The 72,089-nt window shown below is 39.9% G+C and overlaps 2 non-coding genes across 2 annotated transcripts; one reads left to right on the top strand and one right to left on the bottom strand.

Annotated features, from left to right (window-relative positions):
- The first annotated feature begins 12,607 nt into the window (after positions 1-12,607).
- trnas-gcu (transfer RNA serine (anticodon GCU)) lies at positions 12,608-12,689 on the top strand. The gene has a single exon. It is a non-coding gene; the product is annotated as a tRNA-Ser (tRNA).
- Positions 12,690-20,667: 7,978 nt separating this feature from the next.
- trnas-gcu (transfer RNA serine (anticodon GCU)) lies at positions 20,668-20,749 on the bottom strand. The gene has a single exon. It is a non-coding gene; the product is annotated as a tRNA-Ser (tRNA).
- Positions 20,750-72,089: the final 51,340 nt, after the last annotated feature.

Below are 72,089 nucleotides of genomic sequence, written 5' to 3'. Positions count from 1 at the left end.
AGGAAGTGGTCCCCTGAGGCACAGCAAGTTCTGAGAGACTGCTTTGGAACTACACACTAGGATATCCTACAGGGATCATATAGTGAGAATATTGAGGAGGTTGTTGACTGCACTACTGACTACATCAACTTCTGTATGGACATTGTAGTTCCAGTAAGAACAGTACGCTGCTATGCCAACAAGCCATGGATTACAAGTGACATCAAGGGCCTTTTGAACCAGAAGAAAATGGCTTTTAAAGGCGATGATCAGCATGAGCTCAAGTGCATGCAGAAGGAACTCTGCGTCCAGCTCAGAGTGGCGAAGGAGCAGTACAGGAGAAAGCTGGAGCAGAAGTTGCAGAATAACAGCATGAAGAAAGTGTGGGATGGGATGAAGATCATCACTGGCTGCAGCTTGAAGCGAGGTGCCACCATCGAGAGAGACGTGGAGAGAGCGAACCAGATGAACAACTTCTTTAGCAGGTTTGACCACCCTAACCCACTCTCACCTCAGAGTACTGTACCCTCTACCCATCCTTCTGCTGATACCAGCATAGGAGAGAGTTTCCCCCCACCCACAATTACAGCAGCCCGGGTAAGCAGAGAGCTGAGGAGACTTTGTGCCGGCAAAGCAGTGGGTCCAGATCGAGTATCGCCACGACTGCTGAAGGCCTGTGCATTGGAGCTGGGGAGTCCTCTACAGAACATCTTCAACCTGAGCCTGGAACAGGGGAGAGTCCCGAGGCTTTGGAAACATCTTGCATCACCCCAGTCCCAAAGGTATCATGTCCTAGTGAGCTGAATGACCTCCGGCCTGTCGCTCTGACGTCACATGTGATGAAGGCCATGGAGCGGCTGCTGCTTCACCACCTGAGGCCACAGGTCCGTCACTCCCTCGACCCTCTGCAGTTTGCATACCAGGAGAAGGTGGGAGCAGAGGATGCCATCATCTATATGCTACACCGATCCCTCTCCCACTTGTACAGAGGCAGTGGTGCTGTAAGAATTATGTTTCTGGACTTCTCTAGCACCTTCAATACCATCCAACCTCTGCTCCTTAGGGACAAGCTGACAGAGATGGGAGTAGATTCATACCTGGTGGCATGGATCGTGGACTATCTTACAGACAGACCTCAGTATGTGCGTCTCGGGAACTGCAGGTCTGACATTGTGGTCAGCAACACAAGAGCGCCGCAGGGGATTGTACTTTCTCCAGTCCTGTTCAGCCTATATACATCGGACTACCAATACAACTCAGAGTCCTGCCATGTGCAAACATTCTCTGACGACACTGCTATTGTGGGCTGCATCAGGATTGGGCAGGAGGAGGAGTATAGGAACGTAATCAAGGACTTTGTTAAATGGTGCGACTCAAACCACTTACAACTGAACACCAGCAAAACCAAGGAGCTGGTGGTGGATTTTAGGAGGACCAGGCCCCTCATGGACCCCATGATTATCAGAGGTGACTGTGGGCAGAGGGTGCAGACCTATAAATACCTGGGAATACAGCTGGATGATAAATTGGACTGGACTGCCAATACTGATGTTCTGTGCAAGAGAGGACAGAGCCAACTATACTTCTTTAGAAGACTGGCGTCTTTCAACATTTGCAATAAGATGCTGCAGATGTTCTATGAGACGGTTGTGGCGAGCGTCCTGTTCTACGCGGTGGTGTGCTGGGGAGGTAGCATAAAGAAGAGGGACGCCTCACGCCTGGACAAACTGGTGAGAAAGGCAGGCTCTATTGTAGGCACGGAGCTGGACAGTTGACATCCATGGCAGAGCGATGGGTGCTGAGCAGGCTCCTGTCAATCATGGAGAATCCACTGCATCCACTAAACAGTATCATCTCCAGACAGAGAAGTAGCTTCAGCGACAGACTGCTGTCACTGTCCTGCTCCACTGACAGACTGAGGAGATCGTTCCTCCCCCACACTATGCGACTCTTCAATTCCACTCGGGGGGGAGTGGGGGGACGTTAACATTATACAAAGTTATTGTCTGTTATACCTGCATTTTTATCACTCTTTAATTTAATATTGTTTTTTATCAATCATGCTGGAGTATGTAAATTTCATCTTGGGATTAATAAAGTATCTATCTATCTATCTATCTATCTATCTATCTATCTATCTATCTATCTATCTATCTATCTATCTATCTATCTACAACACAACAGAATGAACAATCCATATATTAGTTGTTATGTGTGTATTTACAGTATTCAGAGTGAAAAGCATTATATAAAATTCATTATTGCTTCACATTAACAGTATAACTTGAGACATTGTCTTTTGAGCTTCCATCCAACTATCCATTCACTTTTTCAGCTCACTTAATCCATGTTTAATGTGGCCCCAGAGCCTATTTCAACAACTCTAGACAAACAGTAGGATCCAGCTCTGGCCAAGATTCCACTCCATTACAGAGTTCACTCACATACAGTATATACCTGCACTGGGTCAGTTTCAGGTTTTATTTAAATTTTTTGTGATATGAGGGAAAGGCAGAATATTCAGAGAAACCTATGCAGTGAGACTGTGCTTAATCCACACATTGATTAAATAGGTCTAAATCTGAACTCTGGTCCCTTAAGTTTTGATAAAGCAGTGTTAACCTGTGCAGCAATGCTGGCCAATTACAGTAGTGATTAATTTTTAACAATTACATTACCCAATATTAGCTGTTTAAAACTGAGCCCATGGTCTAAATAAGCATATATTACTGACATTTACTCAATGCAAGATAATTAATATAAAAAATAGATGTTAATTACAATGATGGGTGTATTACTACTTCAATATGGATTTTGAAGCATTAAGTAATTTATTTTTAGTTACCACTTAATGAAACTTATTTTCCATTTCACTGAAATAACATAAAGAAAGTTCATTCTAACTTATTAATGTTTCATTTACCAACAAAAGTAGTTGTATAATATTTATTAAAAATATTTTTTAGAATTGCAGCAATAATAATCTTTTAAGGCAGACTTCAAATAATTTCTTTAATGTTACCAGATTTCCAAGTAAAAGTATCAAATACATATAGATGAAAGTCTTAGTTTTTTATGTAATTCTTCAGTTTCATTATGTGACTGATAAAGGAACAGCAAATATCGTATTCCTTTTTTGCTTACACTTGGGAACAATTACAATTAAAAAGTAACCTGTCAATTATAAAGCTGCTTCAAAAGGCAAAGGTTGACAGCACAGCTGAATTTTTTTCTGAATTTATAGTCTGTACTAATTTGACTTGCTAACAAAATAAAACTTGGCTGGACCTGGCTCAGTTGCATCTGTCAATGGCTCTTCAAATCCCATGTTGTTTGGTTATCTTCCTTACCATGGAGGGACAGCTGCTTTTCCTATTGTTGTGGAGCTAGTATATCACAGCTGAGAATCATAACATTGAACTTTGCATCTCTGTGCAACTGCCATCAAAAAATCCACAAGCTACACAGTGGCAGAAATGATTCAAATTTAAAATGCAGAAGAAATTCTTGTGTAGCATAAGTCACCACAAAAAACTGAAAACCACCTAAAATGTTTGGTATACTTCATTCAACATAAATTAACAATATACATCCATTTATCAGTGGTTGCCTGTGTACTTACAGAAAACATGTTGGATTAAAAATGCTTTAGAATAATAGGGTAGCTTGAGATTTGTAGTCCTCAAGTGCTTCAATTATCCATTAGGATGAGGAGAGACAGGCATAGCACAGAAAGGACTCAAGCCAGAGAGTATTGAATTTCTTTGTATCCTTAACAATAAAAAATACAGCATTAAAAAAATAAAGGGAATTTATAATTGAAATAGATCGATGTGATTTCTGAAGGCATCATCAAATGCAAAAGATGGATCATCCAGCTCCAATGTTTAGCCCAAAATAATAATTAATGCAGTTCCATTTCACATGTTTGACTTTCAAAAGCCTTTTATGTAATCCCTTTGTGTCCTGCCACTATATAAAACACAACAGCATGAATCATTTCCAGGCACCTGTTCAATTTCAGGAGTAAAGCCACAGTTTTGAGAAGGTAAGTAGGATCCTTGAGTATTGTGTGGAGCTCTCTGTGTTTTACATGTGATAAAACTTAATTTATATTTGCATACTAACATTTTTTTCAGAGAACTGAAATAAAATAAATAATGTAGTTCAAGATTGAGCACAGGCTTAAATATTCAATGCTTAGTTAAATAAATGTCACTCACATTTCATCATTTTAATGTACGTATATACCTGTCTCTGTTTTTTTGTCAGTGTGGCTTTGACATCATGGACCATAAGGTGTATACTAATACAGCGTGAGCAGGAACACTCAATAAAACTGAATAAAAAAAATCAAGTGACAATGAGATACCAAAAAGGCATGATACACCAGAGTTTGTGTGTCAGCTTTTATCCCTCCAGATGAGAGAATTTCCAGTTCCATTGTCTCAAAACACCACTCACATCCACAGTTATTCCCAGTTTTTAGATAAAAGTTTTTAGATAAAAACTAACAGCGTCAAATCTGGTCTGGGGTGGTGTTATATGGGGTATGGGGGTGTTGTATTGTGATTGTGACTGAGAGAGTAAAAACGCTAACTTTTACAAGTACTATAAATTTACACCGGCTGTTACAGACACAAATCTTATTATCCTTGAACCTTTTTTGAAAGTGTTTATTTGATATTTGGACTACATTTTGTCATTTATTACTAAAACATGAAAAAACATTTCTATTTTAACAATGTGTTTACATAGATTGTTGTAGACATGGAACACACATGAAATTATTTACCCTATACAACTCTAGGTAGCTCACTACCAGATAATGAAGGCTTGAACTGGGAGAACTTCTTGCCCTTTCTGCAGCAGTGGGGGGCGATGGTATAGCAGGCACATTTACAAGACAAAAGATGCTGACGGAGAGGTACCAAGGGATTTATGGTGGGCTGGGTTTACGAGTTTTTCCGTAGGCTTTGGTAATTCTAGTGTTAATCAGAGTCTGTTCAGTTCTGTTCAAAACAGATGAAATTTGACAGGTTTAATGTCCTGTAATTGTGAAGGCCATGGGCTGAAAACACCACTAATACTATTTTGATGTGCTTGGTATTATATCTACTGTATTTCTTAAGTCATATATCTGTAGTACTAGGGTGTTGTACCGTGTTAGCCATTATGAATGTAGAGAAAAGCCAAGCAAAGGTGTCATTTTGCTTGGCTTTTCTCTTAAGTCATATATATAATCTTAGTGAAGTTTTGTTTCAAGTGAAAAATCTGGCCCTCAGGCATAGGTCAAGCATTTGAGAATCTTAATTCTTATAAGTTAGATCTGTGCTGGTTTTGGAAGGCTTTTGGTCATTCTGACAAATGGTGAGGATGTGAAAAGTAAACCCAACAATTTCCAGTTCTTCTGCTGCTAACAGAATAAGCTTCATCTATTCAAAACATTGTCCTAGGAAAAATGTCATTTCAATTAGATGAATGACTGTAGTACTAGGGTGTTGTACCGTGTTAGCCATTATGAATGTAGAGAAAAGCCAAGCAAAATGACACCTTTTATTGGCTAACTAAAAAGATTACAATATGCAAACTTTCGAGGCAACTCAGGCCCCTTCTTCAGGCAAGACTGGAAATGCCTTTAAACCTAATGTGAAAAATTAGTGGCATGCAGAGGTTTTTGTCTGGATCCACCAAATGGTGGCACAGGTCAAGAGAGGTGATATTTCATTTTCTGTAATTTTGGTCTTCACATTACAAACATTATATAACAGATTGTATAAATTACAAGCAAGGTCAACTAGACTTAATGCAGAACTATAGAAACTGATTAAGTACCTTATTTATCATGAACACATCTGACTATTTACAGGAGGCACAAAGACAATTGTCCAATACTATGCATTATTTCAAACTACAGGAAGATCCCACAGATCTCTACAAGAGGAACTAAAAAAGATAGTACGTAGTTTCCTCTTGAGATCAGGGATCATGTAAGTTTAATTCCTGAGACCTCCAAAATGGGTTACTTCTACATGCTTCCTATGATCCACAAAGTAGGGAACCTGGGAAGGCCTATAATCTCAGGAATTGGTTCCCTTACAGAAAATGTTTCAGGTTGGGTGGAGCATGTCCTCAAACCCCTCGCCTGCAATACAACCAGCAGGACACCACTGATTTCTTAAAAAACTGCTAAAGGCCCTTTACCTGAGAGAACGTTACTGGACACAATGGATGTTGAGGCACATTACTCAAACATCCCCCATGATGATGGCATAATGGCATGTGAAACATACCTTAAACAACATGATTTACCCACAGAGTCAGTCATACAAATGATAAAATTCGCTTTGACACACAATCGCATTTGGGCAAAACTTCTACTTGCAACAAACAGTCACTGCAATGGGCTGTCGGTTTGCACCTCACTATGCAAAACTATTTATGGCAAAATTGGAAGAAGATTTTATGTCAACGTGCATCTTAAAACCAATGTTGTATGTCTGTTACATAGGCGACATCTTCATAATCTGGACTGCCAGTGACAAGGACCTCCTACATTTTCATAATGAATACAATTCTTTCCACTCCAACGTAAAACTGAAGCTTAATTTCTTGAAAACAGAAGTCAGCTTCCTTGACACCACTGTTCAACTGAAAGATAACACCCTTGTAACATCTGTTTTGCACAAACCAAAGGACAGACAGATTTACCTGAGAAGTGATAGCTTCCACCCCAAGCATATAAAGCGCTCCATTATTTTCAGATAACCAATACATTACAACCGTATTTGCTCAGACACCACAGACAAGGATAAACAACTGCAGAAGCTTAGACAAGATTTCATTAGACAAGGTTATGACCCCAAAACAACAGACACTCAAATAAGTAGATCTATTGCCATACGCAGAGACAACTTTCTGGAATATAAAAACAAAGACAACAAGAACTGCATTTCCCTTGTTGTCACCAATAACCCACATCTTTTTAATTATAAAAGAACTTCAGCCAATGCTAAATAACGATGAAACGCTGAAAAATGTTTTTCCAGAACCAAGTCTCCTGGCATACAGACAGCCAACAAACCTGCAGCAACTAATGCTCTGAAGCTGCCTAAGTGAACCAACAGACAGTAAAATGTATTATTATTATTATTAATGGCACATCTCCCTGCCTACAGAAAAGATCTAAAACATGTCCTTACTTTTATGATACAGATTGTGTAGTTATACCACACTGCTGACTAGGAACATTGCCTAAAGGGATCTTTTTCCTGCAGATTATCTAATGTGGTCTACCTAATTCTCTGTATGAAATGTCCAGACACTGCACTCTATGTGGGAGAAACTGAACAAACACTCTGACAAAGAATGACCTTACACAGGTTCAGGTTCCACATTAAGCATGGCATCAGAGATGTTCCTGTAGCAGCTCACTTCAACAGCCAAGGACACTGTGAGAGGGACTGTAAAGTCACGGTGCTTATGGGCAACTTCAGAACACAGCAACAGGGAAAACAATGGGAAGTTAAACTCATGCTAAAATTTAACACATTACAACATTGTTTAAATAGAGACAATAGTTTTATTGCCAGATATGAGGATTGTTTGCATCTCTCAGACTGCCCCAGACAACCTGACTACAGATCCACATTGTTTTGAAAAACTCTTCAGAAACTTCAAAAGACTTTCTTGGACAGTTATCTTATCAAAAGATCTTGACTATACATTGTTCTCCTCTCTTGCTAAATGTGAATCCTAGCCTGAAGAAGTCTATTAATTTTTTACATCTAAGATGTCCCACCTAAAGGTTTGCCAATACTGTATATGTCCTGGTGTCTCTATAAGGACAGAGAACTCCAGTTTCTGTATTACATCTGGCCTGAAGAAGGGGCCTGAGTTGCCTTGAAAGCTTGCATATTTTAATCTTTCTAGTTAGCCAATACTGTAAAAGGTGTCATTTTGCTTAACTTCTCACTACATCTATAAATATCACAAAATATTTCTTCAAAGAGACAGCAATAGATGAATCAAAGTCAACAAGTGGTATAGTGAATACTAGTATGCTGGGCACTTCTAAATTTTAACTCAGCAATATACTAAAAAAGTTTGGTGTAATGACATATCAATATTGGAATGAAAAGCCTGTTGTTGGCAGAATTTTCTCTAGCCAGATTATTTAAAATGACAGTAGATTTTCTACTTACATAAAAATGATTTGTTAGGTTTTTGTGGTTCAGTTTTGTAATGCTTTTCGTGACTTCTGTTTTGTTTCTTTTGAACTGACATTTTTGGATCAATCACAAATTTTGCCTGTTTCTTTTTATTTTGCCATGTTCTGGTCAAAAAGAAATCTTAAAAATAATTGTTTTGGGCAACCGTGTGAGTTTTTAAAAGTAAACCAAAAACAAAGCCTGGATCCAAACATTTGTGAACCCAAGATCAAAAGAGTGAATTCTGAAATTAAACACCTTCAAAAGATCAGGTAATATGCCAGTAGCAGATGAAAAAAAATTACAGCATCCTTTCATCTGGTAGTGATACAGTTTCAAGTTATAGAGCAGAGTTAAGATACAATTATAAACTCCTTCCCACTGTTTCTCATGGACCTCATATTCCTATTGAGAGTGTTTTCCTAATAATCCCTCTAAATTCTCATGTTGTCTTTGATCAGCAACTTTGAACATACAACACTGACAGGGCAAAGATAACATTGTCATCTGATATATACATAGATATACTGAATATATTATCACACTTGTGCACCAGGGCTTGAGCAAGGTAAGCAATATAACCCTGGACAGAGAGGATGTGCTGTTGCAGAGTGTCCTTCAGACATTGACTATATATAAATATGTGTATATACTGTATATATATATATATATATATATATATATATATATATATATATATATATATATGAATGGAAGAGAAGGTCTGTGATACAGTTTGCATATTTGCAGCTGGAGATCCACAAAGGGGGAAAATTAATCACGTATCATAAAGTAGTTTTTATTCCTGAACTTTCAGCAAAAATTAGGTGTGGGGGGGGGGGTTATTGGTCATAAAGTTTTATTTATTATGAATATGTTTTCTTAAGTTTGCATATGCTGGGATTATGTCCAAATGTCTGTTAATGGCGTTCTTGTTTGCGGCTCTATCCCAGTTCACACCCAAACAGGGGCTGAAAGCTCAGGAATAAAAACTACTTTGTGATACGTAATTCATTTTCTCCCTTTGTGGTTCTCCAACTGCATATTTGTATATATATATATACTGTATATATATATATATATATATATATATATATATATATATATATATATATATATATATATACATGGGTGGGTCGTTTTTTCTCCCTTCGTGGATCTCCAACTGCAAATATGCAAACCGTATCACAGACCTTCTCTTCCATATATATATATATATATATATATATATATATATATATATATATATATATATATATATATATATACACACACATACACAGTACTGTGCAAAAGTTTTAGGCAGGTGTGAAAAAATGCTGTAAACAAAGAATGCTTTCAAAAATGGAAGTGTTAATCATTTATTTTCATCCATCAACAAAATGCAGTGAATGAACAAAAGAGAAATCGAAATCAAATCAATATTTGGTGTGACCACCCTTTGCCTTCAAAACAGCATCAATTCTTCTAGGTACACTTGCACACAGTTTTTGAAGGAACTCGGCTGGTAGGTTGTTCCAAACATCTTGGAGAACTAACCACAGATCTTCTGTGGATATAGGCATCCTCACATCCTTCTGTCTCTTAATGTAATCCCAGACACTCTCGATGATGTTGAGATCAGGGCTCTGTGGGGGCCATACCATCACTTCCAGGACTTCTTGTTCTACTTTACACTGAAGATAGTTCTTAATGACTTTGGCTGTATGTTTGGGGTCGTTGTCCTGCTGCAGAATAAATTTGGGGCCAATCATACACCTCCCTGATGGTATTGCATGATGGATAAGTATCTGCCTGTATTTCTCAGCATTGATAACACCATTAATCCTGACCAAATCTCCAGATCCATTTGCAGAAATGCAGCCCCAAACGTTCAAGGAACCTCCACCATGCTTCACTGTTGCCTGCAGACACTCATTATTGTACCGCTCTCCTGCCCTTCGTCAAACAAACTGCCTTCTGCTACAGCCAAATATTTCAAATTTTGACTCATCAGTTTCAGAGCACCTGCTGCCATTTTTCTGCATCCCAGTTCCTATGTTTTCGTGCATACTTGAGTCGCTTGGCCTTGTTTCCACGTCGGAGGTATGGCTTTTTGGCTGCAACTCTTCCATGAAGACCAACTTCTGGCCAGACTTCTCCGGACAGTAAATGGGTGTACCTGGGTCCCACTGGTTTCTGCCAATTCTGAGCTGATGGCACTGTTGGACATCTTCCGATTTCAAAAGGTAATAAGCTTGATGTGTCTTTCATCTGCTGCACTAAGTTTCCTTGGCCGACCATTGATTCTACGATCCTCAACGTTGCCTGTTTCTTTGTGCTTCTTCAAAAGAGCTTGAACAGCACAGTAGTATTATGCATGCAAGTTCTGTCAAAATGATTGATGAGTTAAGCCCCGCCCCTTTTTGGATTGACGTCATAAACTCCCGCCCCCTTCTGGTTTTCCCGGCCGGAAGTCCGTCACTTCCGGGACCACCGCCCTTCCTGTTTTTTACCCCAGGAAATGGCCAAGATCCGTTTGGAGGATGTCCGGCCCTTCCTGGAACCCTCCCATCCTGTTTTTACCCCAGGAAACATCTGTCCCTTCCTTGAACCCTCCCATCCTGTTTTTACCCCAGGAAACATCTGTCCCTTCCTTGAACCCTCCCATCCTGTTTTTACCCCAGGAAATGGCCAAGATTTTATTTGATGGATGGGTGCCCCCTCCTTGAACCCGCCCCCCACCTCTCCCGCGGACAAGTTCAGGCAAGTCTGTAGCAGACCCTGCCGTCCGCACCTCTTGGTGGTCGCAGGCCTTCTGACTTAGAGTTTCCTGCCCACGGTCGGTTAACCCTGAGGACGCCCCCTTCCGATCCCCGCCCCTAGAGGAAAAGACCGCCCACCCACACGCACACACACCGGACGGCCGTCATAGTCATTTTGACTCTGACTCCAGCCCCAGGCCAGTCCTTGATCATTTCTCCCTGAGGAGAGACAACCACACACATGTTTCAGCCTGTCCATTCTGCCTTATAGCCATTCCTGACTCTAGTGCTTTGGGTAAGAAACTCTATTATTTAAAATATCTATCTAACCTTTTATCTAAGTCAAAAATGATTTCTTCACCTCACAGACAGTCTCTAAGTTGAAAAAGCCTTTACTTCACACAGCCAGGTACTGTCTCGGAGCAGGCGGCCTCTGCCTGTAGCCCGAGGAGAGAGATCGCCTCCACACACACACACACACACACACACACACACACACACACACACACACACACACACACACACACACACACACACACACACACCAACATGTTAAGGAAGGGCCCCTACCATCCAAGCCTCTTGGGGCCATTCCTGTCTCTATTGCTTTGGGTAAGAAACTCTATTATTTAAAATATCTAATACTTTATCTAAGTCAAAATGATTTATTCAGCTCACAGACAGTCTCTAAGCTGAAAAAGCCTTTACTTCACCCCGCTGGGTGCTGTCCGGCTCTCTGTCTCGGAGCAGGCTGCCTGTAGTTTCCAAGCATAAGCTGCCGGGTGAAGCTAGTTCGAAAAACAGAGCCTCTTGGAGCAGACCACTGCGTGTGCACGCAGAGCAGGCAAACTTTCTGACCGCGCAGCCCCAGGAAACTGATAGACCACAAGGCTGTGAGGCACTGGGACATTGTCCTGCGCGCATGCGTATCAGGAGCTAACCCCCCCCAAACACGAGATGAAAAATTTTTTAATGATAACGAAATCGATATAAGATCTGTAAAATCACGCACACCGTTAAATAATAGGCAACAGAAACCTTTTAAAGAACGTTTGAGACGTGTAAATTTTAACCCCGGAGTTATATATTTAAAAAATCCCTGCCAAGTGAAATTGTCTTAAGCACCTCAGCAAGGCCTTTGGGAGCTCACAAGCGTCTGAGCTTTAAGCCCGTATCAGATCATTCGGGGCAGTGTGAAAAAAAGGTCTCACCTTGTGATATTAAAAGATTTTGAATGCTTACAAAGTTGACTTTTAAACCCGAACAATACACAGATGTTCACGGTCAACAGCTCTGACATCCTGAAGCTAAGGGGAGTGGGGGTGTAGCTATTAGGATGGCTCAATCCTTATACCGACACAAAAGATGTTCACACATAAGGTTCAGTTTGAAACACACTTAAAGTGAGGCCAGACATTTGCTAAAATAAATCTACGCATAACAAAGGACCCTTTTTAAAAAATACAGGACTTTTCGGTGAACGGCCAAAGGTTTAAATGTAAGTATTTGTTACAGACTATTCTGCACAGAGCACCGACAGTCAATATAATGGTAAGACCCGTTCATGTTTTAAAACGGAGGGATGAATCCTTATATTTTATACTTAATATTTCCAAGTTGATTCTCCGGTAATTCGCTTTTAAAAATATTTGTTTACAGTGTGCAGGAATTATCAGCGAGGTGGTCGAGTGGTTAAGGCGATGGACTGCTAATCCATTGTGCTCTGCACGCGTGGGTTCGAATCCCATCCTCGTCGAAAATTAAGGGGCGGCACGGTGGCGCAGTGGGTAGCGCTACTGCCTCACAGTTGGGAGATCTGGGGACCTGGGTTCGCTTCCCAGGTCCTCCCTGTGTGGAGTTTGCATGTTCTCCCCGTGTCTGCATGGATTTCCTCCAGGCGCTCCGGTTTCCTCCCACAGTCCAAAGACATGCAGGTTAGGTGGATTGGTGATTCTAAATTGTCCCTAGTGTGTGCTTGGTGTGTGGGTGTGTTTGTGTGTGTCCTGCGGTGGGTTGGCAACCTGCGCAGGATTGGTTCCTGCCTTGTGCCCTGTGTTGGCTGGGATTGGCTCCAGCAGACCCCTGTGACCCTGTGTTCGGATTCAGCGGGTTGGACAATGGATGGATGGATGGAGGAATTATCAGCATGTTAATTACACAGTGCGTGTGTAGGAGCCTGAACGCGCTCGTGTGTATAAATTGTAGCATTTTATATTTCTATCTCTCTATCTACGTGTACGACGATTAATGTTCATAGGACTGAAGCAAACAATATTATTTTTTTTTTTCTCTCTCTCTCTTACCGAATCGGGCTTTACAATCAATTAAGTTTTGTCTCGGCGTCTGAAATTCAAACAGGTTCTCTCCTCTGAGAATATTCAGGCCTGGTTTAAAAGAGCTCGGACATAAGACGTCAGTATTCTGAACCCCGCGGTAACCGGTTATTTTTTGTACGGAGCCGCCTGTTTTAAAAGTCTGATAACGAAGCATTTATGCTTTATAAAAATTCTCATTTGGACAGCCGGCTGGAGACAGATTGACTGAACCCTGAACATGGACCCAAGAATTTATATCTTAATACACGGGGCTCTGAGATCAGGCTGTCTGTTTTTATTTAAGTCTTTAGATTTTAAAAAGTTTGCTTGCGAGTGTATTCATATTTATACCCGCGATCCTATTAAACTAGTAATGAAAGGAATGGACGCGTTTAATAGGGGTCCGAGAAAACCTTCCTTTCTGATTTAACGGTAATTTTCTATCGCAGAGTTTTTAAACGGTGCAACGAGCCTTCTTCAGCAGAGGGTTGAGTGCATGTGTTACTGGGGTATGTTTTAAGATACTTTACCAGGCACAGAGTATCCAATATATTAAGGCCCGGGGTTTGTGCGGTGATCATGGTCAAGGGCAGAGTTAAGCTAGACATTATTATTATTATTCCAAAATGAAACATTGACTCGCCCATATCCACATTAAGCAAGTATCACAAATATAAGACAGTAAAAAACTAAATTTACAAACACTAAGTCGCAGAGGAAATTAAAAAACATATTAAGAACGGATCAACAAGGGATCACCCCAAACTCACAGCACACTGCAGCTGAACCTATGTGTTTTGCAGTATATTATCAGCTAAACGGTCATCTATTTATCCCGTTCCTCGGAGTTGCAATGAGTTGGGCAAAACATTATTTAACATCTGAGAGTATGATGCTAATTAACATTAGACTGGTATTGTTAGGACCTTATCCGGCACTAAAAGTTGGGTTGGTGTTCCTCCAGAGTCAGGAAGAACATGAAAAAGTGGAGTTATAAGGTATAAAAAACATTGATACGGGGACAAAACCAGCATGACAAGAAACCTTTTTGAAATAAATAATAAGCTTTTTTGACATGTACAGTCTGGAATAGTCTGAAGATGTTTTAAAGAGTTAATTTTTAAATAAAGTTTGCAAAAGGCATATTAAAAATATTAAAACTAAATAAAAACACAGAAGTACCATTTAATGATATCAATTAGTGTTAAGTATATTATCAAGCACTGGGCTCTATTTATAAGGTTTATTTAATTTAGTTATAAGCAAAATGATTGGATGCATTTTGCTTTGAAATTAACCATAGTTTGATACCGCTTTAAGAATGAGAATGCAAGACAAACCTATACACTTAATAACAAATGTTGCCGTTTCAATTAGGGATATCTTGGATCTCTGTTTTATTTTAACCTTTTGACAAGAAACCCCTGGTCAGCGAAATATACCCCATATATATTGAAAATGAACCGTGCCGACATGCTAACTAAATAGATATAAGATATTTTAGAATATGGACCTGGACTCTAACCCAGAGGATTCTGACAAACTAAGGGGTCTCCACTTAATTGTCAGACTTTCTGCGGGTGCTATGGATCTTGTAATGGAGAATGCAAAAGATTCTATAATCTTTAAGGGGCATGTGTCCACAGTGTTAACCAACCATAGTACGTGATGTTCAAAATTCAACTAGTGTTTTTCAGAAGAGATAGGACAAGTGCGGCGTGTGTTCTGTATTCTCTTTTCTGTATTAACTATTCACAATGACCAGACTCCCGAGACCTTAGGTTTTTTTTTATGTAGAAGTACATTTCACAAACATGAATAAGAGACAATCCATCAAACCGCTCTTGACCCAAAACAGGACCAAGCAGGGGGGTGGGACCGACATCCCTCAAAATGCTTTTGACACAAAGAAGGGCCAATCAGGCGGGTGGGGTGGGACACTCTTTTCAAAGAGTCTTTGGCCGCCCCCAAGTGGGCAGGATTTGCCGGGCTATAAAACAACTTTTTCAACGACTCTTTTTTGAACGGTTAACAATCAGCACCACTAAGGCTATGCTCCTGATCAGGCATGATGGTCTACAGGCCAGACGGGCCCCTACGTTGGCCTGTTTTGACGTGAGGCTATCGTGCCCGACTCCGAGGACTCTTCGCCTAACAGCTAGCCTCCAGACCAGCCTTCTTGGCCGTTCCTTCTTATGTCTTCAACTGACCAGATCTAGGAGCCTGAGCCTCCGTTACCTGCCCCTGGTGATATGTCTGGGTCGGATATTTTCCTGGAGAACCGCGCAGTACCTAACATTTTTGTACCTGCTAATGATGTTTCGGGGAGCCTAGCAGGGGCTGAGGAGATAGCCATTCAGGCCAGGCCGTGTACGACCTGGTAGAGGCTCCGGCCTCTTGGAAAATATCAACCAAGGATGCGGATTATGCGGGCATGACCCTTGAAAAAACTGATGGCCCCATGGGTGAAACATTTCAAAAGGCTCTGATGCGGGGCCAGAGTTGGATGGCGGCTCTGCCGGATATAATAATGGATCAGTACCTAAAAGTACCTGTCAAGGATGTTGAATAGACCAATCCGGCCAGACACGGACTACGTGTCTGTTTGAGACTGACTGGTTCAGCAGCTGCTGTCTGTTTTCCGCAAACCGTGGCTCAGGAGCCTGGTCATCAAGACTCTGGACTGTTTCAACATCTTTCGGCCGTTTCACCAGATTCATGCCTTTGTACAAAATGCTGCTGACGAACTGAAAAATGAACATTCTATTAAGGAGTCGATTGTACAACGTACAAGACTTTCATAATATGGACAAAGCCTCTTACTCAAAAATACGGTAAATAGCCGATGCTTTCTCTAAACAACATTTTTTCTGTACCGGATAGGTCTGATGGACCTTTAGGGTTTTATGGGGTAAATGACATGGAAAATCAGATGAAGTGTCTGAACAGAATGTACCGGTGATAACACAGGCTTTTGTCGGCTTTTAAACAGGCTGTTCAGTTGTAATATTGTTTTGAAGTGGTTGGTAAAACCTCTCTGAATTTTAGTATTGTTTTTGAAAATGACCAATAAAGTAACATTTGATTTTAAACTTTAACCCTAATTTCTTTCAACGTCGAGGATGGAGTGTCGTTGAAAAAGTTGTTTTATAGCCCGGCAAATCCTGTCCACTTAGGGGCAGCCAAAGACTCTTTGAAAAGAGTGTCCCACCCCACCCGCCTGATTGGCCCTTCTTTGTGTCAAAAGCATTTTGAGGGATGTCGGTCCCACCCCCCTGCTTGGTCCTGTTTTGGGTCAAGAGCGGTTTGATGGATTGTCTCTTATTCATGTTTGTGAAATGTACTTCTACATAAAAAAAACCTAAGGTCTCGGGAGTCTGGTCATTGTGAATAGTTAATACAGAAAAGAGAATACAGAACACACGCCGCACTTGTCCTATCTCTTCTGAAAAACACTAGTTGAATTTTGAACATCACGTACTATGGTTGGTTAACACTGTGGACACATGCCCCTTAAAGATTATAGAATCTTTTGCATTCTCCATTACAAGATCCATAGCACCCGCAGAAAGTCTGACAATTAAGTGGAGACCCCTTAGTTTGTCAGAATCCTCTGGGTTAGAGTCCAGGTCCATATTCTAAAATATCTTATATCTATTTAGTTAGCATGTCGGCACGGTTCATTTTCAATATATATGGGGTATATTTCGCTGACCAGGGGTTTCTTGTCAAAAGGTTAAAATAAAACAGAGATCCAAGATATCCCTAATTGAAACGGCAACATTTGTTATTAAGTGTATAGGTTTGTCTTGCATTCTCATTCTTAAAGCGGTATCAAACTATGGTTAATTTCAAAGCAAAATGCATCCAATCATTTTGCTTATAACTAAATTAAATAAACCTTATAAATAGAGCCCAGTGCTTGATAATATACTTAACACTAATTGATATCATTAAATGGTACTTCTGTGTTTTTATTTAGTTTTAATATTTTTAATATGCCTTTTGCAAACTTTATTTAAAAATTAACTTTTTAAAACATCTTCAGACTATTCCAGACTGTACATGTCAAAAAAGCTTATTATTTATTTCAAAAAGGTTTCTTGTCATGCTGGTTTTGTCCCCATATCAATGTTTTTTATACCTTATAACTCCACTTTTTCATGTTCTTCCTGACTCTGGAGGAACACCAACCCAACTTTTAGTGCCGGATAAGGTCCTAACAATACCAGTCTAATGTTAATTAGCATCATACTCTCAGATGTTAAATAATGTTTTGCCCAACTCATTGCAACTCCGAGGAACGGGATAAATAGATGACCGTTTAGCTGATAATATACTGCAAAACACATAGGTTCAGCTGCAGTGTGCTGTGAGTTTGGGGTGATCCCTTGTTGATCCGTTCTTAATATGTTTTTTAATTTCCTCTGCGACTTAGTGTTTGTAAATTTAGTTTTTTACTGTCTTATATTTGTGATACTTGCTTAATGTGGATATGGGCGAGTCAATGTTTCATTTTGGAATAATAATAATAATGTCTAGCTTAACTCTGCCCTTGACCATGATTACCGCACAAACCCCGGGCCTTTGACTCGTAATCAAGAAGAATGCAACCACTTCTTGACTCTTGGAATCACAGTTCAAACTTACATCCCCTTCACCCTGAATGCGACTCAAACAAAGGATGGTTTTTTCACAAACAGAGGGGGAAAAGCCGTTTTCAAGGCTAGATGTCCTATGTAACTTGGACTACCTAAAAGAAAGAATAAACCTCACAGTTTTAGTAAACTTGTAATCCTTGTGCTAACACATATCTTCTTCTATAATAAGCTAACGTGGCTGTTCGTTTGTCTGTCCAGGATTTTAAATCACCTGTAGCTCGCTAACCTATTGACTTGAAATTTGTTACACATGTACTATGTGACGGCTACTATCCGCTTTCGGGTGATGATTTTATTACTCTTTTTATTTTATTGTTGAATCAACTCTCGGCACTGCGCAGCAGGGCGGCCGTGCTGCGCATGCGTGAGAAGCCGCGGGCCGCTAGGGTGGAGAAAAAAAAAAGAGCTGCTCAGGAAGCAGCAAACCCCTCATCCTCTGAGCAAACGAATGCTACACGTCCAGAGAAAGAGGAGGAATACTATGAATGCTCAAGTCAAGTGTATTCACTGCACGTTATCGTGCAGTACGCCGTTACTGGTAATAGATATTATGTAACTATTCACTAAAACATTTTCCTTCCTGATTTGCCTAACATGTCCAAAATAAGCCTAATCAGCCCTGTAGTGTATAGGCTTATATAACGTACTATAACCATTCTTATTTTTCAGGGGCTTATAACTGTGGTAAAATGGAAGGCTATTACCAAGCATTAACAGAATTTCTAAAACTTTGCTTTATACAAAGCCCCCCTGAGTATCAAAGTGTTCATAGCCTGATGATGAAAATGCTGTTTTAAGTTAAAACCTGAACAAGATAACTGTTTTCTATTCAACATATAAAACATTTAGTAAATAAAGAGAGACTAAATACAATTTATAACAAAAATGGACAGGTGAATAACCGAGCAAATCTACTTTAACTTGAAGTGAAGCAGAGTGTTTTACAAATCATCCCCTACACAGTGGTTCTCAAACTGTGGGGCTGTCCCCCTAGGGGGGCATGACGTGACAAAAAGAAAACAAGAATCGAAAATATGAAAAATACATCTATTGAAACCAAAACAAATTAACTCAAACTACATTCTGATACTAGAAAAATAAATATAGAGTTAGATAAATGTCGCTAAAAGTTAAGTAGGTATAATAATAAAACATGCCTCTATGTTATATCATTACTTAAAAAGAACAAATTGGTATTAGGGGCTCCTTTAAAAAAAAAAAAAAAAAAAAAAAAAAACGTTAGGGGGACACGATTACGTATTTGCGATCCAAGTTTTCATAACACAGTTTTAAAGGTTGAGAAATGCTGTCCCTTCAGACTAAAATCTACAAAGAGGAAGCCCCCAATTGCCTTGGTGAAATGGATCCAAAGCTGACATATTGATTGAATTGGTAAATTCAGAGCTTTTAAAAAGTGAGTAGTCTGGATTTTTACACCATATGATTAAGTTACTGTCACAGAAAGAAGGACTGCTGAAACTTATAAAATGTAGGTATAACATTTAAAGAGAATAATGATTGGGGTGTAAGCAAAATGTTCTGATCCACCAAAAAAAAAAATGTTCTGATCCACCAAAATAAGGTTTACTGGACAATGCACAAGATGGAAAAAAAAAACAAAGTGAAATCCTGACTAGTACCGTGTTAATATATTGGATACTCTGTGCCTGGTAAAGTATCTTAAAACATACCCCAGTAACACACGCACTCAACCCTCTGCTGAAGAAGGCTTGTTGCACCGCTTAAAAACTCTGCGATAGAAAATTACCGTTAAATCAGAAAGGAGGGTTTTCTCGGACCCCTATTAAACGCGTCCATTCCTTTCATTACTAGTTTAATAGGATCGCGGGTATAAATATGAATACACTCGCAAGCAAACTTTTTAAAATCTAAAGACTTAAATAAAAACAGACAGCCTGATCTCAGAGCCCCTGTGTATTAAGATATAAATTCTTGGGTCCGTGTTCAGGGTTCAGTCAATCTGTCTCCAGCCGGCTGTCCAAATGAGAATTTTTATAAAGCATAAATGTTTCGTTATCAGACTTTTAAACAGGCGGCTCCGTACAAAAAATAACCGGTTACCGCGGGGTTCAGAATACTGACGTCTTATGTCCGAGCTCTTTTAAACCAGGCCTGAATATTCTCAGAGGAGAAAACCTGTTTGAATTTCAGACGCCGAGACAAAACTTAATTGATTGTAAAGCCTGATTCGGTAAGAGAGAGAGAGAGAAAAAAAAAAATATTGTTTGCTTCAGTCCTATGAACATTAATTGTCGTACACGTAGATAGAAAGATAGAAATATAAAATGCTACAATTTATACACATGAGCGCGTTCAGGTTCCTACACACGCAGTGTGTAATTAACATGCTGATAATTCCTCCATCCATCCATCCATTGTCCAACCCGCTGAATCCGAACACAGGGTCACGGGGGTCTGCTGGAGCCAATCCCAGCCAACACAGGGCACAAGGCAGGAACCAATCCTGGGCAGGGTGCCAACCCACCGCAGGACACACACAAACACACCCACACACCAAGCACACACTAGGGACAATTTAGAATCACCAATCCACCTAACCTGCATGTCTTTGGACTGTGGGAGGAAACCGGAGTGCCCGGAGGAAACCCACGCAGACACGGGGAGAACATGCAAACTCCACACAGGGAGGACCCGGGAAGCGAACCCAGGTCCCCAGATCTCCCAACTGTGAGGCAGTAGTGCTACCCACTGCGCCACCGTGCCGCCCCTTAATTTTCGACGAGGATGGGATTCGAACCCACGCGTGCACAGCACAATGGATTAGCAGTCCATCGCCTTAACCACTCGACCACCTCGCTGATAATTCCTGCACACTGTAAACAAATATTTTTAAAAGCGAATTACTGGAGAATCAACTTGGAAATATTAAGTATAAAATATAAGGATTCATCCCTCCGTTTTAAAACATGAACGGGTCTTACCGTTATATTGACTGTCGGTGCTCTGTGCAGAATAGTCTGTAAAAAATACTTACATTTAAACCTCTGGCCGTACACCGAAAAGTCCTGTATTTTTTAAAAAGGGTCCTTTGTTATGCGTAGATTTATTTTAGCAAATGTCTGGCCTCACTTTAAGTGTGTTTCAAACTGAACCTTATGTGTGAACATCTTTTGTGTCGGTATAAGTATTGAGCCGTCCTAATAGCTACACCCCCGCCCCCCTTAGCTTCAGGATGTCAGAGCTGTTGGCCGTGAACATCTGTGTATTGTTCGGGTTTAAAAGTCAACTTTGTAAGCATTCGAAATCTTTTAATATCACAAGGTGAGACCTTTTTTTCACACTGCCCCGAACGATCTGATACGGGCTTAAAGCTCAGACGCTTGTGAGCTCCCAAAGGCCTTGCTGAGGTGCTTAAGACAATTTCACTTGGCAGGGATTTTTTAAATATATAACTCCGGGGTTAAAATTTATACGTCTCAAACGTTCTTTAAAAGGTTTCTGTTGCCTATTATTTAACGGTGTGCGTGATTTTACAGATCTTATATTGATCTCGTTATCATTAAAAACTTTTTCATCTCGTGGGGGGCGGGGGGGGGGGGGGTTAGCTCCTGATACGCATGCGCGCAGGACGATGTCCCAGTGCCTCACAGCCTTGTGGTCTGTCAGTTTCCTGGGGCTGCGCGGTCAGAAAGTTTGCCTGCTCTGCGTGCACGCGCAGCGGTCTGCTCCAAGAGGCTCTGTGTTTCGAACTAGCTTCACCCGGCAGCTTGTGCTTGGAAACTACAGGCAGCCTGCTCCGAGACAGAGAGCCGGACAGCACCCGGCGGGGTGAAGTAAAGGCTTTTTCAGCTTAGAGACTGTCTGTGAGCTGAATAAATCATTTTGACTTAGATAAAGTATTAGATATTTTAAATAATAGAGTTTCTTACCCAAAGCAATAGAGACAGGAATGGCCCCAAGAGGCTTGGATGGTAGGGGCCCTTCCTTAACATGTTGGTGTGTGTGTGTGTGTGTGTGTGTGTGTGTGTGGAGGCGATCTCTCTCCTCGGGCTACAGGCAGAGGCCGCCTGCTCCGAGACAGTACCCGGCTGTGTGAAGTAAAGGCTTTTTCAACTTAGAGACTGTCTGTGAGGTGAAGAAATCATTTTTGACTTAGATAAAAGGTTAGATAGATATTTTAAATAATAGAGTTTCTTACCCAAAGCACTAGAGTCAGGAATGGCTATAAGGCAGAATGGACAGGCTGAAACATGTGTGTGGTTGTCTCTCCTCAGGGAGAAATGATCAAGGACTGGCCTGGGGCTGGAGTCAGAGTCAAAATGACTATGACGGCCGTCCGGTGTGTGTGCGTGTGGGTGGGCGGTCTTTTCCTCTAGGGGCGGGGATCGGAAGGGGGCGTCCTCAGGGTTAACCGACCGTGGGCAGGAAACTCTAAGTCAGAAGGCCTGCGACCACCAAGAGGTGCGGACGGCAGGGTCTGCTACAGACTTGCCTGAACTTGTCCTCGGGAGAGGTGGGGGCGGGTTCAAGGAGGGGGCACCCATCCATCAAATAAAATCTTGGCCATTTCCTGGGGTAAAAACAGGATGGGAGGGTTCAAGGAAGGGACAGATGTTTCCTGGGGTAAAAACAGGATGGGAGGGTTCAAGGAAGGGACAGATGTTTCCTGGGGTAAAAACAGGATGGGAGGGTTCCAGGAAGGGCCGGACATCCTCCAAATGGATCTTGGCCATTTCCTGGGGTAAAAAACAGGAAGGGCGGTGGTCCCGGAAGTGACGGACTTCCGGCCGGGAAAACCAGAAGGGGGCGGGAGTTTATGACGTCAATCCAAAAAGGGGCGGGGCTTAACTCATCAATCATTTTGACAGAAGGTGCATGCATAATACTACTCAGCACATCTTGAAACCCCAGTCTGCTTTGAAATCTTTGTCTGGGAGAGACCTTGCTGATGCAGTATAACTACCTTGTGTCTTGTTGCTGTGCTCAATCTTGCCATGACATGAAACTGTCTTCCACAACCTCACCTTGGTAGCAGAGTTTGGCTGTTCCTCACCCAGTTTTAAGCCTCCTACACAGCCGTTTCTGTTTCAGTTAATGACTGTGTTTCAACCTACATGTGACATTGATGATCATTAGCACCTGTTTGGTATAACGTTGATCATACACCTGACTATAATCCTACAAAATCCCTGACTTTGTGCAAGTGTACCTATAAGAATTGATGCTGGTTTGAAGGCAAAAGGTAGTAACACCAAATATTGATTTGATTTAGATTTTTCTTTTGTTTGCTCACTTTGCATTTTGTAAATTGATAACAATAAACAATCATTATTTATATTTCTGCAAGCATTCTTTGTTTACAGCATTTTTTCACACCTGCCTAAAACTTTTGCACAGTACTGTATGTATATATATATATATATATATATATATATATATATATATATATATATATATATATATATATATATATATATATATCATATGAAAGAACAATATTTCATAAGCAGGCTATTTATATTAGTTCATATTAGTATTGTGCTTTTGAGATTTAAATAAAAAAAATACATTTTGCTGTTAAAAACTTATGGTTTAGGTTGCCGATAAGGAACCGTGTGGGAATTTTTAAAGCTTTTTTCCCTTTAGAAAGGTTTTTTTGCTTTTTTTTCGCCCACACAAGAGCAAAAGTAGCTGGGTATTTGGAGGTGCACTTGGAAAAGTTACTTGTACTTGTACCTGTTATCTGTATTTGAATTAGCATCGAGGAGGTAGGGTAGAAAAAAGCAGTAACTGATATCGGCATTTGTAAGCAAATAACCGCATCGTCGTAACAACGATTCCTTAGTTAAGTTAGATTCCTTAGAAAAAAAGGCCGCAGCTGACTTCAAAGCAGTAAAAAAGGAAGGCTCAGCTGTGCGCAGGTAATTGACCAGCGTTAAGACGCCGATCAGGCACAAGGGGCTGTAGGAGCAAATAAGGTAGTAAAGTTTTATTTATTTGTTTATTTTAGATTAAACAGTCCTTAGCGGTCCAGAGGTAGAGTAGTTAAGTGGGCGACAGCGTAATGGTTCATTAATACGGGGGAATAGAAAAAGGTGTGAGTGGAAAGCTTATAAGTAAGAGGAGCAGAAGAGCAGACTGAGAAGATCGTTCCTCCCCCAAACTATGCGACTCTTCAATTCCACCCGGGGGGGTAAACGTTAACATTATACAAAGTTATTGTCTGTTTTTACCTGCATTATTATCAATCTTTAATTTAATATTGTTTTTTGTATCAGTAAGGTGCTGCTGGAGTAAGTGAATTTCCCCTTGGGATTAATAAAGTATCTATCTATCTATCTAGAAATAAAAATGCACAGTAATGTAAATTCTAAGCAAACATTTAAATGTAGAAGGAGTAACACAGTAAAAATAGCTTGCCTTAATGCTAGAAGTATCAAAAATAAGGTAAGTGAGTTGGAGTTGTACGTAGCAGAACATAATTATGACATTATAGCAATAACAGAAACCTGGCTAAATAACACAGATGGGGATGAGTGTAACATAGAGGTATACAAATTTTTTTAGGAAGGATAGACAGAACAGAAAAGGAGGTGGGGTTGATGTTTATGCCAAACAGGATTTAAATGTAAGTCTTCTTCAGTTGAATGATGGAGCCCCATCTTAGTGAGGACATGTGGCTTCGCCTGGAAAATATTAGGGAAAGAGGTCTTATTTTAGGAGTGTGTTATAGGCCAGGGGTCTCCAACCACCGGTCCGCGACCCACTACCAGGCCGCAGCCATTTGACAGCCGGGCCGCGAGAGAACTGCCGGCAACGGAGACTCACTCAGACTTTTCAGAACGCTTGGCGGGTGGGGCTTTGCAGTGGCGCAGAGAGAGGAGAGAGTATTACAACAAAGTATTGTTACGGTCCCGATAGTTTCCCAATATGACACGAGTCTAAAGAAATCGCGTTACTACGAAGTACATTCAGCAAATGCTTTCATTACAACGAAGTGACCTTGAAATGCCCGAATGAATCATTCACAGAGCAGTTAGATCTGTGGTCGCAGCTCAGATGCGCACGTTTGCACAACGATTCCCAAACAGAAACATTGTAAAAAAAAATTCTTTCTTCGAACTTTCCTCGTACTGTTTTTTTTTTGCTGTTTTTGTTTTCTGTGGTTTTCAGTGATATCTTTTGCTTATTGCTTGTCAACATTTGTAAAACATCCATTGGAATTTAACTCATTGTCACCCTCCTATAGAAACGGTAGGCACGAAAAAAACGATAACAGTGTTAATGTTTGTGATGTGCAATCTGTTGGAATGACAAATGCAAAGCATATGTCTTTGTTATATGCAAAAAAAGAAGAAAAATCCCGGGTTGCAAACGTATGCGAACTGCTTAATAATAATAGAAATGTTATGTAAATGCCCCTCCCCCCGCTCCCGGCCGGTCCGTGGAAAAATTTGCATCTAATAAAGTGGTCCTTCCTGTCAAAAAGGTTGGGGACCACTGTTATAGACCACCCAATTCAGACAGTAATTTCAACACACATCTTTTTAGTAATATCAAAAAGGCAAGTTTACAGGGAGATATTATAGTCATGGGGGACTTTAATTATCCAAATGTTAACTGGGATAACCTTGCAGATGGAGGAGCACAAGAGCAGGAGTTTTTAGAAGTAATCAGTGACTGTTTTTTAACACAGCATGTTAAAGCACCAACAAGGGGTGAAGCTTGTCTGGATTTAGTATTTTGTAATAATCAGGATAGAATTGAGGGTGTAGAAGTGATTGGACCACTAGGGTCAAGTGACCATAATGTAATACAATTCTCAGTATGTTGTAAGAGTACAGATGCAAAGACTAAAATTGTTAAGTTGAACTGTGGTAGGGCTAATTTTGAGCAGATGCGACAAAGTCTTAAGTAGGATACACTGGGATAAGCTTTTAAGTGTGGAGACAGTCGAGAAGCAGTGGAACAGGTTTAAAAATGTTTTACATGTAATGCAGGACAGAAACATACCTAAATTTGGAATTAATAGGAAACTAAAAAAAACTCCACGGTGGATTAATAAAGATTTAAAAAAGAAGTTGCAATGGAAAAAACTGCTTTATAAGACATATAAGACTAATGACAGCAAAGTGAATCGTAGAGCATATGAGAACATGAGGGCAACCATTAAGAAGGATATCAGAGAGGCTAAAAGACAGTTGGAGAGGAATATAGCAGATAAGGCGAAAGACAACCCTAAGAGATTCTTTCAGTATATTAGTAGTAAAAGAACAGTCAAGGAGGAGGTCAAGTGCATCAGAAGTACTGAAGGGGAATTAAAAGATACAGACAGTGAAATAGCGGATGCCCTAAACTTACATTTTTTCTGAGGTGTTTACAAGTGAGCAAGTAGATAGAAGGAGGTACTGAGGGATTTGGAAATTGTAGAGGGAGAAGTGCTGCTCAGATTAAATAAACTGAAATCAAACAAATCACCAGGACCAGATAATATTTATCCTCGAGTTCTTAAGGAGGCTACCGAGTACATAAATAAACTCTTGACACATATTTTTAGGAAGTCGCTTCGCACTGGAGAAATTCCGAAGGACTGGAAAATGGCAAATATCATCCCGTTATATAAAAAGGGTGACAGGGCAAATCCAAGCAACTATAGGCCAGTAAGCTTAACATGCATCACAGGAAAATTAATAGAAGGAATTATTAAGGATAAGATTGAGCAACACCTGGCAAGGACAGGAGTTATTCTGAATAGTGAGCATAGGTTCAGAAGAGGAAGGTTGTGTTTTACTAACATGCTGGAATTCTATGAGGAGGCAACAAAAGGATACGATCAAAGTGGAGCATATGATATTATTTATCTGGACTTTCAGAAAGCATTTGATAAGGTGCCACATGAGAGGTTGGGCATCAAATTAAAAGAAGTGTGTTCAGGGTGATGTTTTTAGATGGGTGCAGAATTGGCTCAGACACAGGAAGCAGAGGGTGATGGTGCGAGGAACCTCATCAGAACTGGCCGATGTTAAGAGTGGTGTTCCACAGGGGTCAGTGCTAGGGCCGCTGCTAATTTTAATAAATATTATTGATTTAGATAGGAATATAAGTAACAAGCCGATTAAGTTTGCAGATGATACCAAGATAGGTGGATTAGCAGATAATTTGGTATCTGTTATATCATTACAGAAGGACTTGGATAGCATACAGGCTTGGGCAGATTTGTGGCAGATGAAATTTAATGTCAGTAAATGTAAAGTATTACACATAGGAAGTAATATTTGAATACACAATGGGCGGTAGGAAAATCAAGAGTACACCTTATGAGAAGGATTTAGAAGTTATAGTGGACTCTAAGCTATCGACTTCCCGACAGTGTTCAGAAGCCATTAAGAAGTCTAACAGAATGTTAGGTTATATAGCACAATGTGTGGAGTACAAGTCCAAGGAGGTTATGCTCAACCTTTATAATGCACTGGTGAGGCCTCATCTTGAGTACTGTGTGCAGTTTTGGTCTCCAGGCTAGAAAAGGACATAGCAGCACTAGAAAATGTCCAAAGAAGAGTGACTAGGCTGATTCCAGGGCTACAGGGGTTGAATTATGAGGAAAGATTAAAAGAGTTGAGCCTATACAGTTTTAAGCAAAAGAAGATTAAGAGGTTACATGATTGAAGTGTTTAAATTATGAAGGGAATTAGTACAGTGGATCGAGACTGTTATTTTAAAATGAGTTCATCATGTTAAGGGGAAATTTCGCACAAACATTAGGAAGTTTTTCTTTAAACTAAGAATGATAGACACTTGGAATACGCTACCAAGTAGTGTGGTAGACAGTAAGACGTTAGGGACTTTCAAAACTCCACTTGATGTTTTTTTGGAAGAAATAAATGAATAGGACTAGCAAGCTTTGTTGGGCTGAATGGCCTGTTCTCGTCTAGAGTGTTCTAATGTTCTAATTTCAATAAACATGATCACCCAGATTTTCAGTTGTGCTATTTTTTCTGTTTTGGACCTAGGCGCGGCCATATTGTTTGCAGTTGTCATGTTTAATAAACATTTATTAGATATCCCTTTTACTCATTTTTGTTTTTAATTTTTTAGTACATTTTGACTAACATTTCTGTCTCTTGTATTGGGTTTTTCTGATTATTACTTATGAGCTTTTCTTGGTAACAAAACCCTACCTGAATTTTCATTACTTGTTTATCTCAGACCATCAGTTTTTCTTATCTTATAACCTTTTCCTCATTTGTTGTTTTTAGACAAATCTTTTTTTGCCTTAAGATATAGCAGTTTGCTGTGGCATGAGTTCTAGCAACTAAGCTCTTCAAGCCATTTTTGTGTGTTACATACAGTATAAGTAAGTTCTGTGATTTTTCCCATTTTAACCTTTGAGTTTTTTCTTGCATTTGGTGTTTATGCTTTGAATTTGGATTGTAGACTTTGGATGTTTTCATGTAATTTTGGAAAATGTTTCTGTTTACATTAATTCATTACTGTTTGCTAATAAATAATTAAATAGTAATAATAATAGACAATTAAATGTATGGTTTTGGCCCTCAAATTTGGGCTTATTTACATTACTGTACCATCCAAGCATATGCAATGGACGTCTTTTTAGTCACTCTTAAAGCAAGGTGGCAGCTGCTCTGTGTCTTTCTAGTCTCCCATCTTGCTTAAAACCTCTAGCTTCTACTGTCTTTGCTGCACAGAGTGCTGTCTAATTAAAACGCGGTAGATGTGTTTGTGACTTCAGCTCTTTAGTCTGCCTTACTGGCTAAGCTGCAAGGTAGCACTTTATGTTTTAAACACTGTTTCTCAAACTTCTGTGTTTTTTGTTTCCAGTTCTGCATATTTTTCTTGCTTTAAGGTGCTTGTGTACATTTTGTGTGATGTTTTGTTTTTTAAATCCAATATGTTCTAAACTTTAGTTAATTTTTTTTTTTTATAAACACATAAATTAAAAACGTAAAACCAATTGTTGTTCATGATCATTCTCAAACCTGCTTAATTAATCATGAGTTAAAATCCTTGTTAAAGGCAATGTCATGGCTGGATTTGTATGTCCCCGTGTCTGTGTAGGCTACACTCATCCCAAAGACTAGCAAGCTATGTTTGATTTGTTTTCTAAATATCTCCAGTATGGTTGAGTGTGTATATGTCTGTGTGTCTGTCTCGCATTGGACTGCCTTCCTTTCTATGGTTGGTTCCCACCTTTCATTGAATGTTTGTAGCTTTGCAGACTTTCTTTATTTTATTAATAAAAGGTTTCCTACTTTCTCATGCATTTTGTTTGTCAACTTGCATCAGCACAGATCAAGGCAGCACCAAATGCTGGACAGAATGCCAGCATAACATTTGGCTTGCTGTGCGTGCCCCTGAAGGTTGTACCATTAAAAGACACTTTAAAAAGCACACAAGATCACAACTGAAAACAACAAACATAGTTCAAAAATGTCAGAAATAACAGGCAGACCTAAAAAGAGAATTCCACAAGTAGTAAAAACAAAATTAAATCTGCATTGATACATATTCTTTACACTAACTTAACCAAGTATTTTCTGTTAACCTGTTCTGGTCATTAGTTGCATCACACCATAATTACGATCCATCCATCCATTGTCTCCCGCTTATCCGAGGTCGGGTCGCGGGGGCAGCAGCTTGAGCAGAGATGCCCAGACTTCCCTCTCCCCGGCCACTTCTTCTAGCTCTTCCGGGAGAATCCCAAGGCATTCCCAGGCCAGTTAAGATTTTGTTGTGAAATGAGCATCATGTACTGTATTAAATAACACTTATCAACAAACAAAAGAGACAATTGCCAATCTAAATTGCACAAACATGTCTGATAATTTATTATTTATATAATGATCTGAATTTATTTTAGGTTGTCCACTATGATTAAATAGACTTTTTTCACTTTAAGTCACTCTTGCTAAATAACTGTTCAAATAATGATATACTCCTATATTATATCAAAAGCTACCAAATTAGAATTACTACCTGATTGTCTGATTACCACCACTAGGAAGATCACAAGCTTCATAATTGCAAAAAAATGGGCAGAAAACTAATTTGTAAAGGGTACATTCTTTTTGATTTGTAATAGACATGAACTAATACTGTTCAAAATTGCTGAATGAACAAACCTTCCAGTCTTAGACTCTCAAAAATCTATCTAGAATTAGATTCCACCATAGCCATGTGTTTTAGTTTTGTTCTATAGTTCTAGCATGTTGCTGGAAACATTTAGAATTTTAATAGATACAAATCTACTAATTGTCGTTTTTGCTATTATTCCCAGTGAAATATACATTCTCAAAGACTATTCAAATGTACTGGAATTTGTCACATTACTAGCTTATTGACTAAGCTTTCTTACAGTTAGGTCCATAAATATTTGGACAGAGACAACTTTTTTCTAATTTTGGTTCTGTACATTACCACAATGAATTTTAAATGAAATACCTCAGATGCAGTTGAAGCGCAGACTTTCAGCTTTAATTCAGTGGAGTGAACAAAAGGATTGCATAAAAATGTGAGGCAACTAAAGCATTTTTTAACACATTGCCTTCATTTCAGGGGCTCAAAAGTAATTGGACAAATTAAATAACTGGAAATAAAATGTTCATTTCTAATACTTGGTTGAAAACCCATGGACATCACCAAATGCTGGGTTTCCTCCTTTTTAATGCTCTGCCAGGCCTTTACTGCAGCGGCTTTCAGTTGCTGTTTGTTTGTGGGCCTTTCTGTCTGAAGTTTAGTCTTCAACAAGTGAAATGTATGCTCAATTGGGTTAAGATCAAGTGACTGACTTGGCCATTCAAGAATTTTCCACTTCTTTGCTTTAATAAACTCCTGGGTTGCTTTGGCTGTATGTTTTGGGTCATTGTCCATCTGTATCATGAAACGCCGCCCAATCAATTTGACTGCATTTAGCTGGATTTGAGCAGACAGTATGTCTCTAAACACCTCAGAATTCATTCAGCTGCTTCTGTCCTGTGTCACATCGTCAATAAACACTAGTGTCCCAGTGCCACTGGCAGCCATGCACGCCCAAGCCATCACACTGCCTCCACCGTGTTTTACAGATGATGTGGTATGCTTTGGATAATGAGCTGTTCCACGCCTTCTCCATACTTTTTTCTTGCCATCATTCTGGTAGAGGTTGATCTTGGTGTCATCTGTCCAAAGAATGTTTTTCCAGAACTGTGCTGGCTTTTTTAGATGTTCTTTAGCAAAGTCCAATCTAGCTTTTCTATTCTTGAGGCTTATGAGTGGCTTGCACCTTGCAGTGCACCCTCTGTATTTACTTTCATGCAGTCTTCTCTTTATGGTAGACTTAGATATCGATACACCTACCCCTGGAGAGTGTTGTTCACTTGGTTGGCTGTTGTGAAGGGGTTTCTCTTCACCATGGAAATGATTCTGCAATCATCCACCACTGTTGTCTTCCGTGGACGTCCATGTCTTTTTGCGTTGCTGAGTTCACCAGTGCTTGCTTTCTTTCTCAGGATGTACCAAACTGTAGATTTTGCCACTCATAATATTGTAGCAATTTCTTGGATAGGTTTTTTCTGTTTTCGCAGCTTAAGGATGGCTTCTTTCACCTGCATGGAGAGCTCCTTTGACCGCATGTTGTCTGTTCACAGCAAAATCTTCCACATGCAAGCACCACACCTCAAATCAACTCCAAGCCTTTTATCTGCTTAATTGATAATGACATAACGACGGACTTGCCCACACCTGCCCATGAAACAGCCTTTGAGTCAATTGTCCAATTACTTTTGAGCCCCTGAAATGAAGGGATTGTGCTTTAGTTGCCTCACATTTTTATGCAATCGTTTTGTTCACCCCACTGAATTAAAGCTGAAAGTCTGCACTTCAGCTGCATCTGAGTTGTTTCATTTAAAATTCATTGTGGTAATGTATGGAACCAAAATTAGAAAAAAGTTGTCTCTGTCCAAATATTTATGGACCTAACTGTAGCTGCAAAAACACTACAGTATGCTATATATGTCAACAGGGACCATAATAACATTATTTTGCCAAGTAAATGTCAATGTTGTATTTACTGACATCAGAGGCCTCATGTATAAATGGTGCGTGCGCACAAAAATGCTGTGTAAGCCCGTTTCCGTGCTCAAATCACGATGTATAAAACCTAAATTTGTGTACCTGTTGCAATGCGCACACTTCTCTCTATGCTGTGGTTCCTATTACATTGACAGGGCGCCTGACGCTGACTCCGTTTACTTTCCAGGGGAAAGCGGCTGTCTTGGAACAGAAGTTTGTCTATTGCTACAGGTACACATGTCGTAAATGTAGGAAGGATGGTACTTGCGTGTGTGTGAACTGTTAACATTTGAATTTGATGATTGCATATAGTGCTGAAGTTACCTCTCTGTACTATTATTTCCTCTGCATGTCCTGGAGTACAAAAAAAAACTGCACTAACTGCACTGTGCACCCAAAAGTGGACACTGGCAAGATCGGGAAAAAAAAAAACATGCGAAACACGCGGTCAGTGATTACAAGCGCAAGATGTTATGCGAATGAATATCAATAATATGAATAATGTTACATCAGTGCCACAATTTTTTCCAAAATGTACTATACAGGTCATAAAATGAATAATTCCAAATATCATATATACCTAGGTCTCTGTGTTTTTTTTTTTGTCAGTGCATCTTTGACATCATAGACCATAAGGTGCATATTAATTCAGCGTGAGCAGGAACACTCAATAAAACTGAATTAAAAAAAAATCAAGTGACGGTGAGATACGAAGAAGGCAGATTCACCAGTGTTTGTGTGTCACCTTTTATCCCTCCAGAATTAGAGAATGTCCAGTTCCATTGCCTCAAAACACCACTCACATCTACAGTTATTCCCATTTTCAAATAAAAACTATTAGTGTCAGATCCCTGGGTGGGGGTGGGGGGGCGGTAGTATGTATCGTGATCGTGACTGAGAGAATAAAAGTGAAAATAAAACGGTAACTTTCACAAGTACTATAAATGTACACCGTCTGTTACAGATGCAAAGCAAATGTATGTGTGTACTGTATAATATTAACAATAAGAGCAGCTCACTACTGAAAATGGCAAATATAGGAGGCAGTCAGGATCAAACCGGGGAATCTTGATCACAAGTCAGCAAATCTTACCGCTACGCCACAGAAGCTGTTGCCTTACCCTTGAACCTTTTGTGAAAGTGTTTATTTGATCTTTGGACTTCAGGCTTCACACATTATATAGTTTATGCCAACACTTTGTCATTTACTACTAAAATATGAAAAATGTTTCTGTTTTAACAATGTGTTTACACAGATAATTGTAGAATTGGAACACACATGAAAAACATGTGTTCCAAATAACGATCTATTATTTCGACTCTAAAACTCCAGCACTTCACCCCCAGATAATTATTCAAGGAATGAGCTGGGAGAACTTTGTGCACGTTCTGCAGCTGTGGGGGGATGGAATAGCAGGGTGCTTGTTGCTTGTCTTTATCGGCACATTTACAGGACAAAAGATGCTGACTGAGAGGTGCGAACGGATTTAAGGTGGGCTGGATATACGAGTTTTTTCATAGGCTCTGGTAATTCTAGTGTTAAGAAGAAGCACATAGTGATTCACAAATATAGAGCAAACAGAAGAACATATACAAAACAAAGCATTTAACGTGCTACTTTAGTTACGATGGTATTTGAGAAACTAGTAAATTAAATGATTTAAAGATGAAGTTTAAAGTTTATGATGTTCTACTTTAATGACAAAATAAACTACATGATTGAAGTGGAAATTTCGAGATTAAAGTTGGCTTTTTTCTCACTGTGTTCCTATTTTTTTTTCTTTTTTCTGTACCCTAATAAGCTTTCACATGACACTCACGACACATGGCGACTTTGATATCTGACAACTTCTTTTTTATTTCGGGCACTGTGTGAATTTCTGAACTTGATCTTTAGATTTTCTCCAACACTTTATGTCACTCGATTAACTTCCTTTTGTTGATTATATCACTGTTTAAACCAACAAATAGTAAGTTTTTCCTTACCTCCACTTGGTATTTGCTGAAATTCTTCTATTTTCCCACATGCTTTTGACATTGTCTTTTCACAGAAGGCTGGGCTTAAGGGCTATTTATATTGATTTGCAAATTCAAAGAGGCGTAATTCTGGGAGGAGTTGGGGCGGGACAGCAGGCGCGTGCACATGTGTTACTTTTCACGCTGGCTGGGATTTATGTAGCAGAAGAATGTGGAAGTTGGCATACGCACAGTTTTATGCATCTGGATTTTTTTTGTGTGTACGAACATTTCCACTTTTGTCTGTATGTCATGTTGTGGCGTGAATTCTATGCACGGCGTTATACACGAGGCCTTAGGACAGGTACATCCCAAAAAAATGGAGTTAAGAAATTAAAAAATAACTTTACAATGCGTAAGTAAGGAGATAATAAAAGGAAAAAAAACTTTACATAAGGCATATAAAAATGATAACTTCAATGTGAATTGCAGGGTTTTTGAGGTCATTAAGAAGGATATTAAGAAGGATATTAGGAAAGCTAAAAGGCTGATGTAGAGGAATGTTGCAAATAAGGCAAAATATGACACAAAGAAAGTATTTTAGTAGAAAAAGAACAATCAACATTTTTTTGAACATCACATATTAGTACTTTGTGTTTAGAAAAAGGACACCTTTTATTGGCTAACTAAAAAGATTACAATATGCAAGCTTTCAAGGCAACTCAGGCCACTTCTTCAGGCAAGACTGATTACATCTTGCCTGAAGAAGGGGCCTGAGTTGCCTTGAAAGCTTGCATATTGTAATCTTTTTAGTTAGCCAATAAAGGGTGTCATTTTGTTTGTCTTTTCTCTACATTCATAATGGCTAACACGGTACAACACCCTGGGGTTTAGAAAAATAAATTCATTCTGTGGTGGTTCCTAATTTGCAAATTGTCCTTTGATCTCGGCTTGTTTACCCTGACCGTAAGGCAATTGGATATATTTGGGTCACATTTTAATTATACCATCCCATACAAATGGCAAGGCATGGTTCAGTGATGATTGTGACATTCCTGACTCGTTAGCAATTTCAAGTTGAAAAGTGACTGTTGAGAAACACCCAACAGTTGTTAAAACCTAAAGGGATCTTCTGATTTTTCAAGGATGGTCTCTGTAATATAGGCTTCAATTCAGCAGACAACTCAAGGAGGACACCTCTAGGAAGTCTAAATTGGTTTAAAAGGCAGTCATTATTATACACAAAAAAATCATTACAATTCCAGAAAATTAGCCCATTGTGTAGTATTGGCAAAATCCTTCAAAAGATCTAATGCTGCCATTGCCAGTTAAGTTGAAAAAAAAAAACACACACATGACCCGCATTTTATAGACCAAAAAGTTAGGCTATGCACTAAGACAGTTACCAATAAGCGTATGCTTTAGGCATTATTACCAACACTGAAAACGGCTGTATTGAGAGAACATGTCAGTTATCTATTATATAACTGATACGTCACTGAAATGTTCAATGATTTTAAATGTCCTGTTCACCTTATTGTTTTTCTGTCTCGAGTGAATAAAATGCCAACACCGAAATAGTCTGTGTAGGACTTAAGAATGGTTGAAATTTGCTGTAACATTAAGACAATTTTCACAGCAATTGGAAGTTTTATAAAACTCAACTCATGCGTAAGAAATGGCTTATGCACCTTTCCGAGCGTATGCACATTTTATACATGAGGTCCCTGGTAAGACAATGGGTAGGCACACACAGCACTGTGGCCTTACAGACTGTGATATTCTTATGAATGAATCAAGCTGTCATATCATTAAATCAATAATAATATTCTGTAGTGTAATGACTCATTATGCTTTATTGCATAAAAACTAAATAAAAAAAATACTGCAAAAATAATTGATACAAAACAAATCAAAAGATGTAGCCTCTTATTGGGTTTAAGTCCTAAAATGTCTGAGACTTATAAAAAATGGTTATCTTCTCTTTAGTAATCTCATCCAAAGGATTAGTTTCTTCTTCAAAATATGTTTTGTTTTTCAAAAGAAAACTGTAAAAATGTACTATAGTAGCATGTAAAGTCACAAACCTGCTTTATTATTCAGAGCACAACAGTCCCTTTGTCAGACAACAGATGACTGCAACATAATTTTCCCAACTGGCTGTCGTTCAAGCCCTCCACTTGGCCCTTTCACCTCTATTTGCAAGTAATTACTCAAACTCTGAAGAAGATGTCATCATTGAAAGAGTAGGTTTCAGACTTCCAGCAGGAAAAAAGGCTATTAGAATGAGAGCTTCCAGAAAGACTAAAATTAAAGTAATTATTTATTTATTCATGTATTTATTTGGTTCGTTACAAAATATTCTGGCTCTAATTTTGTCATGCAGCTGTGGCGCTAAAACAAAAAATGCTCTCAATGTACTTGTCAGTTCATATAAGTGTACAATTAAGGTCATTGACTGGTTAAAATTTTGTGCAGGTCAGATTTTATTTGTCAATTCAATTCAGTTTATTTATGTATAACACACTTCACTGTGTTTATATATATATATATATATTTATTGTCACGCACATGTGCGCATGGGAAGCAGTTTAAGGACCCAACACGCACCTCGACAAGTCGTGCCAGGGGACAATGGCAGCGTACTAACCTCTCTCTCTTTATTTCTTCAGAAAGAACGAGGCTCTGCCGCTGTAATACCACCCGGACGATCTAAAGAGCTGTAGCACTTCCAGGTTCCTTTCTTCCCTCTGGTCCCCCTTTGATGACATCAGCTACCACGATTTTCCCAGCATCCCACTGTTTAATTTCCAGTCTGTCCCCATAAATTGTCTGTCTACCCCTCCTTCTATGTCTTTGAGCTATTTTGAACTATTGACCCTGAAATTTTGTTACAGTATACGGTAAAAACCCCAAACCTTTATGTGACTCTGTTTTTTTTATTACAATATATATATATATATATATATATTGTCACACACATTATTAGTTGTAATACCACCAACGGCCGGGGTCTTGCAGACCATTCCCGGGAAATCCCGCCAGATTCTGGCACCCTCGATGATATCACTTTTGGATCCAGCCCCAAAGATGATGTCACTTCCAGTCCCTAGGACAACACTTCTGGTCCTGGCCCTAAAGATGACATCACTTCCTGAACAGGCCTTTAAATCCACCATCTTTACTATATGTGATCAGTTCTGTTTTGGACTCAGTCTTGTCAACAACTCTTTAAAAATTGCTACATTTGCAGCCAGGATACATTATACGGGTGGCTGTCCCAAACTTTCATGATGTCTGGTGTGTTTATTTGTGACAATATATATATTGTGAACACCAGGGGTCGATGACAGACAGACACAATGGACACAGGGTAAAATCACCAAGAAGATCTTTAATTATTTTTCTTCTTGTAATAGTGCCCAAAAGCACCTCCGCCACCATAAACAGGCAAATAACAAATATAACAATATTATAAATCACACAGATCACTCCTCCACACCTCTCAGCAAGCTCTGTCCTACTACCTCCCAACTCCGACTTGCTTGCTGGGTCTCCAACAGTCATTTATATAGTCCTTGACTCGGAAGTGCTTTCGCTCTTCCGTCCCCGTGACTTGCCAGCACTTCCGGATCAGATGGAGGACTTGAGTTTATATGAGGCTATATGGGAAATACAAATTCCCAGATCTTCCTGCAGTGTCTGCTGCTGGCACCTATGGTACCCAGCAGGGCTGTGATGCCAAACTACAAATTCCATGATGCCCTGCGGGGCACCGCTATGTTGCAGGGATCTTGTCATCTGGCGTCTTGGGGGAGGCAGTATCCCACAGTAGCTGCCTTCCCCCAACTTTCTCCTCTTTGGGCATCTGGTCTGTCCACTACTATATATATATATATATATATATATATATATATATATATATTATTATACAGTACACCCCCAAAATTCACAGGGGTAATGTTCCTAGAGCACCCGCGAATTGTGAAAAACTGCGAATTTTGGATGTGGTTAAAAAAAATGCCTATTTTCATAGTTTAAACCCTAAATATGCCCCCAAAACAATTTAATTTCAAACTCAGCTTAATACGTTACATAAAAATAAAGAATGTAAAGGTAAACCTGTATACTGTACTGCTATGTCTCCTGCAGTGCTAGAATGTAAAATACTGATGTTACCGCTATATGTACTGTATTCATGCAAGCGTGTTTTCATTGCCAGAAGCCTTACGGTGCAAATCATTTCGAGCAGCATCTTGGGGCTTTAACTCTTAAACTGCCATATACTTGGGGGTTAATGCATCCCTTGATGCCAAATACTTTTTTTGCTGCACTTTAAGTAAACGTCACAATTCACAAAGAAAAAGTGAAATTTTAACAGAAAACATTTTTTTTCCATCTTAAGAGCATCACAATTACTGCAACACTGATCATTTTACATACTGCTAATAAACTGTAACAACTATTTTAAAAAGTACTGGAACAATATTTACAAAGTGCAACTGACGCCATGGATGTAAATCACTGAGCCAACTGCGCTTAAACTGGCTGCATGCAAGTAGACAGAGGTAAGTGCAGATGCTTGCAGGCTAGTCTTAGTGCAGTTTGAATGTCATTCAAACTCTTCAAACAAACATGTCTCATGAAGTTAGTTATCGATTAAACAATAGACAAACATCATAGGAGCAGAGAATGCTTGGGGGAAGTGAGACAAACAAAGCAATCAGCCAAAAAGGACACATGCTGCTCAGGCTTTTAAGTAAGTGTAGCATCGTGCGAGAAGCCACAATCAAGAAGACGGTGATTTATTTATTTTTATGGTGAAGATTCCAAGGACGCACTCAGCCTTGAGAGACAAAAACAAAGCAAACCGGTAATCAAACAGCAAATAAAGAATGTAATGAAAACAAATGATATAAGAAAACAATGATACCACCCCTGTTCCCCTTACGGCAATTACATATTAAATAAAAACAAAGCACAAACAAAACGCACATAGTAAATCATGAAAAACAGCAACAGATGAAATGTAATGATGAAAATGGATAGTCCAGAGATTCCGCATTGAATGGGAATATAAAGATAGTCCTACCGCTAGTTCCTGAAATGGTGAAAATGGGTTTAGGAGCGCACCTTTCTTTGCAGGATGGCCATGAATCCACATGTGTCCTCATGTACACAGGCAGACGGCAGACAATACAGACGCACAAAACGGTCCAGGACAAAATGAATAAATACAGGTAACCCAACAGAAGGCAGGCAGGCAGACAGACAGGAACTTGAAACACAAATTACAAAAACTTTTTTTTTTTTTTGCTTTTGGTCACCAGCCCCCTTTTTAAAAGCCGTGCTGCCATCCTTTGACCAGTACCCTCAACAGAAGACCAATCAGAGGCACTGCAGCGACTGCTGGGAGTTGCAGTTTCAAATTCTATTGGCTACTTTCACCATCCCACGTCGGTTTTCTCTACAGCTGCTTCTTGTTCTCTCTACAGTACAGTATTGCCACAAAAAAAGCCATAAAAATTGTGGAGGATATTTGCGGTTTCCACTAACAATTATTAGTTAGGTTCTAAGGAAAAATCCGCGAATGACTGAGGCTGCGAACTCTGAACTGCGACTTCCCGAGGATCTACTGTATATGGAAGTGAAGGTTTGTGATAAGGTTTGCATATTTGTATCTTACCAAAAACAAGAAATCAGCAGCAGAGACACGAAATGCAGTTTATAGCATTCCATGCAGTTCTTGCCCAGCAGAATACATAGGACAGACGTGAAAAAGAATCGCAAAACATATACAGGAGCATCAAAACGCCATCAGAAGGAAGGGCTCACGATCACTGATTTATACACACACAAAGCCAATACTAAAAGTGCCAGAGAGCTGGCTGAATCTTGGCTATCAAATGAAAATGCCATTAACAGACATTTGGACATGAACCCAGCATATAAAAACTTAAGAACACCTTACAATAAATAAAACTTTATGACCAATACCCTCTTAACCCCACCTCATTACCCCTCCACCTAATTTTGCTATATATTGCCTTTGATTCTTGTATGTCTAATCATTATCTTCTGATGATGGCTCCTGGCAGGAGCTGAAAGCTCAGGAATACAGTGATCCCTCGCTATATCGCGCTTCGCCTTTCGCGGCTTCACTCCATCGCGGATTTTATATGTAAGCATATTTAAATATATATCGCGGATTTTTTGCTGGTTCGCGGATTTCTGCAGACAATGGGTCTTTTAATTTCTGGTACATGCTTCCTCAGTTGGTTTGCCCAGTTGATTTCATACAAGGGACGCTATTGGCAGATGGCTGAGAAGCTACCCAGCTTACTTTTCTCTCTCTCTTGCGCTGATTTTCTCTGATCCTGACGTAGGGGGTGTGGGGGGGGGGGCTGTTTGCACACCTAGACGATTCGGAGGCTCGTCTAAAAATGCTGAAAGATTATCTTCACGTTGCTATCTTTGTGCAGCTGCTTCCTGAAACGACATGCTGCACGGTGCTTCGCATACTTAAAAGCTCGAAGGGCACGTATTGATTTTTGATTGAAAAACAAACTCTGTCTCTCTCTCTCTCTCCCTGCTCCTGACGGAGGGGGTGTGAGCTGCCGCCTTCAACAGCTTTGTGCCGCGGTGCTTCGCATACTTAAAAGCCAAACAGCCCTATTGATTTGTTTGCTTTTCTCTATCTATGTGACATTATCTGTTCCTGATGCGCACTCCTTTGAAGAGGAAGATATGTTTGCATTCTTTTAATTGTGAGATGGAACTGTCTTATCATGGAGCACAGTTTAAACTTTTGAAAAAGAGACAAATGTTTGTTTGCAGTGTTTAAATAACGTTCCTGTCTCTCTACAACCTCCTGTGTTTCTGCGCAAATCTGTGACCCAAGCATGACAATATAAAAACAACCATATAAACATATGGTTTCTACTTCGCGGATTTTCTTATTTCGCGGGTGGCTCTGGAACGCTGTAAACACTACTTTATGATATGTGATTTATTCTCTCTCTTTGTGGATCTCCAACTACAAATCTACAAATATATATATATATATATATATATATATATATATATATATATATATATATATATATATATATATAATCAATGTTCACAGGTAGATACAAATACAAACTTTAAAAATGATTATTTAACTAGCAAGCTGCATGTATTTTGTTTGCCTTGCTGACATATTGCATATTACAATGGCATTCAGTTGAAGTTGACTGGAGATTCTAAGATATTCTAGTGTGACTGAAAGCTATTGTGAAAGTGAGTGTGTCGTGCCGGGGAGCAGTGTCTAAAAAAGCGTAGGTGTCTTCCAGTGCTCCCGAGAAAATCTTCAGAACATTGAATTGGAATAAACAAATTTTTTGAAATCCATCCATCCATCCATTTTCCAACCCGCTGAATCCGAACACAGGGTCACGGGGGTCTGCTGGAGCCAATCCCAGCCAACACAGGCCACAAGGCAGGAAATAATCCCGGGCAGGGTGCCAACCCACCGCAGAAATTTTTTGAAATGAATACATTTATTCCTTAGTAACATTTGAAAATGATTTAAACTAATTTTAATTAAATTGAATTAATTTAATTTTCATTTTAATGCTTTTTAATATGAAACAAAAGATCAATTATACACATTTAATAATTAATTTCACTACTAGTGAGGTATAGTTGGTGTGCTGAGCTATAATAATATGAAAGTTAAAGGACATAGGAATACAAGGATGTGAATATATTAAAGCAAGAATTACTTTCTGCTTCAGTTCTCAATTAAATATGTTGCTGAGAGTGCTCAACTGGTACTTTTTAATCAGCTTGAAGTGTCAGAGAGAACTCCAGTTTTCTGCTGGCGGATCTGCAGTAATAGTGTGTGACTGTTCAATCAGTTAATCTTTATTTAGTATCAGTCATTAACACATATGATCATGGTCAGTTGGAAAGATTTACACTGTGTCAGGTGGTATTTCATTTTACCTTAAAATAGTGTATTCTATTTTATTTATACTTCTCAACTACATCACACAAAGATTTCAAATTTAGTACCTAAGGGAGCTCTCTGACTTGGGATTAGATTAGGTCACCATCCCTCTTGTGTGTCGTAAAAGTCAATGACCTTAAAAACCTCTTGTCCAATACACACTTTGAGGGGCACTACCAGACAACATATGTGATCCCAAAAAATGACAGAAAAACTGACAGAGAAAGAGAGAGGACCACGTTTGCTATTGGTTCATACATCTGTACATACATCTGAACATCTGTACTGTAGTTAAACTGAAGCAGTATAAGATAAAGGTTAATTTACACAAATGCATGTAATACAGGAAGCATTCCTTTTTTTTAGCTAAAATTCACTAGCAGAACATCAGAAAGCAGGAGATGAAAGCCGTAACATTTTAATAAACATGTCCTGTGCTTTAAACATGTCACCAAGATAAGCTTATATTGCGCTCTTGATTATATCTCAATTCTCATGCGGCAGATTTGATTTGTTTTAGAATTCCCTGGAGAGTTTCATCTTTTGTCTTTGGAAACCTCTTGATCTTAGTAATGAACTGATGCCTGTATTAGCTGTCTTTGGAAAATTTTTTGTTCAAGGCAGTGTTGTGCACATATAACTTTCTAACCTCGTCCAAGACAGATATTGTCTTTAGAAACTGCTTGTGAAACCTTTTGCATTTCTGCCAATTATTTTCAAATTTGAAAGGTTGAACTGTAGAATCAGGCTTTTTACAGATTCATGCAATATACAGACATAAATACTCCTTCCATTAACATTAAAGTCAAATGTTTTCCTCACTTTCATAGTTTAGAAATAAAAAAGGCAGAGTGACAGTTCATGAATTTCAATACTCCCTCTAGTTACAAAACGGGGTTAGTTGTTAGCATGTCTGCTGTTTAAAAAGTGTGCTCATCAGGATCAATTTAAGAAGTGAAAAGGGTTTAGATATACTGTAGACAAAAGGTGCATTTAACTTAAGAAGAAATATTGGTAACCACGGCTAAGTTATCTCTCTCTAATCTTTGTATTCTAGATTCAATGAGTAATAATGGGTCCTCCATGAATTTTGAATAGACAAAAATACCTATGTCTGGCTGCTTGCACATCCTATGTAAAAACATGGCCTTTTGTAACATTTGGCACAGCAGTTAGCAGAGCTGCTTCATAGCTCCAGGAGACTAGGATAAAATCCACCTCTGTTTAATTTTGACTTGTGTATCAATTACTTGATTATTATAATTTCTTTTTTTAATATATCCAGTACATTCATCTGTGTTAGACAACTGTCTACTTTAATATTGTTTTTTTCTAAACCTTATAGTAAAACTTCACCAATATTGCAATTCAAATGTAGTTTAAAAATGATAGCATGAAAAGCAGCATGATAGCTGCTTTAGTAAATTTACAGTAAAAATAGTACATGGTGTTTTAATATTAATACAACTCTTTCTCAGTTTTCTAAAAACAAAATCAAAATCAAAGACCTGAAATTACTTCTACCCATGTCTAATGTAATAAATGTTTTAAATCTGTCACTATTGTTCTTAGAACACCATGGTGTTGTAGTTCTGTGTACTGCTACATCACTGTTCCAAAGACTTTGATTCAAATTCCTATCCTGTCATAATAAATACACATAAACAGTGGTGCTGTACTTGATTTCTGTAACCATAAAATGTTTTTGAGTAGTGAGTCACAATAGAACCATTTCAGTATAAAATGAAGATTTTTGTTTGCTCATAAGAACTGTATCCTGCATTCAAATATACTTTTTCTAAACCTCACAGATTTGTAATTTAAATACAATTTGAAAAACAACTTAGAAAATCAGTCTAGCTTTCAATGTTTTATGACATTGATTACTCATGTTGTTAATTATGTCATAATATCCACCAATGCTGGGAATGTTATCATTATTAGGCTTGGATATTTAAGCACAGTTTTCATTTACACAAGCATGAAAATTATTTTGAAATCCTCTTGATAGTTTGCTTCCTACATATAATTCTCAAATTGTTTTCAATAGCAGAGTAGAAGTTTTAAACAGTCCTTGATTTTTTTCTAGGGTTAGTATGGTGTCTCACATGGTTACCTGCTATTTTCAGGACATTTTAATATATTGTTTTAATTGTATCTGTATTACAATGTTTCCATAAATTTGAACAGGGAAGTAAGTGAAAACTAATAATCTTTAAACTAAAAAAATGTTAAGTGTATGAGTATTCTGAATATTACAATATATTAGTGTCGATATTGGATTTCATTGCAAAATCAGGCTTTATCTTTGTTCTTTTTTTCTCACATTAATACATAAAAGACCTGATTTCCCTTTTTCAGAAAGAAATGTAACAAAATTATACTAAAATTATAATGTACAAGATTTAGTAATGTTACAGTACTTTACTCATTCATATCAAAAACAACTTACTCTTGTACTGCTTTATACTTTGTGCCATATAATTAATTTGAAATACTACTGAAAATATCATAACTAGAGCTTGGATGTTCATATAACTTCAAAGATGGAGTCTGTGCTGTACAATCTAAGTAAAGGTTGGAGTAATTTTAAAATATGTCTTTCTCCTATGAGTTCCAGCATTTCTCTTTAGCTTGCAAAGGTAAACATTCAGGTGGATAGTATTTGGTAATATTAGCCATTGTGTTGACCTCTATACCAAAAGGTTGCTAGTGGCTCATTACATGACTTTCAGCAAGTCACCCTCTTCATTTCTGTTCCATTTGTAGAAACTATGCATGTATTGCATTTGAGGTACTAAATAAAATGTAATGCTTATATTTAAAAGTGTTTACAGAACCATTTTTTGGAGTCAGTATCAACTTTTTCCTTCACTGTGTCTTCTGAGAGAATTAGCTATGTGACTACATTCTGTGCTATATCAAATAAATATAATCTCATTATGAATGTAAGATGTTTGAGACACCGCTTACTCCATCAAGCTTGTTTGGTTAGCTTATAGATAAGCTGTTCCAAAATCTCATCATGAAGGTTTCATCATCAATTTATATGTATTTTGTTATACAGTAGATTCCCATGACTCTTTGCATGAAGAAGTGTTTTAGTCCTAATTACACTTGTCCTTAATTGTCACTGGTGCCCTTGAGTATGTCACTCAATATTTATTCAGCAGAGTTCTGTAGATCAACTTTATTGATCCCTTTGAGAATTTTGGGTTAGGTCTGCACATAATCTTCTCTGTTTGAGACTAAAAAAGTTTAGCATCTGTCAGAAATGGCCATATCTCTAAGTCCTGGGATGCACTTGGTTGCTCTCTTCTGTATAGCTTCCAGTCCTGCTATACCTTTTGTATAACTGCACACAGTATTTTAAATATGGCCTCAGTAATGCACACTATAGAATAAGCATAACTCCCCTTAACTTATATTTAAATTACAATATAACCTACCAGTTTATGTGCCTATGTAATTGTAACTGCACATTGTCAAGACATTGAGAATGTTGTGTCAATGTAAACCCCTAAATCTTTTTCAGAGGTTGTTTCCTGTAAGACTGTGACTTTCTTCTAGGTTAATCATATAAAACAGAAAAAGTAACGGTTCAAGGACAGACCCCTGAAGAAGTCTATCTACAATTTTACCCCACACGGAGAATCCACCTCTTATCTTTTCTCTATGAAACAGTCCTCTAGGTGTTACCACAGGGTGGAGGATTTCATTAACTTTTCAGAAGAAAAAAAATATCCTGCTGGTGAGCGAGTCTTTAGCTAAATGGTCCCCATATTATCAAAGATATATATTTCCTATATTCCCCTCATCCATATTTAATGCTGTAATAATTTCTGTTTAATCATTAAGGAGAATATTACATTTGATGTATAAGGAAAAAAGAGGGGAGTCATGTTAGAAAAATGATGGTGATGGTGATGCTCAAGAGGCTATAACAGTGTAAAAATATTCAAAGTGAATGTTGTAGCCATAAAGTCCTGCTCACTTTCTTTTCACTTGCTATTTGACAAAAAAGCCCACACCAACTAGCTTAGGCATATTCTATACTTCAGCAAAGTAAGTTTCCTCATCTCCTAATCTTCTTGGCTTCTCCTTTGTCTTTCAATGTAAAGTCAATGTTCTCACCATTCCTTTTCTAAGCATTTCTTTTAATGAATTTGTCCCAGATTGATTTACGCTTATTCTGTGTTCTCTTAAAAACCACAATCCAGTATGTATGGGAGCTACTTTAGTATTTTTTGCTAACACATTTCAGACAAGAGGCCTAATTTTAAACCTGAAAATCTTATCATGCTGAGCAGAAGTGCAGTATATTCTGGGAAAACTGAAAGGCAAATTAGGACTGTGTATTTCACATAGATAGAAACTGAAGGGGGAACTTAGAATGTTTTGTATAGCCAGTTTGTTTCCAGCTTCAAGCAGCATTCCCATGGGGAAATAACCATTTTCAGACTGTTCAGACTCTTTTTTTTTAGTTCAGGTGTTGTTTTGTTACACAAATGGAACATTCTTTAGATTAAGTTAAGAGCTCAACACAGTTGCATAATTGGTCACTTGAATGAAGCTTTACTCTCAGCTTAGATGGACACTTGGAAAAGAGCTCTCCTTCTGGCAAGAAATTGATTTCTTTTAATTTTCAATTAAGGATATAAAATTTGTAACTAAGGAACTGAACTTGCTGGAGCATCCTGCTGATATAAAGACTGCATGAACTCACGCAGATTGTATAATTTTTTGTGTTGCTTATATTTTCTGATATTGGTTTTGAATCAAATAAATATAATTTTTAAGTGAAAGCTTAAATCAATGTCCCTGCCTGATTGCTACTAGTGAGCCAAGAAGTAAAGATTAATCATTCCTTGTCTACCTGAGGTACCTAAAGGGCTCAAAATCACACTTTGAGAAAGTTCTCTAATGCTGGTAAACTGTGTTGAAATAAAGTGAAAGTAGACAAAAAAGCCAGCTGACAAAGTTCCCCAGGGATGAATACAAGTGGTATAATACAGATGGTGACACATTCAAGAGGTTCCAAATAATAGTTGGCAGTTCTTCCTGTGAAAAGTTAAGAAAAGACACTAAGAGATTAGCTTGTACCTTTTCCATTAGGTGAATATCACATGTGATCTGATAACACAATAAAACACAGTAGCTCATTTCAGACAAGTCAAAAATTTCCTTTGGCCACAATATTTTCCAAATCCATCTTAGAGTATCACAAATTATTGGTTTTTGTTTCTTATCACTGTCTGCCTGCATCCTCTTGTATGTATCCTGAGAATAATTAACCAAACCTTTTCATATTTTCCAACATATCAATCAGTTACTCTTTAAATAAAGAGTAGCTGTGAGTTCCTGTTAACAATGAATTCAAGATGGCCATCCTTTATTACATCAAGTCTAAAGTAGCCTGCCACATGTACTGTAGCGGTAATAGTGTATTCAATGTATGTGCTGAGTGCGTTTTGTTTCATCGTCCCGTTTGCTGTTTATGATGTGTGTGTCAGTGAATGTTGTCCCCGTAAATACAGAGAGGATGGATGAGGGAGAGAGACCGCAGCCCCAGGATGGAAAGCACCTGTTCACATTCAGTTACATCCAGTTCAGTACTATTTAAAGGAGAGAGGAAGGAGAAAGACGGAGATTTCATTTAACAACAACCAACCATCATTACCTGCTATTTTTCACACAGCACTTTGTATCCAGTTTGTTTCTTGTTCCACCGGATTTACTTCAGTTCAACCATCGCCAGAAACTCCGGGGTTGGACTTCATTATCCACCACATGCCAAGGAAACACGGTGATATTGTTCCATTTTTCCGGGAGATTCAAACGCATCCATTCTTACTTAATCAGTCATCCGTATTCAGGACGTAACATACCTGGAGTCAAGTTCACGATCATTGTCATTTCAGTATTCATTCATTATTGTTATTTGTGTTGTGTGTGCTATATGTTACAGGAGCAAGGGAGGGTTTGTTATTGTATATATGGTGTTTCACGTTACTGCTTTGGTGGAGGGATATACATATATATATATATATATATATATATATATATATATATATATATATATATTTCTACGTGGGGAATGTGCAGTATTGTTTTGTTATTGTGTTCCATTTAATATATTTTTTCACTTATTTGACATACCTGCTTTTGTGTGCTTGTGATTCACCGTCAATTTAGGGGAAAATATTATTTGTTAGAGGTACGGCTTGGTATATGTAGATTCATCTCAGTAATTTATCCAGGCCACAGGTCTTGGTAGCGTAGCTGCCAGCTGGTTAAGGGGTCGGCCATTACAGTACTGCTCAGTGCACTGTGACAAACTAACTAATCTGACAAAGGAGCATTCTTATATAAATTAGGTTAATTTACATAACACAGTCAAGAAGCATTTCACTTTACACTAATAAACATACAGGTAAATGGTATATTATTTAAACATGCTTGTTTCTGAATATTGTCCAAAGGTCCCAAAATTGTTAAACAGATTAAAAGTCTGAGGCAAATATATGGTTCATTGAACAGGACTTCTTAAATATATATGTTTTCACTTCTGGGCACTGTGCAAGCATCAGCCTTTTACAGAAACTCTGTATTTCTATGTTTTTGTTTCTGAACTTGTTTCAATAGTAACTAGTCTTATTTAAGATTAAGTCTGATATGGCTTCTGGCTTGCCATTGATAGTAGCCACTGGAGATCAGATAAATGGATTTTAAACTTACCAACAAAATGCAATGCATGCAAATCCACATGCCTGCTTGTCTACACTGTACTTCAAACAGGATACAAACCTGGATGGAGTCACAAAGAGGACCCAAAGGCTACACTTATATCTGCAACAACTGGAAACTTAAGAGACACAGAAAAAATAAAAGCGTGGTGTATTAGATACTGCTGTAATCGGCTGCTGCATTAGGATTAAAGGTCAAAACGGAGGTAAAAAACTTAGGGGTAACTGTTGACTGTAATCTAAATTTTAAATCACATATTAATCAGATCACTAGGACAGCATTTTTTCACTTAAGAAACATAGCAAAAGTTAGACCTCTTATATCACTGAAAGATGCTGAGAAATTAGTTCACGCGTTTGTTTTCAGTCGACTAGATTACTGTAACACACTCCTCTCAGGACTACCCAAAAAAGACATAAATCGTTTGCAACTAGTGCAGAATGCAGCTGCTAGAATCCTTACCAGGAAAAGAAAATCCGAGCACCTTTCTCCAGTTTTGATGTCACTACACTGGTTACCTGTGTCATTCAGAACTGACTTTAAAATTCTACTTATGGTTTATAAAGCCTTAAATAATCTCGCCCCATCTTATATATCGGAATGTCTGACACCTTATATTCCAAATCGCAACCTCAGATCCTCAACTGAGTGTCTCCTTAGAATTCCAAGAGCAAAACTTAAAAGAAGTGGTGAGGCGGCCTTCTGCTGTTATGCACCTAAAATCTGGAATAGCCTGCCAGTAGGAATTCGCCAGGCTAATACAGTGGAGCACTTTAAAAAACTGCTGAAAACACATTATTTTAATATGGCCTTCTCATAACTTCACTGTAATTTAAATCCTGATACTCTGTATATCCAATTCATTATAATAACTATTCATGATGGCTCTAAAATCTGTACTAACCCCTACTCTCTCTTCTGTTTTCTTTTCTGGTGTCCTTTTGGTGGTGGCTTGCGCCACCACCATCTACCCAAAGCACCATGATGTTCCAACAATGATGGATGGATTAAAAGCCAGAAGTCTGTATGACCATCAGCATCAAGTGACTCCGTGAGAACCCTAACTACAAAGAGGACTATTTCATTTATGTTAGGTAGAATGCCCAGAGGGGACTGGGCAGTCTTGTGGCCTGGAACCCCTACAGATTTTATTTTTTTCTCCAGCTTTCTGGAGTTTTTTTTGTTTTTTTCTGTCCACCCTGGCCATTGGACCTTACTCCTTTTCTATGTTAATGTTGTCTTATTTTAATTTCTTATTTTGTCTTTTATTTTTCTTTTTTTCATTATGTAAAGCACTTTGAGCTACTTTTTGTATGAAAATGTGCTATATAAATAAATGTTGTTGTTGTTGTACTGTGTTTACAAGTGTCTAAGCAACTCAGTTTCACTTTATCACAAGAGTTATTTATCCAAAGATGGAGAGAGCTACGTGCTGGTACGAGAGTAAAAGGTGAAAAGGTTTTAGAACTGGTCTACCATCCACTGTAATGGGCAATGTTCGATCGCCATTAAATAAGATGGATGAACGGTCTGCTCTTATAGCAGGTCATGGAGCATACAATTACAGTGGCATTTTGTGTTTTACAGAGAGCTGGCTTAAACTTGACACACCTGGTACTATTTTAAAGCTGGACAGATTTTATCTCATTCGAGCAGACAGACAACCAATGCAGTGTGCAAGAAAGACTGGGGGGGGGGGAGGAGTCAGCTATGCAAATGAGGAATGGTGTATTAAGAAGAATATTACAGTTAAAACTACAGTTTGTAATTCATACATTAAAATTCTGTCAGCGTTTCTCAACCTTTAAGTATTTGCGACCCGAGTTTTCATAATAGTTTTAATCGCGCCCCCCTAACGTTTTTTTGAAAGGAGCCTACTAATACCAATTTGTTCTTTTCTAATTAATGATATATCATAGATGCATATTTTATTATACCTACTTAACTTTTATCGACATTTATCTAACTCTATATTCATTTTTCTAGTATCAGAATGTAGTTTAAGTTAATTTGTTTTGGTTTCAGTAGATTCATATTTTTGATTCTTGTTTTCTTTTTTTCACATCTTCACGCCCCCCTTTTTGTTACTTTGCCACCCCACAGTTTGAGAACCACTGTAATATGTGTTGTCTTCAACCATGTGACTTTGAAAGGAACTATGTCAAATTTCCAACAGTTTTTATCTTGTTTCAGTTGAGCAAATAATGAGCTGATCAGTTTGTGTTAATCTGCCTGCCAGGCATTACCACTTTATAGGAAAATATGTCAAGAACAGTGTATAAATGACTCATTTTTGGTAAAGTAAAAGCACTTACCTGTTTAAATTGTCAAAGTGAGGGGGTGTGCTTCTGCAAGAATTTTAACTTTGGCTTCAGCAGGTCTGTGCAATGTGATGCTGTCAGTGGGGTAGGCGTGCTTCCACTTCATGCCTGGTTAACACTGTGTGTGCCTAGCCAAAAAGTCAAGTGTCTTCATAGCCGCCTGCTTCCAGGATAAAATCGTGACGCAAAGTTATAAAAAGTAACTTAACTCAGTAACTCCACAGAAGGCATGAACTTATCCCACAGGGCAAATTGAGGGTGTGCTTGTGCTCACACACACGCGAGGCTTCTGTGTTATTTATTCTGTGTCTTACAGTAGTTGAGCATAAAACTTGTGCAGAATGCACCTGCATCAGCCACTATATGTAGAAGAGAGTGGTTGTGACACAGGATTGGCTGAAGTTTTCGATCCCAAGTATAATAGGCACTTCCTGCATAAAGGGGTCATCTCTTTGATGTGGGGAGAATGAGTTTGGTATAGCAGTTTCTAACAGTATACCAAGCATAGTGGCATGTGCCTTATTAGATATCTCCTAGTTGTTGTGTTGTTGGTGGAGGTTTTTATATAGTAAGGGTTTGTGGTGCACTTTTTGTTTTTCTTGTGTATGCACTGCTTTTTCTCATTGTAAATATTTTTTTGGATTCATTGAAATGACTTTGTTTGGTGTAGTTTCTTCCTTATTGTAATTTCATTTAGGAAGATTACAATTCCTTCGTCATGATGTTGAATCATTGACGATCATGGCCAGATGTTTGGAGGGTTCTCAAACCGCTTATAGAAAAAGCGGTGGATTTGCTGCTCCTTATGCTGTTCCGCAGCCTCTGAGAGATCGCCCAGGGAATGTTCGTTGATTTGAATGGAGATTAGAGCATCAACGTGTTGTTAACCTTGAAAATTGGGTTTCCTTGGGAAGACCTCCAGGGGATCCGGCTGTTAACGTAGCACCCATATCTGGGAGAGCAGGAGGCTGTGGATGTCGCTGTGGTTATTTCGGCAGTGGAGCTGAATGAAGATACTTCCGGTGTGATCAACCTGGCCACGTGGCAAGGGAATGTCGCCTTTCCCCTGCTCAATTGATGGAAATTTGTCTTGCTGAGGTTTGTTGCTCCTGTGTTCCTTATTCCTCTGATAAAAAGGATGGTTTAATGGCTTCAGTTAGGGAATTCCCGGACATTTTTCATTCCCGCATTCGGGAACGGCCAAGCTTGCATATATAGCATGTAAAAGAGTAAAAATCGATCAAGAAATAACAGAGTTTTAGTTGAAAATAATTAAGGTGGCGCCATTGCTGCAGCTTGCACTTCATCAGACAACAGCTTTGAACAGCAACTTGAAATTGCAATGCGTCAGTCTGTTGCATCCGCATTATCTGTGCCAAGAAACTTGCCATCACAGAATGATGACAAGAAACTGGATGCATCAGTAAAAGCTGAAATGGCGGTGTTTCAGCGCAACGGCAAGCGCGGGCATTGTTTAGAACAAGTGTATCAGTATCTGATGATTGTGCCGCCTACTTCAGTGGAGGCAGAACGTGCTTTCTCAGCGGCTGGCGTATTTCTGCATGAAGGTACGCTCTCGCATGGACGACCGCACGCTGGACACATTAATAATAATAATAATTCATAACATTGATATAGCGCTTTTCTCAGTACTCAAAGCGCTATCCACACAGGGAGGAACCGGGAAGCGAACCCACAATCTTCCACAGTCTCCTTACTGCAAAGCAGCAGCACTATCACTGCTCCACCTGTGAGGACATTGTGCTCTTATTACCGCAACTAAAGATACATATACTTCTATGACAGCATGAACTGCTTGTAGATAAGGTTAGTCTTTTATTTGTGTCAACATATTGCAGTATAGTTTTATTAAAAATAAGTGTCGGTCGTTCTAAAACCATTCACATGTGAGATGCCTGGGAGCCTCGGGAATGAAATGCGGGATTCCTGAATTCCCAGGAATGGATAAACCCATCCGGGAATGGCTTCCCTAGTCTCGGTGAAGGAGGGCCGTGAGATCTCGGCATTGTTGGACTCAAGAAGTGACCTTTTTATTGTCAGACGGGACTGTCTTGACGACAGGTATCTGTGTAACACTGAAACTGTAAACATACGTTGTGTACATGGAGATGTTAAAGACTATCAGATATTGCTTCTTACTTTAACATATAAGGGTCTACATTTTAAAGTTTGGTCTGCCGTTTCGGACTACTGCCCATGGCCCTTACTGATCGGCAGAAGGAATGCCCTTTTTCCTAGACTTATGACAGAATGTCGGCCGCCAGTCAGTGAGCCCCATGTCAAACTTAGTGATGGGGAAGAGGAAGAACTGGTGGCTGTTGAGGAAGATCTCAATCCCCGGTCTAGATATTGAACCCGATCTCTCCAGCGAGACCAAGGGAGACACCCCCGATTTCCCAGAGCGGCTGGCTGGCCCATCTACAACTTCTCAACTTGCAAATGCCTCAAAACAAGAACCGATCACTGGCGAGTAGACCGATTTTGTGCGCTTGCAGCATGCTGATAGCTCATTAGAATATGCATTTAAACAGGCACGCTCTGCTAGTGACTCTTATTACCAAGAGCGTGCATCTGGGGGCTTTAAAACCCCACACTTTCTTGAGAAAGACGGCTGCCTTTTTAGAGTGATATCAGATCATTTAGTCGGGGAATTTATTGAACAGTTAGTACATAGGGACATTCTTTTGCAATTAGCTCACTCTCACATCTTGGGTGGGCACCTGGGGACTGATAAGACTAAAGAACGTTTATCAAAACAATTTTATTGGCTGAATATGGGGAAAGATGTTGAGCGATTCTGTACTTCTTGTCCTGATTGCCAGATTGTCTCTGCTTATAAACCTCCTCGGGCTCCCCTTTCTCCTATGCCTATTTTGGAAGTCCCTTTCCAACGGGTGGGATTAGACATAGATAAGACTAAAAATGGGTATCAATATATGTTTGTGTTGGTTGACTATGCAACGCAATATCCAGAAGTGGCTGCTTTGATAAAAGCCAATTCCTCCACTGTAGCCAAAGCTTTGTGCGAGATTTTTACTCGTATTGACATCCCTAGAGAAATTTTAACTGATCAGGGCACACCTTTTACTTCTCGTGTGATGAAACAATTGTGTGACTTGACAGCTTTGCTATTAAGAAATTTAGCACCACTGTTTACCATCCACAGACGAATGGTTTGACTGAACAATTTAACAAAACTTTAAAACAGATGATCAGGCGAGTTGCTCATGATGATCCAACATCTTGGGACTCTGTCCTGCCTTTTATTATGTTTGTGGTGCGGGAATCGTCCACTGGCTTGAGTCCATTCGAGTTGTTGTTTGGCAAGCGTCCACGAGGCATCTTGGATGTTGTACGAGAGGAATTGACAGGATTCTGGACAACTGCTTACGGGCCTAGCTTTGCAGATAGGGTAATTTCGTTGCAAGAAAGAATTTCTAAACTTTCTTCTATTGCTGTGGAGCATCAGTGACGTGAGCAGGAAACTCAGAAACGTCTTCATGATAGACACTGTAAGCTCCGTGAATTTAAACGTGGTGATCGTGTTCTGGTACTGATTCCAACGGATCCGCACAAATTCCTAGCAAAATGGCAGGGCCCTGCCATTATTGAGGAACGTATGGGGCCGGTTAATTACAAGGTTAGAATACCGGGCCGGCGCAAACCATTCCAGATTTTACATGTTAATCTCTTGAAGGAATGGCATGACCCGCGGGGGGATGCACTTCTTTGGCCACTGTCTCTCAGACCAATGTTGCCATTGGTGACGATTTGACTGACTCGCAAAAGACAGAGTTGTTATCTTTGATTGAACGGAACACTGATGTTTTTTCGGACTTGCCAGGCGTGACTAATCTTGCAGAACATAAAATCACTACTGAACCCGGTGTTAGGGTGCAGATGCGCCCGTATCAGATTCCGGAAGCATGACAGAAGGAAGTCAGAAAGATGCTGGCATTGGGTGTAATTCGTGAAAATAAAAGTGACTGGTGCAGTCCGGTCGTATTAGTCCCAAAACAAGACAGCTCGGTTCGCTTCTGTATTGATTTCAGGCACTTGAATAAAGTCTCAAACTTTGATGCTTATCCAATGCCCCATGTTGACGAACTGTTGGAAAAACTGGGTCAGGCATCCTATATCTCCACCTGGATCTCATGAAAGGTTACTGGCATGTGCCTCTTGAGGCTGACAGTTGCGAAAAAACAGCATTTGCAACTACTGATGGACTTTATGAATTTACTTGACTCCCATTTGGTCTTCATGGCACGCCTCTAACTTTCCAGCGTATGATGGACCAGATCTTGCATCCTCTTTCTGAGTATTCCGGGGCGTATCTCGATGATGTCATGATTTTCAGTAAAGATTGGCAAACACATTTAGAACATCTCCAGGCTGTCCTTGAAAGCTTAAGACAGGCTGGTTTGACAGCCAACCCCAAGAAGTGTAAATTGGGTATGTCTGAGACTCATTATCTGGGCTACTCCATGGGCAGAGGTTTACTCCGACCTCAATTCAGAAAAGTGGAAGAGATGCATGCTTATCCACGTCCAGAAATGCAGAAACAAGTACATGCCTTTCTGGGGCTTGCAGGTTATTACAGAAGATTCATCCCTGATTTTGCAAATAGGAATGCTCCTCTTTCAGATCTTACTAGAGGCAGCAAAAAACTGCCCTGTTGTATGGCAGATGTTTGTGAACGTGCCTTTTGTGATTTGAAAACTGCTTTGTTTTCTTATCCAGTTCTGCAGAATCCCGACTTCTCCAAGGATTTTGTTCTATAGACGGAAGCAAGTGCATTTGGTGTAGGCGCTGTCCTGTCCCAGGTTTTTGATGGAGAAGAGCACCCTATCACATTTTTGAGTAGGAAATTGCTTCCTAGGGAGCGTAATTATCCGGCTATTGAAAAAGAATGCTTGGCAATAAAATGGGCGGATGGAAGCTCTTTGTTATTATTTTTGGGGTTGAAATTTCACATTAGTGACAGATCACGCTCCACTTCAGTGGTTATACCGTCAGAAGGAAACAAACTCTCATCTCATGAGATGGTTTTTGGGTTTGCAACCTTACAGTTTTACGGTGAGGCATTGACCCGGCTCTGAACATATTAATGCTGATATCCTGTCACGCTTGTTTGAGCCTGGTTTGGAATGTTGCTTGATTCACGAAAATGTGAATAAAACTGAGGGAGGGGGTGTGAGCTGGGGGGCTGATCACACCTCTACAGGTTAAAAAACGCTGAAAGACTACCTTCACATTGCTCCCTTGCTTGCTGGGCTTCCTTGAGGCTGATCTATCGCGCGATTTGCACGGTACTTCGCAGACTTAAATGTCCGAACAGCACCTGTCAGTTTTGGATTGTTTGCTTTTCTCTCTCTCTCTCAGACCTTCCCTGCTCCTGACACGCACTCCTTTGAAGAGGAAGATATGTTTGCATTCTTATGTGTCTTGTCAAGGAGCACATTTAAACTTTTGAAAAAAAAGACGCATTTGTTTGTTTGCAGTGTTTGAATAAAGTTCCTGTCTCTCCAACCTCTTGTGTTTCTGTGCCAATCTGTGACCTAAGCGTGACAATACATTTGTTTGCCTCTCATTATTTTCATTTTGGGACTGGCAAAAAATCCGGTAAATAGTATTCATTATTTTTGATCAGGACTTTTGTGGTTTTATGCACCTGTAAATAAAACCAACTATAGTTTTTCTAAATACCATCTTTTTGTGTCCATGTCTCTACGTCTGGCATCTCTCAAGTCTGATCCCAGTTGGTCCCTGTGACAGCTCTCCGGGCATGCCAACCACCCAACCCGACACAGACAGACACAGGAGGCACACTTATAAAAGCACATACAGTGGAACCTCGGTTCACGACCATAATTCGTTCCAAAACTCTGGTCGTAAACCAATTTGGTCGTGAACCGAAGCAATTTCCCCCATAGGATTGTATGTACGTAAATACAATTAATCCGTTCCAGACCGTACGAACTGTATGCAAATATATATTTTTTTAGTTTTTAAGCACAAATATAGTTAATTATACCATAGAATGCACAGCATAATAGTAAATTAAATGTAAAATCATTGAATAAAACTGAGAAAACCTTGAACAACAGAGAAAACTAACACTGCAATAGTTCACGCTATAGTGCTAGGAACCGCTCGCTAAAAACACCTTTTTTAATGAGTTTTAAGCACAGGGAAAAAAATGAACATTTGAAAAATCCGTAATTTAATAAACCACCAAGAAAAGTAACATTGCAACAATGCACACTACAAGCCGATCACTGTAAACAGAAATGAAATCAAAAACAAGCCTTCTCTACCTTATGCGTCCAGTCCTCCCTCTCTCGCTCGCTCGCTCTCTCTCCTGGAGCACCTGTGTGTCTGTGTCTCTCTCTAGCGTGCTCCTGTGTGTGTGCGCCTCTCTCGCGCGCACTCCTGTCTGTCTGTCTGTCTGTCTGTCTGTCTGTCTGTGTGTGTGTGTGTGTGTGTGTGTGTGTGTGTGTGTGTGTGTGTGTGTGTGTGTTCCTATACCGAGTGTGTGGTCATGAACCGAGGCAAAAGTTTGGCAAACTTTTTGTTCGTAAACTGATTTGTACGTGTACCAAGACATTCATGAATCGAGGTTCCACTGTATGATTTTATTTTATTTTCTTCCCTTGTGTTCTTTTCTTTTCTCCTCCACTCCTTCTTGGCAAGCTTTGTCTCCCTCCTTCCGACTCTGGCTCCCTAAGTTTTGTCTGCTGGCTCCTTTTATACGTTACCCAGAAGTTCTCCAGGTGCTTGATGATCTACTTCCGGCTGTGCTTCTGGGTGTTGTGAAAGGATCGCCCATATGGTGGTGCCCCCGGATCCCAAAAGGTCTGTATCAAACTCCATTTCTCATAAAGTCCTGCTGGAGTCCAAGGCACCGCTGCCTTAATATGATAAGTTACAAGTTTTTCTTTCTTTTTAATCAAAGGCATGTGGCATTTTTCTGGCAGGTGTTCAGACTTTTGTGTGTGTATATTTTTATTTTTATCTATTGGTTTAAAAGTGTGAAAGAAAATTTAACTGCTTGCAAGCTATTAAGTGTTAAAAGCTGTTTTGCTATAACGGTAGGTTATTCATACAGATGTCTGTCATAAGACAGGTTGCAGTAAGCTGACATAAGACAACTTCCTTCTTTAGTTACGTGTCTGTTAGATACAGGAAAGATTACTTTTCCTTCTTTGGGGCCCCTCTTGACATGTACACAAAAAAGAAAAAGTTGGCCGATTTGATGAAATCCTTAGATGCTGTTTCATAAGTAAGGGGGAGGGAGGAAAATGAATATTAAAAGCCGATTGAAACTGGAAAACTTTGCTCTTCTGCTTTGCAAAGCATGAATCCATGTACTCATCTGTGACTGAATAAAGACTGATTGATTGAACTATTCCTGTCTTTCTTGGGGGTTACTTCCACAAAAGCAACATTTTCCCCTTGGGACAAATAAAGTTCTAAGTAAATTATTTTAAAGAACAAAATAAAAATTATTCATTTGTCATTACCTCATCATTCGCTTCCTAACTGGCGTGGGTGCAAATGTTACAGAATGGCTTAGTTAAACAGGCAGTTATAGATAGAGACACTTTACAAATTCATTCAGAAAGTTTTATCCCGTACAGTGCAAATCACAGGTGATATGATAACACAAGAAAATATAGTAGTTCATTTATTACAGAGATCTGAAATTTCTATTGACCAGAATTTTTTGACTCTATCTTAGAGCATCATACATTATAGTTTTTTGATTCTTATCATTATCTGCCTGCATTCTACTGTTTGCATTCTGAGAAATAATTAACTCAACCCTTTCACCTTTTCTTAATTATCAATCTGCTCTTTAGTTCCTGATTACTCTGCTACAGGTCAATACATGGGAATTCCAATCTAGAGAGATCAGTACAGTTTTCAAGGACAAGCAACTATCTTCCTCAGGGAATGAATCAGAGGGTCACTAGTGCATGATAAAACTCAGTTTAAGGCTTAAGAGAAAGGAATACAGCAACCTGTGGTGTTGTGGGTCCACAGCTCCCGTCAAAAAGGCCAGTTTTCATAAATAATCACCACACTCGCGGCTTAGCGAGGGGGCATGGTGGTTGTGTGGCTGAAGCAGCTCCCGGGATGATTCATGATGTGGGCGTTTCTCACCTACGTGCACAGGTGAGAAACTGTCCGCATCTGTGATTGTTCTCGGGGCTGCTGATTTGCCACAACTGCCACATCCTCTTAATAAATAGAAGCACAAGGTGGCTAGGAGGAAAAAAAAAGAAATGAAGAAAAGAAAGATGGAGGTTGCTGGAGAGCAGGAAGCAGTGTGGCGAGAGAGCCAGAGTCAGCGAAAGCGAGAGAGAGAGAGAGCGAGTGCAGGTTCGCAGGTAGGCAGCTGGAAGGTGAGCCCCAAGAAGGGTGTTTGGCCAACGGTGAGGCAGAAGAAAGCGGTCGCTCCAGCTGAGCTAGCAAGGAGCTGGAGTGACCAGATGAAGGACAGCTGGCTGCGTAAGGCCGTGAAGGCAGCGGGAGTCAGGAGGCTTGGTTGGTGAAGTCCTTGATGTGAGTGTCCTGGTTGTCAAGGAAACCAAGTCTTGGTCTGGGTTGAGTGCGCAACCAAAGCCAGGGATCGGGAGGCCTCCAAACCAGTCGAGCTGAGAGAAGGTCAGCTGCTGAGAGGGCGACTCTCTTGTTGCGGGGCCTAGACGGGAGAAGCAGGAGAGCCGCCAGGTAAAAGAAGCACCAGGCTTTGTGTTAAGGATTGCTTCCAGCGTTGTTTTAACCTCGTTTTAGAAGGATTGTTTTTTTTCTGTGTTGTTTTAACCTCCACTTCAACACTTGTTTTATGAATTATTTATTTAATGACTTTTGGAGAGCACTGCACTTTATTTATTTAATTGTTTGGACATTTGTTTTGTTGATTGTTTTAAATAAAAGCACTTTGCACTTTTTATACCATCCCCTTGCTCCATTGTTGTGCCTCACTCCGAGCTCATCGGTAACATTACCGACAGTGTTGGGTTCAAGGGCTCCCGGACAGAAGATGGCAGCATGCAGGGAACCCACATCGTCACACAACCACCTTGCCAATTTTCATAGTTTTTTGCAGTGTTTCAATATGTAGGATAGATGAACTATTGCAAGGAATATCCCTTAAATAAATGTGTACAGTATTACTGTGAAAACTACTGAGCCTACATAATAATGTACCATTTATTAAGCCATACTTGCCATGCATATTCATACTTCATTTGTCTTTCACTTTTTCATTTGCAAATTATGTATGTGAGAAAGAGAAAAATCATTACCTGTATAATCATTTTAACAGTATAAGTATATTACTAGTTTGTATTAATTAGCTATGGATTAATTGCTTATTAATATGACTTACTTAAACTAATGAGCTATAGATTAATTGCTTATTAATAAGACTTACATATAAAAATTAAGTGTGTACACAAAGCTAAAAGGACAAACTTGCAACATTTCTGTCAAACTACTGACTCTTAGTCTGTACTCAGGAAAACTGCTAATCTTTTTATTTTCAACATTTGTGATTTTATTAAATCAGCAGTAACAGGTTCTTTCACTTCTTCTTAAGTTGTTTTGAACAAATGTGTTGTAACTTTTGGGCATATTACTGAACCCCCCCGAAAGAATTGTGTAACCTTGTCTCATGCTAAGCTGTCTCTGTAGGATGTAGCAATTATAAAAGGGAACTCTGCTGGTAACTGTCAGTGACACAGACTGACAGGGGCTGCAGTGGTCTCTCTGCCACCAAGAATAAAGAAATTGCTTTTTACTCTACATCTGGTGTCTGCCTGCTGTTTGCCTCGAACCTTCGTCCACAGTTTTCTGGCGCCCAACGTGGGGTGGAGATGGACAGGTGACTCCTCGAGCGGGATCGTCCAGAGGACCGGTAAGAGGGCCGATTCCCGGCCGGATCGGGAGGACCAGCTCCGACAAAAGTTAGGACTGGCCTGCCTCGGGCGAATCCTGCATGAGAAGTCTCTGGCCTCCTCCAATTGTATACGAAGGTCAAGTGAAACTGGGAGTTTCCCTAGCAGGACGAGAAATTCTTAGTGAGTAGACCGAGGGAATCCGATTGAGTAAAGGACGTAACTCAGGGATTTGACTAGTTTACGGGAAATATATAAATTAAAATACTGTATCACCTGGCAGATAGTGGACCAGAATGCAAAGAATAGAACTTGGGTCCCTCAGAGACAGTGTAAGATGTTAAGAATGTTAGTGAGTAACACTCCCTGTGAAGTGGAATAGAAAGAGGTGAGTGACACACTTCTAATAAATAGAGGAATGGGAGTGGTAAGAACAGAAATACATTGAGCATCTGAGAAAAACACTGTGTGGGTGGGCAAGTCTCTGCCCCTAACGTCTGGTCATATTCCTGCTCCTACGGCTTAGTCTGTGGTGGACACCAAAAGCGGTTACAAGCTGTTAGGCGACTGATGAAGGGATCGGCATTGAATTGTCGAAATTCCCGGACTCAGCGTTGGACAGATTGTCAGTCCGCTAAAGCCACGAAGCCACAGAGTGTGATCTGGGAAACGAAAGAGACTGGAGGCGGACAGTCGCGAAGGCTGATCTATTCCTTTGCGTTTTGGTGCTATCCAGTCATGGGAAAGCAAAATAGCAAACCGGTCAAAAAGGTTCCTTCGGGAAATCAAAAGTCTCTGTTGGAAGGATTATTTTCGGAAAGCATGTCAGACTCTAGTTCAAGTCCGAAAGGAGATTCACCTAGGAAATTAGTTGAAAAGAAAACCGGATTAGATTTTAAAAAAGCGTGTCAAAAATGGAATAAACAAAGCGGTGGCAGATGGCCAGTTGAGGGAACTGGGGACATTTCAGAAATACAAGAAATTAGGAAAATCCTATGCAGAAATACCCAAAGCTGTTGTAACAGGGGTCCTCATGGAATGGACATGTTTGATAGATGGGAATTGGTAATTAAGGATAGAACATTGGAAGCATCACAGAAGCGCAATGAGACACTTTCTGCTGAAATAAGAACCCGAAAAGAAAAAGAAGAAATAGTCTTTTGTAATGCTAATAACAAGACAGAGCCAGACCCAGAAAATAGGCGAAAGAAATCAGACAAAAAGGATCCTCTTTACCCAATTATTCACTCTCCACCTCCTCCTCTTCTTCCAAATGCCCCATTGGCACCACTAGTAGCCGATGATCCACCCGGAGCAGATTTTTTCGATGAACAATATCATTATGATCCGGATCCTCATTCAAATCCGGATGACGAAAACCAGGGCGCTCGGTCCACTAGGCCCCGAACACAGGTTTCACTCCAATCCCCGGTTTCTAGCCATACTAGAAGCCACATGTCCCACCAGCAAGGACTAGGGTTCAATTTCATTTTCCCAAACCACCAGGCACATGGCCCCAAGTTTTCCTGCCCATTAATACAGGTCCCCAACCCTAGACACAATCCAAGTCAACCTTCAATCCCACCACAGAAATGATACATCGCAATTGGGATATCCAGTAACTGAAAGATGTGGTGTCCTAACTACCTGACCCTAAGGGAGTCGGTGGCTTAAAATTTGTGCAACAGCTCCAGCAATTGAACGATATGTATAAGCCAAATGCTGCAGAATGGACACAGGTGCTGCGACGAAAACTAGGCACTACCTGGGCAACTGTTAATCATGGGACAAGGGGGGATGGGAGCGCCTGGAGATGGGACCAAGGTCACAACCGAGGCGGAGATCAGGAATCCCAATTTTTAGAACAATGGGACTTGTTCAAAACTGCAATTGCAGGAAAATATAAAAAGGGAACAGACTGGTCGCTCATATCAGCTGCTAAGCAGCGGAAGGATGAGACGATCGATGAGTGGGCACACAGAATACAAGACCTGATGGCAAATCATTCTGGTCTGGAAGACAGCGATGACCGAAACCATGCTGCCATTCCCCCTTTTGTTTCGGGACTAAGAAGTGACATTCAAAACAAAGTCCGCACATCCTGCATAGGCTGGGAGAGCGCTAGTTTTGAGGAAGTGAAATGCCATGCAGAGCATGCCGAGAGACAATCTAAGCAAAAAGAATCTGATACACAGTCTAAGCTGCTTGCAGCACAACTACAATACTACACAGGGGGAATGAGCAGGGGCAGAGGATTCCAAGGCCGTGGACGTGGCAACTCTTTCGGAGGAAGAGGGCGTGGAGGGGGACGAGGCTTCCAGTCCTCTGCATCCACCAATCCGTTCACACAAATGCCTAATTCATCAGAGCAACCTCCAGCATCTTACACCTGCTACGGCTGTGGCAAACCTGGACATTTCAGACGTAACTGTCCAAACAAGCATTCACCACCACCACCCCCGCTCCCAGAGCCCAATGACATTCCTTGGTCCTGGGAATTAGCAGGGACCCCCAGCCATTTCTTCCATTTTCCTCTGCTACCCGTCATGCTGACACAGATCCTTTACTGACTTTGATAGTAAATGGCAAGGAAACTGTCTTCCTTGTGGACATGGGAGCCATACGCTCCACTTTATCGCTGTTGGAGGTCCCTGCCTCGAAAGACACTGTGAAGGTTCTCACTGCTTCAGGACAACCACACACTTTACTAGTTTCAAAGCCTCTGCAAGTGCAACTCAGCACCGACAGCTCTCCATTAACTCACCGTTTCCTGTTAAATCATCTGTGTCCTGTCTAAACTGTCAGTCTCAATCTCACTGACAGAACAAGGATTTTACTGCTCCATTCCTAAGCTCCTGTGCCAAACTTCCCCACACCCCAAACCCTCTTTTGCAGCCTGGACCCTAGACATCTCCCCACACACCCTTCTCCTTAAAGCCCTACACTCTTTTCATTCATGCATCTTTCCCCACCTTCAAGTCCCCGACACCCTCCACTGTACTGCCCAATATTTCCCCACTAAAGTAGACATGCCTTGGTTAGAATTTTTCCTCTCTTCAGGTACTTGCCCAGAGACCCTTCATATCCCTTGCATTTTCATTTCATCTACTAAAGCTGCTGCTTCAGTCCATCTCACATACTCACAGAACATTTTCTATTTAGGAGGTTCGGTCCCCCATGTTTCCTTGGCCAAATCTAACACCATTCATTGGGCCGAAATTGGGGAATGGGTCGAGCAATGTCTAAATAGGACTGATTCGCAAAACGTCGCTCCAGGCATTTTTGATACTTCAGACCATCTGATAACTAAAGTATTAATCCAAATTGACCTACCGGTCATTCATTCCCTTAGTCACCTGTCTCTTTCTCTATGATCTCTACAAACTGATTTTTTCTCATGGCTTTCTTCAATTCCTGACACCCTATGGTTTCAGGGAAAGAACGATTTTGGCAGGATCGCAAATTGTGAACCTCTGGTGATTTTTCCGAAGTCATCCTTCCATCCTCGCCGTGCGCAATATCCTCTTTCTCCCGAGGCCGAACTCGGAATTACTGCTGTACATAAAGACCTCGTTGAAAGGAGGGCTATAATTCTTATCAAATATTCTCCTGTAAACTCTCCTATTCTACCAGTAAAGAAGGCTGATGGCTTTTGGCGCTTTGTCCAAGACCTCAGACAAGTTAATTCTGCTATTTTTCCTAGGGCACCGATTGTCCCTAATCCTTCCACTATTCTCTCTACGATTCCTGCAACAGCTCGTTACTTCTCAGTAACTGACTTAGCAAATGCTTTCTTTTCTATTCCTATACATCCTGATTCTCAGTTTTGGTATGCTTTTACTTTTCAAAACCGCCGTTGGATATGGGCCATTATGCCACAAGGTTATACAGAGGCTCCTTGTGTATATGGCCAAGCGCTTGCTCAAAACCTGGAAGGCTTCAGGCCTAACACAAGAAGTGCATTGATACAGTATGTCGACGATTTATTACTCTGTAGCAAAACAGAGAATGCATGCACACAAGATACAAAATTATTGCTCAAGTATGTTGCAGAAAATGGGCACAAGGTCTCTAAGGCCAAGCTGCATTTAGTTCAAACCACTGTCAAGTACTTGGGTCATGACATCACTTATGGTACCAGAGCTCTGTCAAAAGACCGAATTACCACCATCCAAAACCTTCCAAGACCGGTCACAAAACAACAGGTCATGTCTGTATTGGGCATTTTAGGTTACTGTCGAAAATGGATTTTAAATTTCTCTGAAAGAGCACAGCCTCTACAAAATCTAGCTAACACTGCTGACCTTCCTCTTTCTGTTCGCATACAGTGGAATGAGCAGGCTGAGAAGGCCCTATGTGATTTAAAAAGTGCACCACTTTCTGCGCCAGCTTTAGGACTCCCTGACTATTCTCGTCCATTCACTCTGTTCGTGGATGAAAAGGGGGGATATATGAATGCAGTACTAACACAACTCCATGGAGAAAAACAGAGGCCAATAGCCTATTTTTCGAAAAAATTGGATCCAGTGGCTACAGGACTTCCAACCTGTCTCAGAGCAGTAGCAGCCACAACAGAAGCCGTGCTAGCCAGTACAGATATAGTGCTCATGAGCCCCCTAACAGTAAAGGTGCCTCACGCCATACACTCCATTTTAGTACAGGCCAAAACTTCACATCTCACTACTGCTAGGGTAATACACTATCAACAAGTACTCTGTACTCTGTCATATGTCACAATTGAAAGATGCTCCACTTTAAACCCAGCCACTCTTCTTCCCATTGAAAAAGAAGGGGAGCCACATAACTGTTATGATGAAATAACTAAGGTCTTAAAACCTAGGCCAGACCTGCAGGAAACTCCACTAGAAACAGGAGAAGTACTCTACATAGATGGGTATTCCTTGTGATTGAATAATGTAACACCCTCAACCAGCTATGCAGTGGTCAAAGGTGACCATCTGCTGGAAGCAAAACCGAATTTCTTCAAGTTTAAGCACACAAGCAGCTGAATTAATAGCTCTCATCCGAGCTTGTCAGTTGTCAAAAGGAAAAATCATAACAATTTACACTGATTCCAGGTATGCTTTTGGAGTCTGCCATGATCATGGAGCATTATGGAAATTGAGGGGATTCAAGACCAGTACTGGCAAGCACATCCAACCTCAGAAATTAGTAGAATCCCTCTTAGAAGCCATAACAAAACCATCAAAATTGGCAATAGTTAAATGCCAAGCCCATACTGGGAAACAGGACCCTGTCAGCAAAGGAAACGAATTGGCTGATCACTTTGCTAAACAGGCTGCCTATAATAACACACCAATCTCTTTATTCCAACAGAAAGATGACAAAGACCCTGATAATCAAATTATCTCTTTACAGAGTGCAGCCACGGACAGAGAAAAGAGAAAATGGTCCAAAGAAGAATCCCTCTGTGATGGGGTCTGGACCCATAAGCAAAATAACAAACCTTTCCTCCCAAAAGATTCTTTCCCAGGAATGGCAGAAATCGCACATGGCCTGGACCACGCAGGAAAGGACGCAATGACTCAAGATATCGAGCGACATTGGGAAGCCACAGGTTTCTCCACGTATGCAGAGCAATTCTGCAGACGCTGTGCACTATGTCAAAAATTTAATGTAGGTAAAGGTACCCAGGTAAGTCCCGCCGTCACACCTAACCCAATGAGTCCATTCGAACATCTCCAAATGGACTTCATTGAATTAACACCATCTAAGGGCTACCGTTACTGCTTGGTAATTGTCGATGTGTTTTCCCGATGGGTGGAAGCTTTCCCTTCCAAACATGCAGACGCCAAAACTTTGGCTAAAGCCTTGATAAAAGAAATAATTCCAAGATGGGGAATACCACAGAAATTGCAGACTGATAATGGTACTCATTTTGTGAACTTTGTAATAAACAAATTGACTATTTGGCTCCAGATAAATGTACATCATTACTGCAAGTACCATCGCCAAAGTGAAGGTATTGTAGAGAGGTGCAATGGCACCCTAAATCTAAATTGGCAAAAATCTGTGAGCAGACGAATTTAACCTGGCTTGACGCTTTACCCCTGGCCTTAATGGGATTGAGAGGGAGGACACACCGGCAGTTGGGACTTTCGCCGTTTGAAATACTAACTGGACGTCCCATGCCTGTTGGCATGGTAATCAGAAATGTTACCCTGCATACTGTGGACAATGATCTTCTCTCTAGTCTTACAGGTCACCGAGCGTCCCTGAAGGAGGTCCACGAGCAGGTTAACCAGGCTTGGCGAACCAGTCCTCCACCAAAGGAGTTTCAGATTCCCCTGGGAACCTGGATACTGGTCAGAGACACCCGATGGAAGCACTGGCATCAACCTCGCTGGAGGGGACCATTCCAAGTGCTGCTGTCCACACCTCACGCCGTTAAAGTCGAAGGACTTCCTGCCTGGATTCATGTGTCGCATTGCAAAAAATGGCACTCATAGCTCTGTTAGTCCTAATCTTTTCTATCCATCTGACTTTGGGACAACGACAAACAGGCGGTGATCATCTGGTCTACCAGCTAAAACAACAACATAAGAACCTTACCACATTGACTTTCCAAGTAGAAGAGACTGCTTCATTTCAAGTTGACTTTTGCGCCATTGCTCCCTGTGGAGGTGGCAGACAGGAACAGTGGAGGTGGTCTGAAAAATATGTCTGTGTGACCAACACCTATTATGAATCTGACTTCAGTTTTTCGTCTAGTGAATCTGAGTGTGGAAATTGGAATGAGGTTTTTGCAAATACAGGACAATATGACTGGGGTTATCAACACTGGAAAGCTCAACAGCATGGACTTAAAACAAGGTTTTCTATTATCAAGGGACATACTAATGGGGAATGCTCAGAAAATAATTGTAATCCATTAATTATTACTTTAAAGAACCCATCACTTCATGAGGCGGGCACCTACATATTAGGGGCATACGTTTCTGTCACAAAGTCCTATTTTCTCCACTTCCAACAGTCCCATGATTCCCCGACTGCCTCTTTGCTTCCTGAGTATGATGATGCTGAACTCACCAACTCTGTTTAAATTACTAATGTGAACATTTTATGTTCAAAGGGGGGAACTGAGAAAGAGAAAAATCATTACCTGTATAATCATTTTAACAGTATAAGTATATTACTAGTTTGTATTAATAAGCTATGGATTAATTGCTTATTAATATGACTTACTTAAACTAATGAGCTATAGATTAATTGCTTATTAATAAGACTTACATATAAAAATTAAGTGTGTACGCAAAGCTAAACGGACAAACTTGCAACATTTCTGTCAAACTGCTGACTCTTAGTCTGTACTCAGGAAAACTGCTAATCTTTTTATTTTCAACATTTGTGATTTTATTAAATCAGCATTAACAGGTTCTTTCACTTCTTCTTAAGTTGTTTTGAACAAATGTGTTGTAACTTTTGGGCATATTACTGAACCCCCCCCAAAGAATTGTGTAATCTTGTCTCATGCTAAGCTATCTCTGTAAGATGTATCAATTATAAAAGGGAACTCACCCCCCGCAAGATTGGGCTATTGCTGGTAACTGACAGTGACACAAGCTGACAGGGGCTGCAGTGGTCTCTCTGCCACCAAGAATAAAGAAATTGCTTTTTACTCTACATCTGGTGTCTGCCTGCTGTTTGCCTCGAACCTTTGTCCACATAGGCTATATCTAACCAATCAATATCTTTTAGATTTATTTCTGTTAGTTTTACAAATGAGCAGTGAATACAGCATAGAAGTGTAAAAAGCACAGAAACAGAAAACATGATTTTTCTTATATAGAAGCATTAAACATTAGAAGAAATATATTTAATAGTCAAGTTTACTGTAAAAGAAAATAAAATTAAAATTCAGAAATTGTTGTCACATCTCTCATACTCTGTTTGAATTTTCATTCACAATAATAAGTACCTTATTGGTACAAAATGAATTAATTTGGTGGCAGAAGGGTAAGCTAGATGTATTTAAGACATTATGACTAAAAAATCATAGCACATCAATCAGGTGACTGCAACTTGCAAGCAAAATAGGCACATGTTTAGTTAATTGAAAAGGCAGGTACTGTAGATATTTTAAAAAAGGATTGAACTAATAAATTATACAAGATGCATTTAAGATTGAATTAAATGACTTACAGTATTAATAGACATTTTCCATTTGAACCTGTCTTTAGTCTTCAAGATGATGATATTCAGTTGTTTGATTCCTGTTGAATAATTCATTGCTGCTTGAGCTGCACTTACTACTAACATTATACAGTATATCTTCTTAAATTGTATATCTGTGGTCTGAATGCAGCATCAAAGAGAATACCTAATGCCATACGTGAAAATGATGCTTAATTTTACTTAGACACATTTGAACATTGATAGAGCTGAAATGCAAAAAAGTATGATCTGTGCTCTAGTTTTTAATTTTATAACATTCTAAGTCCTTCATCATACTAAATATGTCTTTTGGATGCTTTTGGAGTTGACTTGAAAGTCATCAAGGCAGAGGTAGAAATACACAAAACCAAAATTTAGTAAGATTATGCAGTTTTATGACACAACAGAGCATAAACATTAAGATGGTATTTGGTTAGTGCAATGAGTTTTAGCCAAAACATAAGGGAAAGTTAGCTTTAGAAGATCTCAGTTGTTGCATGCTTTAGGTTGTGGACACCGGGGGGCATATGGCTCCCCAAACCCCAGATACAACAGACACTGAGGGCAAATCCAGCATGCAACACACTTTTATTAAGCGTGGGAAATGTTTTCCCCTTGTTTCCCACCTTATACAGCACAGTCTAGCAAGCACAATAGCCACAATGACTTTCTTCCTTTCATTCCCTCTTCTGCCACTGGTCCGCCTGCAGTCCTCTTGCCACAAGCTTTGCCCTCCACCTCCCAACTTTGGCTCTCCAAATGGAGTGAGGCAGACCCTTTTATAGAGCACTCAGAAATGCTCTAGAAGTTGCACAATCTGCTTCCGGCGGCACTTCTGGGTGTGGCAGCAGCCCTATAGAGGAGGGCTCAGCCATTCTCCATGCGCCCCCTGGCAGTGGCCATGGGCCCCAGCAGGGTTGAGCTTCCATGCTCCAAATACATGACACTGTAGCACATCAGGGGGGTATTGCCCTGTGCAATCCCCTTCCCCCAGTCTCTCCTTTATGGAGGCATCCCAGCCAGGTAAGAATCCCAGCTGTCCATTACAAAGGTGTACATAGTTGCTTTAGCTGCATTTCTGTCCTGGGTATGCTGCAATGCTTGATTTCAAAACACTGTGAAAACAGTAAATAGCTGAATTAGTGATGTGTATTACTGAGGCTAATCTGCACACATCCTATAAATGTTCATAACCAGAACACAAAAATGCATCCACATGCATGAATCTAATGGGCAAAATACAGTACCACCCCTTTAAAGATAAAAGTCTATTCTAAGATTCACAACATTAGTTTAGCATACCCTGAGTAGAGCTGCTGATAAGCTATGTATACTGCATCTCTGTTGTTAGTCATTAGTACTAAAGTATAAATAATACAATATTTTAAAACTGTTATTAACTCTCATCTCTTTTGTTTCCCTACTCAATATCCTCACATGGTACTTTGCACCACTGCTCTACTGCCAAGTTTTTTGCCTGCAATGAAAAAGTCATCTGAGATAACTGAGCAGTGAAATCATTGGGTAGAAGGGTCCTTTCATCATATTGACCAACCCAGCACTGACTCAACTGGCCAAAAGTGGGAAGGCAGCTTGTTGACCAAGGTCTCCAAGACCTAGTGATCGCAATTCAGCTCTAACATTCTGCATGTGTTCTGCCCAGGTGCTGGAACAGATAACAATGTCGTCCATGTAGGCAGCACTATACGAATTATGAGGACAGAGCACTTTGTCCACCAGACGTTGGAACGTTGCAGGTGCCCCATGTAATACAAATGGGAGAACATGATACACTGAGTGCCCACTAAGGGTGCTAAACACTGTCTCTTCCTTAGCAGAGTCCGTTAAGGGAACCTGCCAGTACCCTTTAGTCATATCTAGAGTAGTCAGGAATTTGGCATGTCCTAGTCACTCAAGGATGCCGTCCACTCGGGTCATCGGATAGTCATTGAATTGGGAGACTTGGTTAAGCAGATGGAAGTCATTGCAGAACCTCCAACTTCCGTCTGTCTTACTGACCAAGAAGATAGGATTGGACCAGGGACTATAACTTTCCTCAATCACACCTAGGTCCAGCATTCGTCTGATCTCCAGCTCCACTTCAGCCTTTTTTGGCTCGGGAATTCTGTATGGGCATTCTCTGACTATAACCCCAGGCTTCGTCACAATGTCACACGCAACCAGGGAGGTCCATCCTAGATTTACACTGACTACCTCTGGGATGGACAGGATAACTGGTTCGAGCTTCAGTTGTTGTTGGTGAGTCAAATTATCTCCGAAGTTAAGGTTTAATATATTAGTGAAGAGAGAGCTGTCTTTCCACAGTTTCAACAAATTGATATGATAAATCTGCTAGCTGGGACGACGATTTGATTGTTTCAACAAATAATCGACCAGCGCCTTCCTCTACTTCATACTTCATACGAACTTTGTATGGGCCCTGCAAATGAGCCAATAATTTGGAGTGCAATGTAGGATCTAAAACCATGACCCAATCTCCCGGGTGGAATTCCCAAAGAGAGGTGCCACGGTTATAACACCGGACCTGGGCTGCTTGTGCCCTTTCCATGTGTGTTTTTAGTATGGGTCTAATCTTTTCAAATCTACCGCGTAACTGTGCGATATATCCCAAAATATTTGTAGAAGGGAAAGCCTCTTTCTCCCAGTCTTCTTTTAAAATATCTAATATGCCCTGGGGTTGTCTTCTATACAGTATAATAATTCAAAAGGTGAGAACACTGTGGAGGCTTGTGGGACTCCCCGATATGCAAAAAAGATGAGTGGGAGGAGCTGATCCCAATTTCCTTCCGTCCTCATTGACTACCTTGTGTAACTTCTGTTTGAGAGTTTGATAGAACCTCTCCACTAGATCATCGGTTTAAGTATGATATACCGAGGTCTTCAAATGCTTTATTTGTAGTAGCTTGGCAGTCTCCCCGAATGTCTGTGAGGTAAAAGGCTTGCGCAAAAGACCTCTACCAATTCCAGTGCGATAGCTTTTGAAGTAGCT

Source organism: Erpetoichthys calabaricus, chromosome 2 (assembly GCF_900747795.2).
Source record: "Erpetoichthys calabaricus chromosome 2, fErpCal1.3, whole genome shotgun sequence".
In the NCBI taxonomy this organism is placed as follows: domain Eukaryota; kingdom Metazoa; phylum Chordata; class Cladistia; order Polypteriformes; family Polypteridae; genus Erpetoichthys; species Erpetoichthys calabaricus.
This window is presented reverse-complemented; position numbering and strand designations above follow the sequence as displayed.